Source organism: Salvelinus namaycush, chromosome 23, assembly GCF_016432855.1.
Source record: "Salvelinus namaycush isolate Seneca chromosome 23, SaNama_1.0, whole genome shotgun sequence".
NCBI classification, from domain to species: Eukaryota; Metazoa; Chordata; class Actinopteri; order Salmoniformes; family Salmonidae; genus Salvelinus; species Salvelinus namaycush.
Genome location: NC_052329.1, coordinates 17,495,080 through 17,556,291, shown reverse-complemented (window position 1 = coordinate 17,556,291; position 61,212 = coordinate 17,495,080). Strand labels below are relative to the sequence as shown.

General features: G+C 42.6%; 2 protein-coding genes and 2 pseudogenes across 4 annotated transcripts; 1 reads left to right on the top strand and 3 right to left on the bottom strand.

The window, feature by feature from the left end:
• Window positions 1-16,892: 16,892 nt before the first annotated feature.
• Window positions 16,893-21,601, top strand: LOC120018507 (sialate O-acetylesterase-like). Its single transcript, XM_038961735.1, has 9 exons — window positions 16,893-16,896; window positions 16,986-17,150; window positions 17,470-17,627; window positions 17,874-18,012; window positions 18,155-18,335; window positions 18,536-18,641; window positions 20,343-20,497; window positions 20,719-20,905; window positions 21,321-21,601. The coding sequence occupies exons 1-9, from the start codon at window positions 16,893-16,895 to the stop codon at window positions 21,564-21,566; spliced, it is 1,341 nt and encodes a 446-aa protein (XP_038817663.1). The 3' UTR covers window positions 21,567-21,601.
• Window positions 21,602-21,676: 75 nt separating this feature from the next.
• On the bottom strand, window positions 21,677-27,295 carry tbrg1 (transforming growth factor beta regulator 1). Of its 3 annotated transcripts, none has more exons than XM_038961137.1 (15): window positions 27,000-27,295; window positions 26,583-26,755; window positions 26,319-26,376; window positions 26,111-26,193; window positions 25,883-25,919; window positions 25,328-25,390; window positions 24,744-24,980; window positions 24,482-24,552; window positions 24,142-24,365; window positions 23,899-24,038; window positions 23,472-23,618; window positions 23,239-23,336; window positions 23,034-23,144; window positions 22,697-22,841; window positions 21,677-22,503 (listed from the first exon to the last, which is right to left on the bottom strand). In XM_038961137.1, the coding sequence occupies exons 1-15, from the start codon at window positions 27,075-27,077 to the stop codon at window positions 22,498-22,500; spliced, it is 1,671 nt and encodes a 556-aa protein (XP_038817065.1). In that variant the 5' UTR covers window positions 27,078-27,295; the 3' UTR covers window positions 21,677-22,497. The 3 variants fall into 3 exon arrangements, with proteins under 3 accessions (XP_038817065.1, XP_038817064.1, XP_038817063.1); XM_038961136.1 differs by having other exon boundaries at window positions 22,693-22,841; window positions 26,583-26,826; window positions 27,000-27,293; XM_038961135.1 differs by having other exon boundaries at window positions 22,693-22,841; window positions 27,000-27,292.
• A 761-nt stretch (window positions 27,296-28,056) lies between these two features.
• LOC120018506 lies at window positions 28,057-40,554 on the bottom strand (annotated as a pseudogene).
• Window positions 40,555-40,777: 223 nt separating this feature from the next.
• Window positions 40,778-54,907, bottom strand: LOC120018505 (annotated as a pseudogene).
• Window positions 54,908-61,212: the final 6,305 nt, after the last annotated feature.

Genomic DNA, 61,212 nt, shown 5'->3' with positions numbered 1-61,212 from the left:
TGAACTGGAAGGGCTTGATGAACTGGTTCTGTTGAATTCTTTGTTCTTGTGTCAACAGCTCAGCATGTTGTCATGCAGGCTTTTACACCTTGCTTAAAGGGGTAGTTTGGGATTTTGGCAATGAGATCCTTTATAACTACTTCCTCTGAGTCAGATGAACTCGTGGATAAAAAATGTATGCATCTGCGTGCAGTTTAAAGGAAGTTGCTAACTAGCTTTAGCATCTGTTCCTTCAGACTTCCAGTCATTGCGCCAATGCTAGTTAGCATTGATTCGCAAAACTACCTCTTCATGCTGGACGCAGATACATAAAAATTGTATCCACGAGTTCATCTGACTTTAGGAAAGTAGATAAAGTGCCTCATTGACAAACTATCTCTTTAAAAGAAAAAAATATATATATTTCAAATTCAATCTCCATCACCACCACAACATCAACATATGTGAAAATGGCGCGTTTCTATGTTTTCTAGCAATAAAGATAGAGAAAGATAAGTGTTTCCAATGACATCATCGGTGTGCATCGTGTGATTCTAACAAATGAGTAGGCGTTGCCTTCCTTTTTTTTTTTTACTACAGAACATAGAAATGTGCCATTTTCACATATGTTGATGTTGGGGTGGTGCTGGAGATGATGAATATTAATTTTTTTTGGTTTTTTTGTGTGCATTTCTCTTAAAGCAAGGTGTAAAAGCCTGCATGACAACATGCCAAGCTGTTGACACAATAAAAAATAAATAATTCAACAGAACCAGTTCATCCAGCCCATGCAGTTCATGATCGGTAAATCCGCTAAACAATACATAAGTAAACATTACAACTACAGCAATCAGACTTACCTCAAAGATATGTGAATTGAGTGAGACACCCTTCTCCCCATAAGCCACAGCTCTCTCCCCTAGAGAAAGTCTGTAGGCTACGTCCTGCTTGTCCCAAGGATGGATTCTGGAACAAAGTCACTGGTAAATCTCTTTTTCCACATTCCAATACCCACACAAGCATACCACTTAGAATGAAGCAATGCATGCATCCTAAGTGGTATGCTAATATCAATATTGGAATGTAGCCTTGTATTCTCACATTATTCACAACTTGTCTGAAGTTAGAGCTGATTTGGAGAACCTGAAACCCAACATTTTAGAAAAACATTAATATTTTAACAATTCATTTAAATGACAAGTACGTAATTTTGTCATGTTTTAATAGGGTGCTCTAAGTTACTATTATACATTCCAAAACAGGCTGTCTAGCAATGATAAACAACCAATTTGACAGATTGAAGAATTCATAAAATAATAATGTGCAAATATTGTACAATCCAGGTGTGCAAAGCTCTTAAAGACTTACCCAGAAAGACTCACAGCTGCTAAAGATGATTCCAACATGTATTGACTCAGGGTTGTGAATACTTATGTCAATGAGATTTCTGTATTTCATTTTCAATAAATTAACAAAAACATCTAAAAACATGATAGATGAGTGAGATAAAAATCTATTAAATCCATTCTGAATTCAGGATGTAACACAACAAAATGTGGAATAAGTCAAAGGGTATGAATACTTTCTGAAGGCACTGAAAAACAGGAGAGATTTCACAGAAAATAATATTGTTCCTTGAGTTTTGTTGGAGTTTAGAGTGACAAAGTAGCTAACAGCTAACTTCGCTCTCCTGTCTCTTCATTGAGCAGTGCAGACCAAGTGGACCTGTTGCTATGGATACTCACATTTTTATAGCCCCCATGAGCAGAGTACAGTCATGGCCAAAAGTTTTGAGAATGACACAAATATTAATTTCCACAAAGTTTGCTGCTTCAGTGTCTTTAGATATTTTTGCCAGATGTTACTATGGAATACTTAAGTATAATTACAAGCATTTCATACGTGTCAAAGGCTTTTATTGACAATTATATGAAGTTGATGCAAAGAGTCAATATTTGCAGTGTTGACCCTTCTCTTTCAAGACCTCTGCAATCCGCCCTGGCATGCTGTCAATTAACTTCTGGGCCACATCCTGACTGATGGCAGCCCATTCTTGCATAATCAATGCTTGGAGTTTGTCAGAATTTCTGGGGTTTTGTTTGTTCAACCACCTCTTGAGGATTGACCACAAGTTCTCAATGGGATTAAGGTCTGGGGAGTTTCCTGACCATTGACCCAAAATATTGATGTTTTGTTCCACGAGCCGCTTAGTTATCACTTTTGCCTTATGGCAAGGTGCTCCATCATGCTGGAAAAGGCATTGTTGGTCACCAAAACTGTTCCTGGATGGTTGGGAGAAGTTGCTCTCGGAGGATGTGTTGGTACCATTCTTTATTCATGGCTGTGTTCTTAGGCAAATTTGTGAGTGAGCCCACTCCCTTGGCTGAGAAGCAACCCCACACATGAATGGTCTCAGGATGCTTTACTGTTGGCATGACACAGGACTGATGGTAGCGCTCACCTTGTCTTCTCCGGACAAGCTTTTTTCCGGATGCCCCAGACAATCGGAAAGGGGATTCATCAGAGAAAATGACTTTACCCCAGTCCTCAGCAGTCCAATCCCTGTACCTTTTGCAGAATATCAGTCTGTCCCTGATGTTTTTCCTGGAGAGAAGTGGCTTCTTTGCTGCCCTTCTTGACACCAAGCCATCCTCCAAAAGTCTTCGCCTCACTGTGTGTGCAGATGCATTCACACCTGCCTGCTGCCATTCCTGAGCAAGCTCTGTACTGGTGGTGCCCCGATCCCGCAGCTGAATCAACTTTAGAAGATGGTTCTGGCACTTGCTGGACTTTTTAGGGTGCCCTGAAGCCTTCTTCACAACAATTGAACTGCTCTCCTTGAAGTTCTTGATGATCCGATAAATGGTTGATTTTAGGTGCAATCTTACTGGCAGCAATATCCTTGCCTGTAAAGCCCTTTTTGTGCAAAGCAATGATGACGGCACGTGTTTCCTTGCAGGTAACCATGGTTGACAGAGGAAGAACAATGATTCCAAGCACCACCCTCCTTTTGAAGCTTCCAGTCTTTTATTCGAACTCAATCAGCATGACAGAGTGATCTCCAGCCTTGTCCTCCAGCCTTAAATTTGGCAGAAGCAATCGGGCCTGGGTAGGGTAGGCCCTGAGCGTCGTGGGTAGGGCTCAGGCTTAAAATTCAAGTCCGTACAGGGCTCTAGCACAGGGAGCAGCACAAGCAGCGATGACATCATCACATTATCCAAAAACATGGCAGACATTGGATAAATATAACATTTTAATATCTTCTGCTGTGAGTGATGGAGAAAAGAAATGAGTGACAATTATTTGAATATTTCAATGGATGTTTTGTGCACAAAGGTGATGACTAAAGTCTCTTCATTAGGAATTTTCAAATCTGACTTCTATATCAAATCAAAGTTTATTTGTCACGTGCGCCGAATACAACAGGTGTAGACCTTACAGTGAAATGCTTACTTACAGGCTCTAACCAATAGTGCGAAAAAAAGGTGTGTGTGTGTGTAAATAAGTAAAGAAATAAACAACAGTAAAAAGATATTTGAAAATAAGAGTAGCAAGGCTATATACAGACACCGATTAGTCAGGCTTATTGAGGTAGTATGTACATGTAGGTATGGTTAAAGTGACTATGCATATATGATGAACAGAGAGTAGCAGTAGCATAAAAAGAGGGGTTGGCGGGTGGAGGGACACAATGCAGATAGCCCGGTTAGCCAATGTGCAGGAGCACTGGTTGGTCGGGCCAATTGAGGTAGTATGTACATGACTGGGGTGGCTGGGGTCTTTGACAATTTTTAGGGCCTTCCTCTGACACCGCCTGGTGTAGAGGTCCTGGATGGCAGGCAGCTTTGCCCCAGAGATGTACTGGGCCGTACGCACTACCCTCTGTAGTGCCTTGCGGTCGGAGGCCGAGCAATTGCTGTACCAGGCAGTGATGCAACCGGTCAGGATGCTCTCGATGTTGCAGCTGTAGAACCTTTTGAGGATCTCAGGACCCATGCCAAATCTTTTTAGTTTCCTGAGGGGGAATAGGCTTTGTCGTGCCCTCTTCACGACTGTCTTGGTGTGCTTGGATCATTCTAGTTTGTTGTTGATGTGGACACCAAGGAATTTGAAGCTCTCAACCTGCTCCTCTACAGCCCCGTCGATGAGAATGGGGACGTGCTCGGTGCTCCTTTTCCTGTAGTCCACAATCATCTCCTTAGTCTTGGTTACGTTGAGGGATAGGTTGTTATTCTGGCACCACCCGGCCAGGTCTCTGACCTCCTCCCTATAGGCTGTCTCGCCGTTGTCGGTGATCAGGCCTACCACTGTTGTGTCGTCTGCAAACTTAATGATGGTGTTGGAGTCGTGCCTGGCCATGCAGTCGTGGGTGAACAGGGATTACAGGAGGGGACTGAGCACTCACCCCTGGGGAGCTCCAGTGTTGAGGATCAGCGTGGCAGATGTGTTGCTACCTACCCTCACCACCTGGGGGAGGCCCGTCAGGAAGCCCAGGATCCAGGTGCAGAGGGAGGAGTTTAGTCCCAGGTTCCTTAGCTTAGTGATGCGCTTTGAGGGTACTATGGTGTTGAACGCTGAGCTGTAGTCAATGAATAGCATTCTCACATAGGTGTTCCTTTTGTCCAGGTGGGAAAGGGCAGTGTGGAGTGCAATAGAGATTGCATCATCTGTGGATCTGTTTGGGAAGTATGCAAATTGGAGTGGGTCTAGGGTTTCTGGGATAATGGTGTTGATGTGAGCCATTACCAGCCTTTCAAAGCACTTCATGGCTACGGACGTGAGTCCTACGGATCTGTAGTCATTTAGGCAGGTTACCTTTGTGTTCTTGGGCACAGGGACTATAGTGGTCTGCTTGAAGCATGTTGTTATTACAGACTCAATCAGGGACATGTTGAAAATGTCAGTGAAGACACCTGCCAGTTGGTCAGCACATGCCCGGAGCACACGTCCTGGTAATCCGTCTGGCCCCGCAGCCTTGTGTATGTTGACCTGTTTAAAGGTCTTACTCACGTCGGCTACGGAGAGCGTGATCACACAGTCGCCCGGAACAGCTGATGCTCTCATGCATGCCTCAGTGTTGCTTGCCTCGAAGCGAGCATAGAAGTGATTTAGCTCGTCTGGTAGGCTCGTGTCACTGGGCAGCTCGCGGCTGTGCTTCCCTTTGTAGTCTGTAATAGTTTGCAAGCCCTGCCACATCCGACGAGCGTCGGAGCCGGTGTAGTATGATTCAATCTTAGCCCTGTATTGACGCTTTGCCTGTTTGATGGTTCGTCGCAGGGCATAGCGGGATTTCTTGTAAGCTTCCGGGTTAGAGTCCCGCACCTTGAAAGCAGCAGCTCTACCCTTTAGCTCAGTGCAAATGTTGCCTGTAATCCATGGCTTCTGGTTGGGGTATGTACGTACAGTCACTGTGGGGACGACGTCCTCAATGCACTTATTGATAAACCCAGTGATTGATGTGGTGTATTCCTCAATGTCATCGGAAGAATCCCGGAACATGTTCCAGTCTGTGATAGCAAAACATTCCTGTAGTTTAGCATCTGCTTCATCTGACCATTTTTTTATAGACCGAGTCACTGGTGCTTCTTGCTTTAATTTTTGCTTGTAAGCAGGAATCAGGAGAAGAGAGTTGTGGTCGGATTTACCAAATGGAGGGAGAGCTTTTTACGCGTCTCTGTGTGTGGAGCACAGGTGATCTAGAGTTTTTTTTCCCTCTGGTTGCACATTTAACATGTTGATAGAGATTTGGTAGAACTGATTTAAGTTTCCCTGCATTAAAGTCTCTGGACACTAGGAGCGCCGCCTCAGGGTGAGTGGTTTCCTGTTTGCTTATTTCCTTATACAGCTGACTGAGTGCGGTCTTAGTGCCAGCATCTGTTTGTGGTGGTAAATAAACAGCCACGAAAAGTATAGCTGAGAACTCTCTAGGCAAGTAGTGTGGCCTGCAATTTATCACAATATACTCTACTCCAGGCGAGCAAAATCTAGAGACTTCCTTAGATTTCGTGCACCAGCTGTTGTTTACAAATATGCACAGACCGCCCCCCCTCGTCTTACCGGAGTGTGCTGTTCTATCCTGCCGGTGCAGCGTATATCCCGCTAGCTGAATATCCATGTCATCATTCAGCCACGATTCCGTGAAACATAGGATATTACAGTTTTTGATGTCCCGTTGGTAGGATATTTGTGATCGTACCTCGTCTAGTTTATTGTCCAATGATTGCACGTTGGCGAGTAATATTGACAGTAACGGCAGCTTTCCTACTCGCCTTCTGCGGGTCCGGACGAGGCATCCGGCTCTTCGTCCTCTGCGTCGCTTCCTATTGCGAATAATTGGGATGTCTGCCCTGTTGGGTGTTTGGAGAATATCGTGTGACTCCTGCCTGTTGTTGTTCCAGCAATGGAATTCTTATTTCTGGGTCCGCGTAAGTTCAACTGCAGTACCGAAGCAAAACTGTATGAGCAGTCGAAACCGTACATCTAGACTGGAACCCTGGTTTCCTCTTGAGTCATCAGTGTGAAACTGCTGGCAATATTTCAGTGTGTGCATCTTTGAATTCTCTTGAACATAACTACATAATTATCTACAAAACCAATCACCACAATTTAGGTAATGCATTGATATATAGCTGCACAATTTAGATGATGGGTCTTTCTATAAACTAGGGTACGAGTGAGGATTTCCTATGCTGGACAACTTGTTACAGCTGTTTAAGTCATTGATCATCTGCCAATTTCTTTCATGTCATCACATTTTTATTTCTTTTTTTATTTAACCTTTATTTAACTAGGCAAGTCAGTTAACACATTCTTATTTTCAATCAAGGCCTAGGAGCAGTGGGTTAACTGCCTTGTTCAGGAGCAGAACGACAGATTTTTACCTTGTCAGATCGAGGATTCAATCTCGCAACCTCACGGTTAACTAGTCCAACGTTCTAACCACTAGGCTACCTGCCGCCCCACATTAAAATATAAGGGGGAACATAGCTATAATCAATAGCTGCAACAAGCTCTGTCTCACGTCAGAATTAGACGTTCATCCATGTTTCCCAAATGTCAAATTTCAAAGTGTTTAAGGTTAAGTTTAGGCCTTAACTCTGAAATTGTAAGGTTTGGGATAGGCTTAAAACAAATATCTCAAACAACTTTCAATTGCTGGATTCAAATATGCAACCTTTGGCACCAGAGGCAGGTGCTTACACCCATCTGCAATCGCCGTCCACAACGCCAAAAGCTACTTGAAGGTAACAGCGCTCACTGTTGCCCCTAGTGGCCGGTTTCCACGTCATCTCCCGAATTCCTCAGACATGGATGGATGTTGAATAGTGATTTGTATCAAGGGTGTCTTGGCTTCTATATTAAGTCCTATATGTACAATTATATATGTTATACAATTGTATAACATTGGAGGCCCTTAAATTACAATTAAGTCCTTGAATTTGAATTGTCAATGTCTATATGAACCCTGCTTAAAGGATGTATAGCCTTAGGCCTATGTTGTAAGGGTGGAATTATGGGCCAATTTACATATTCCTCTAAGTACACATGACATGTGAAACTGCATAAACATTATTTGTATTTTTGTTTCAAACCATTTTGAAATGTTGATCCCAATGTCACATATTGGCCCCATTTATTTATAGAATCACCCTAATGCTAGTCTTCCGACTAGCTTGGAAAGACAGTACCGTGCAGTATCGAAGAGCCCTCACTGCTGCTCGATCATCCTATTTTTACAACTTAATTGAGGAAAATAAGAACAATCCCAAATGTATTTTTGATACTGTCGCAAAGCTAACTAAAAAGCAGTATTCCCCAAGAGAGGATGGCTTCTCCTATAGAGCTTTTTATGGAATGGTCTGCCTACCCATGTGAGAGACGCAGACTCGGTCTCAACCTTTAAGTCTTTATTGAAGACTCATCTCTTCAGTAGGTCCTATTATTGAGTGTAGTCTGGCCCAGGAGTGTGAAGGTGAACAGAAAGGCACTGGAGCAACGAACCGCCCTTGCTGTCTCTGCCTGGCCGGTTCCCCTCCCTCCACTGGGATTCTCTGCCACTAACCCTATTACAGGGGCTGAGTCACTGGCTTACTGGTGCTCTTTCATGCCGTCCCTAGGAGAGGTGCGTCACTTGAGTGGGTTGAGTCACTGACGTGATCTTCCTGTCCGGGTTGGCGCCCCCCCCCCCCCCCTTGGGTTGTGCCGCGGCGGAGATCTTTGTGGGCTATACTCGGCCTTGTCTCAGGATAGTAAGTTGGTGGTTGAAGGTATCCCTCTAGTGTTGTGGGGGCTGTGCTTTGGCAAAGTAGGTGGGGTTATATCCTGCCTGTTTGGCCCTGTCCGGGGATATCGTCGGATGGGGCCACAGTGTCTCCCGACCCCTCCTGTCTCAGCCTCCAGTATTTATGCTGCAGTAGTTTGTGTCGGGGGGCTGGATCAGTCTGTTATATCTGGAGTATTTCTCCTGTCTTATCCGGTGTCCTGTGTGAATTTAAGTATGCTCTCTATCATTCTCTCTCTCTTTCTTTCTCTCGGAGGACCTGAGCCCTAGGACCATGCCTCAGGACTACCTGGCCTGATGACTCCTTGCTGTCCCCAGTCCACCTGGCCGTGCTGCTGCTCCAATTTCAACTGTTCTGCCTGCGGCTAGGGAACCCTGACCTGTTCACCGGACGTGCTACCTGTCCCAGAGCTGCTATTTTCAACTCTCTAGACAGCAGGAGCGGTAGAGATACTCTGAATGATCGGCTATGAAAAGCCAACTGACATTTACTCCTTAGGTGCTGACCTGTTGCACACTCGACAACCACTGTGATTATTATTTGACCCTGCTGGTCATCTACGAACATTTGAACATCTCGGCCATGTTCTGTTATAATCTTCACACAGCACAGACAGAAGAGGACTGGCCACCCCTCATAGCCTGGTTCCTCTCAAGGTTTCTTCCTAGGTTCTGGCCTTTCTAGGGAGTTTTTCCTAGCCACCGTGCTTCTACACCTGAATTGCTTGCTGTTTGGGGTTTTAGGCTGGGTTTCTGTACAGGACTTTGAGATATCAGCTGATGTAAGAAGGGCTTTACGTATGGCAACAACACGTCTGCCACGCTGATCCTTAACACTGGGGCGCCTCAGAGGTGTGTAATCAGTCCCCTCTTGTAGTCACTGTTCACCCATGACTGCGGGGTCAAAGACGACTCCAACACCATCATTTGCTGACGACACAACAGCGGTAGGCCTGATCCCCGACAATGACACGGCCTATAGGGAGGAGGTCAGAGAACTGTCATTGTGGTGCCAGGACAACATCCTCTCCCTCACTTTAGAAAGACAAAGGAGCTGATTGTGCACTACAGGAAAAGGCGGGCCTAACAGACCCCCATTAACATCGACGGGACTTTAGTAGAACGGGTCTAGAGTTTCAAGTTCCTTGGTGTCCACATAACCAACAAACTATCATGGTCCAAACATACCAAGACAGTTGTGAAGAGGGCATGACAAAACCTTTTCCCCCTCTGGAGACTGAAAAGATTTGGCATGCGTCCCCAGATCCTCAAAAGGTTCTACAGCTGCACCATCGAGAGCATCCTGACTGGTTGCATCACTGCCTGGTATGGCAACTGCTCGGCATCTGACCGTAAGGCGCTACAGAGGGTAGTGCGAACGGCCCAGTACATCACTGGGGTCAAGCTTCCTGTCATCCAGGACCTATATAATAGGCGGTGTCAGAGGAAAGCCCATACAATTGTCAGAGACTCCAGTCACCAAGTTATAAACTATTTTCTCTGCTACTGCACGGCAAGCAGTACCAGAGCACCAAGTCTAGAACCAAAAGGCTCCTCAACAGCTTCTACCCCCAAGCCATTAGACAGCTGAACAATTAATAAAATCGCCATCGGACAATTTACATTGACCCCCCCCCCCCCCCCCTTTTGTACACTGCTGCTACTCACTGTTTATTATCTATGCATAGTCACTTCACCCCTACATACATTTACAAATTACCTCAACTAACCTGTACCCCCGCACACTGACTCGGTACCGGTGCCACCTGTATATAGCCTTGTTATTATTCTTATTGTGGTACTTTTTATTATAATTTTTTACTTTAGTCTACTTGGTAAATATTTTCTTAACTCTTCTTGAACTGTGCTGTTGGTTAAGGGCTTGTAAGTACGCATTTCACGGCAAGGTCTACACTTGTATTCGCCGCATGTGACAAAATTTGATTTGAATTTTGATAGCTATAGTGGCTAGCCTGCTGAAATAAGAGATACAAGAATATAGCTATTTCAGAATATCTGTGTGCATGTCCAAATATTAATGATGTCTGGAATCCGACACAGTTTCACTCTAATTATCAAATGGCAAGAGTCAAACGTCAACAGCTCGTATAGGTACGGTTTAACTGAGACTCATCTCATGACAGGTAGGCTGGTAGTCTTTTAATTAAATAATTGTTTCAGCATTTCATTTTAACTGAAATGCTGTTCACATAACTTTCATTAGCTGACTAAGGTTAGCATGCTAGCTAGTTACACTGACAGCTGTTACTCAGTGCCCTATTTGTTGTTATTTCTCTGCTACACGTGGAAATCACCACAACGTTTCCACCTCCAATATGTGTTAGCAGCCTGCTTCAATCAATCTTGGAGGTAGAACTTTAAACGAGAATTTCTGCTCTAGGACAAGAATTATTCGAAATAGGTGGGCCTTTTTAAAAGGCAATGTCTTTCTTATTTGCTCTATAGTGTAGCCTAGCTAGCTTGTAAGTCAAGGTAGACAATGTGTCTGAGGATATGTTTGTGTTTTCTCACTATTTCAGGATCCTTGTATGCTTATCAATTTCTTGTTGTTTTATTTCTTTACTTACCTATTGTTCACCTAATACCTTTTTTGCACTATTGGTTAGAGCCTGTAAGTAAGCATTTCACTGTTGTATTCGGCGCACGTGACAAATAAACTTTGATTTGATTTGTTTAATCCATATTGTTTTATTGCAGTGGTCTATCTGTCAGAATGAGCTGTCAACAACATGAGTCCGTCACTAATGGAATCTATGACTATTTTATTCCTTCTAAAAGGATATGGAAACTGTAGCCTAGAGGTATTTTGTATTTATTAGGGATCCCCATTAGCTGCTGCCAAGGTAGCGCAGCTACTCTTCCTGGGGTCCAAACACATTAAGGCACTTAAATCACATATAAAACAAAATATAAATCAGTGCATTATATAACATTACAATGTACCTGTGTGTGTCTCCATAGTACCCGCTGTTCCATAAGTTGTATGTTTTACTTTTTATGATTCTACTGCTTGCATCAGATACCTGATGTGGAATAGAGTTCCATGTAGTCATGGCTCTATGTAGTACTGTGCGCCTCCCATAGTCTGTTCTTGTCACACCCTGGCCTTTGTTATATTGATTTTCTTTATTAGTTTAGTTAGGTCAGGGTGTGACATGGCGGATGTTTGTGTGTTTTGTCTAGTTTAGGGTGTGTGTATTGTTTAGGGGGTTTTGTAGTATGTTTGGGGTTGTGTTTAGTGTAGGTGTTTAGGAAAGTCTATGGTTGCCTGATTTGGTTCTCAATCAGAGACAGCTGTTTATTGTTGTCTCTGATTGGGAGCCATATTTAAGGCAGCCATAGGCTTTAGGTGTTTGTGGGTAATTATCTATGTTTACGTTTGTAGCTTGTGTATGCACTATCGTTTATAGCTTCACGGTCGTTTGTTGTTTTGTTTTGTAAAAGTGTTCGTTTTCGTGTTTCGTCATCTCTATTAAAAGAAGATGTACTCATATCCCGCTGCGCCTTGGTCCGCTTATTATGACGATCGTGACAGTTCTGAACTTGGGGATTGTGAAGAGACCTCTGGTGGCATGTCTTGTGGGCTATACATGGGTGTCCGAGCTGTGTGCTAGTAGTTTAAACAGACAGCTCGGGGCATTCAGCTTGTCAACACTTCTTACAAAAACAAGTATTGATGAAGTCAATCTCTCCTCCACTTTGAGCCATGAGAGATTGACATGCATACTATTAATGTTTGCTCTCTGTGTACATTTATTAAGGGCCAGCCGTGCTGCACTGTTCTGAGCCAATTGTAATGTTCCTAAATCCCTCTTTGCGGCACCTGACCACAAGACTGAACAGTAGTCCAGGTGCTACAAAACTAGGGCCTGTAGGACCTGCCTTGTTGATAGTGTTGTTAGGGCAGAGCAGCGCTTTATTATGGACAGACTTCATCTTAGCTACTGTTGTATCAACATGTTTTGACCATGACAGTTTACAATCCAGAATTACTCCAAGTAGTTTAGTTACCTCAACTTGCTCAATTTCCACATTATTCATTAGAATATTTAGTTGAGGTTAAGGGTTTAGTGAATGATTTTTCCCAGATACAATGTTTTTAGTTTTTTCAATATTTATAACTTCAGCTCTTTGTTAAGTGTTGCAGTAATTTTTCGCTGACGTGTATGGTGTTGAGTCACCGGCATACATAGACACACTGGCTTTACTCAAAATGTCATGTCATTAGTAAAGATTTTAAAGAGTAAGGAGCCTAGACAGCTGCCCTGGGGAATTCCTGATTCTACCTGGATTATGTTGGAGAGGCTTCTATTAAAGAACAACCTCTGTTCAGTTCGACAAGTAACTCTTTATCCACAATATTGCAGGGGGTGTAAAGCCATAACACAAGTTTCCAGCAGCAGACTATGATTGATAATGTCAAAAGCCGCACTGAAATCTAACAAAACAGCCCCCACAATCTTTTTATCATCAATTTCTCTCAGCCAATCATGAGTCATGTGTGTAACTGCTGTGCTTGTTGAATGTCCTTACCTATAAGCATGCTGAAAGACTGTTGTCAGTTTGTTTACTGTAAAATAGCATTGTATCTGGTCAAACACAATTTTTTTCCAAAATTTCACTACGGGTTGGTAATTGTTTGGATATTTGAGCCAGTAAAGGGGGCTTTACTATTGTTGGGTAGCGGAATGACTTTTGCTGCCCTCCAGGCCTGCGGGCACACACTTTCTAGTAGGCTTAGACTGAAGATATGGCAAATAGGAGTGGCAATATCGTCCGCTATTATCCTCAGTAATTTTCCATACAAGTTGTCAGACCCTGGTGGCTTGTCATTGTTGATAGACAACAATTTCTTCACCTCTTTCACACTCACTTTACGGAATTCATAATTCATAATTTGGTCAGTTCTACTTGGATGTGTAGTGTCGGGATTTGTTGCTGGCGTGTCATGCCTAAGTTTACTAATCTTGCCAATGAAAAAATAATCATAAAAGTAGTTAATATCAGTGGGTGTTGATTAGAGGTCGACCGATTATGATTTTTCAACGCCGATACCGATTATTGGAGGACCAAAAAAAGCCGATACCGATTAATTAGCTGATTTAAAAAATATATATATATATTTGTAATAATGACAATTACAACAATACTGAATTAACACTTATTTTAACTTAATATAATACATCAATATAATCAATTTAGCCTCAAATAAATGAAACATGTTCAAGTTGGTTTAAATAATGCAAAAACAAAGTGTTGGAGAAGAAAGTAAAAGTGCAATATGTGCCATGTAAAAAAGCTAACGTTTAAGTTCCTTGCTCAGAACATGAGAACATATGAAAGCTGGTGGTTCCTTTTAACATGAGTCTTCAATATTCCCAGGTAAGAAGTTTTAGGTTGTAGTTATTATAGGACTATTTCTCTCTATACGATTTGTATTTCATATACCTTTGACTATTGGATGTTCTTATAGGTACTTTAGTATTGCCAGTGTAACAGTATAGCTTCCGTCCCTCTCCTCGCCCCTACCTGGGCTCGAACCAGAAACACATCGACAACAGCCACCCTCGAGGCAGCGTTACCCATGCAGAGCAAGGGGAACAACCACTCCAAATCTCAGAGCGAGTGATGTTTGAAACGCTATTAGCGCGAACCCTGCTAACTAGCTAGCCATTTCACATCGGTTACACCAGCCTAATCTCGGGAGTTGATAGGCTTGAAGTCATAAACAGCTCAATGCTTGAAGCACAGCGAAGAGCTGCTGGCAAAACGCATGAAAGTGCTGTTTGAATGAATGCTTACGAGCCTGCTGGTGCCTACCACCGCTCAGTCAGACTGCTCTATCAAATCATAGACTTAATTATAACATAATAACACACAGAAATACGAGCCTTAGGTCATTAATATGGTCGAATCCGGAAACTATCATCTCGAAAACAAGACTATTATTCTTTCAGTGAAATACGGAACCGTTCCGTATTTTATCTAACGGGTGGCATCCCTAAGTCTAAATATTCCTGTTACATTGCACAACCTTCAATGTTATGTCATAATTACGTAAACTGTTTCATATACACTGACTCTGCGTGCAATGAACGCAAGAGAAGTGACACAATTTCACCTGGTTAATATTGCCTGCTAACCTGGATTTCTTTAAGCTAAATATGCAGGTTTAAAAATATATACTTGTGTATTGATTTTAAGAAAGGCATTGATGTTTATGGTTAGGTACACATTGGAGCAACGACAGTCCTTTTTCGCGAATACGCACCGTATCGATTATAGATAAACTAGTAATATCAACTATGTGTAGTTAACTAGTGATTAAGATTGATTGATTGTTTTTATAAGATACGTTTAATGCTAGCTAGCAACTTACCTTGGCTTCTTACTGCATTCGCGTAACAGGCAGTCTCCTCGTGGAGTGCAAAGTAATCAGGGTGTTAGAGCGTTGGACTAGTTAACTGTAAGGTTGCAAGATTGAATCCCCGAGCTGACAAGGTAAAAATCTGTCATTCTGCCCCTGAACACGGCAGTTAACCCAACGTTCCTAGGCCGTCATTGAAAATAAGAATGTGTTCTTAACTGACTTGCCTAGTTAAATAAAGGATAAATAAAGATGTAAAAAATAAATTTAAAAAATCTGCCAAATCGGTGTCCAAAAATACCGATTTCCGATTTTTATGAAAACTTGAAATCGGCCCTAAATAATCAGCCATTCCGATTAATCAGTCGACCTCTAGTGTTGACGAATGAGCCATCTGGATTCAATGAATGGAGCTGAGTTTGCATTTTTTTTGCCCAGAATTTCATTTAAGGTGCTCAAAAGATTTTTACTATCATTCTTTATATAATTTTTTTTATTCATAATACAGTAAAAAAAATTCAGTTCAGAGGTTTGATATATTGTGTCACTGTTTGTAGCTACATTGAATTACACATTGTACTGTGAAGGCAACTGTGAACTGATCAATGTGTCAAGATACTCAATATTAGGAAGGTGTTCCTGATGTTTAGTATACTCAGTGTATGTTTAACCCTTATGTATGAACATATTACAAAATTGATCATTTTCATAATTTCTACATGTTTATATATTTAAATATGGTGTGGAAATACATTTTGACAGCATGCTGTTGAGCTAGTAAAATATATTTCATAAATATGTTGCCAAGTATTCTAATGACTTGAAAATGTTGCTAATTGATGAACATCAAATTGATAATGAAAATGCAGCTTCCTTCACCTCCAGTGCCCATTGCAGACTCACAAGTTGATAGTTACCCTGTGGATAATGCAGAGTCAGTGAAACAATTCCACACAAGATGAGGAATAATTAGGGGTTAATGTTCATGAACACATGTTATATTAATTGGGAACTATCTAGCTAAATGACACAAAATACAAATTAGATTGGCTGGGGTCTGTCCATAGACAGTTGAGGCTCCAGACCAGAAGGATCCACTGCAGGAGGGCAAAATTAGTATTTTTTGCTAGAAATAATCTACCTAGGTAGCCAATCTGAACACCTGCTCTTTCCATGACAGACTGACCAGGTGAATCCAAGTGAAAACTATGATCCCTTATGTCACCTGTTAAATCCACTTCATTTAGTGTAGATGAAGGGGAGAAGACAGGTTAAAAAATTATTTTTAAGCCTTGAGACAATTTGAGACATGGATTGTGTGCCATTCAGAGAGTGAATGGGCAAGACAAAAGATTGAAGTGCCTTTGAAAGGGGTATGGTTGTTGGTGCCAGGCGCACCGGTTTGAGTGTGTCAAGAACTACAACGCTCAACAGTTTCCCGTGTGTATTAAGTGGTTGAAAAAGTACCCAATTGTCATACTTGAGTAAAAGTAAATACCTTCATAGAAAATGACTCAAGTAAAAATGAAAGTCACCCAGTAAAATACTAAAAGTATTTGGTTTTAAATATACTTAAGTATCAAAAGTACATGTAATTGCTAAAATATACTTAAGTATCAAAGTAAATCCGATGGCACCATTATCTTTTTTTTTTTTTTACCGATTAGCCAGGGCATGCTCCAACACTCAGACATTATTTACAAACGAAGCATGTGTTTAGTGAGTCCGCCAGATCAGACGCAGTAGGGATGACCAGGGATGTTCTCTTGATAAGTGTGTGAATTTAGACTATTTTCCTGTCCTGCTAAGCACTCAAAATGTAACGAGTACTTTTGGGTGTCAAGGACAATGTATGGCGTAAAAAGTACATCATTTTCTTTAGGAATGTTGTGAAGTTAAAGTTGTCAAAAATATAAATGGTAAAGTACAGATACCTCAAAAAACTACTTAAGTAAAAATACTTGAAAGTACTACTTAAGTACTTTACACCACTGGTATCCAGAATGGTTCACCACCCAAAGGACATCCAGCCAACTTGACAACTGTGGGAATCATTGGAGTCAACACGGGCCAGCATCCCTGTGGAACACTTTCAACACCTTGTGGAGTCTATGCCTCGGCAAATTGAGGCTTTTGCAACTCAAAATTAGGAAGGGTTTCCTAATGTTTGTATGCTGTGTATATTTCAATATATTTTTCTGTTTGGATAATATTTAGATGTTATTTGACAGTCTAACTTTGAATATGAGTAATATGATTTAGTTTAATTGCCTTGAATATTGACTGGATAAATATTTTCTAAAACAGTAGATGAATAATAGTTATTTTTGTTTCCAGACGGTGGGTTCCGCTTTGCCTCCTATTATGGCGATCACATGGTTCTGCAGAAGGCCCCAGAGAGGGCTGTGTTGTGGGGCTATGGACCCGATGATGCTGAGGTCACAGTCTTTCTATCAGGAGGACCAGTCACTAACAATGCACCTGCTGTCAGTGTGGCTGCCGGTGAGTTATCTGATCCCAACAATGCCTTTAGTTTAGCGTGCCTATCCAGTCATGTCATGAAGTTGAGGATGAAATTAGCAGAATTTCAAAGAGGAAAGTTGATAAATCCCTAAACTCATGTCAAGTTTTTTTCTAAGAAATAACATCGTACAATAAAGGTGATGGTGACATCTGTTAGAATGAGGAAAAGGATATAAGGAACAAAGAAAGCACCAAAATTGTTTGAAGTTAATTGTGCTCAGTGTCCCACTTTTTCTGCCTTGTATATGAAGACATAAGGGTAACCTTCACTGATCCATGGTTTTGGATCTCTTCCCAGGGATATGGAAGGTGGCCCTTGTCCCAATGGAAGCTGGCGGTCCCTACAACTTGACTGCAGTCCTCCAGAACAACCACAGTATCACTCTCACAGATGTGCTGTTTGGGGATGTCTGGCTGTGTGGGGGACAGAGCAACATGGCTTTCACAACTTCTCTGGTGAAAACTGCATGATTCCAAAGATTCCCTCTAAGACTACTCGGCAATGTTAATATAAGTCTGAGTCTGCATAGTTTTAATACATTTATATTTGAGTCATTTAGCGAACGCTCTTATCCAGAGCGACTTAGAGTATTGAGTGCATTTTCATACTGGTCCCCCTTGGGAATCAAACCCACAACCATGGCGTTGCAAGCGCCACTCTCCACCAACTGAGTTATACCATTATTATGTCTCGTCCTCAAGGTGTTCAATGCATCAGAGGAGCTAGCTCTGGTCTCCAAGTTCCCTCAGGTGCGGATCTTTATGGCTGCCTTGGAGCAGAGCTACACTGAGCTGACTGACCTGGCTGGAGTGGAGGTGCCCTGGTCTGTCCCCACAGCAAGTATGGATAGGCTCCATACAGTCTATTAGCTCAATTAGATGTGAAATTTCATGCAAATGATAGCTGTCAGCCAACTGACTAAGTGAAATGGTATTAATACATCTAGTTGATAATGGGAATTAATCTTAAACCTCCTGAACAGAGTTGCTGGGTGGTGGGGATTTCAAGCACTACTCTGCAGTGTGCTGGATGTTTGGGCGCCACTTGTACAAGGCGCTGAAGTACCCCATCGGCCTAGTGACGTCCTGCTGGGGAGGCACACCTGTAGAGGCATGGTCCTCCCCACGAGCACTCCAACACTGTGAACTGGACAGGATTAACAGGTAAGTGTACAGGGACCCTAGAGCTTTACTCTTGCAATAGAGATGTTTTTTAGGTATGCAAATTATTGAACCTTTCTTAGGGATTGTAGATGGGTAGACAAGTGAATATTTTTGTTTTGTTTCTTTTGGACTAAGTTAAAATATCCTCTCACCTATGGTACTTGATATCAGTTGGACTATGTTATTTTTTTTTCATCCAGGATCCCCATGCCATATACACCTTCAATGTATTTGTCTAAGCAGACTAACTCTGTGTTGTGGAATGCCATAATCCATCCACTCCTCAAAATGACCTCTGGTACCAAGGTAAAGCAGCTTGGAGCTTTTCTCCCATCTTTTCGAATACAGTAACAGCGACATTAACATGTCTGGCCTCTGACATGCCCGTAAGACATTGCTTTGCTTCAGCTCTGAAGGTGTTCTCCCTAAATAATTGTAATAAACCGGATTGATTTTTATTGGCTTTATCAACAACTGCTCTCCTTTTTGTTCACCAAATGAAATCGTGACAAAACATAATCCCCTGTGAATGTACGGTGGCAAGAAAAAATTATATGAACCCTTTGGAATTACCTGGATTTATGCATAAATTGGTCATCACATTGAATTTGATCTGATCTACATCTAAGTCACAACAATAGACATAGTGTGCTTAAACTAATAACACAAATTGTATTTTCTTGTTTATATTGAATACATCATTTAAACATTCACACACTGTAGGTTGAAAAAGTATGTGAACCCCTAGGCTAATGACTTCTCCAAGCTAATTGGAGTCAGGACTCCGCTAACCTGGAGTCCAATCAATGAGACGAGATTGGAGATGTTGGTTAGAGCTGCCTTACCGATTAACAAAACTCACAAAGTGTGAGTTTGCTATTCATAAGAAGCATTGCCTGATGTGACCCATGCCTCGAACAAAAGAGATCTTAGAAGACCTAAGATTAAGAATTGTTGACTTTCATAAAGTTGGAAAGGGTTACAAAAGTATCTTTAAAAGCCTTGATGTTCATCAGTCCACAGTAAGACTAATTGTCTATGAATGGAGAAAGTTCAGCACAGTTGCTATCTATTCTCCCTAAGAGTGGCCAACCTGCAAAGATGACTTCAAGAGCACAGTGCAGAACGCTCAATGAGGTTAAGAATCCTAGAGTTTCAGCTAAAGACTTACAGAAATATCTGGAACATGCTAACATCTCTGTTGACGAGTCTACAATACGTAAAACACCAAATAAGAATGGTGTTCATGGGAGGACACCATGGAAGAAGCCACTCCTGTCCAAAAAAAACATTGCTGCACGTCTGAAGATTGCAAAAGTGCACCTGGATGTTCCACAGCGCTACTGGCAAAATATTCTGTGGACAGATGAAACTACAGTTGAGTTGTTTGGAAGGACCACACAATACTATGTGTGGGGGGAAAAAAAGGCACATCACACCAACATCAAAACCTCATCCCAACTGTAAAGTATGGTGGAGGGAGCATCATGGTTTGAGGCTGCTTTGCTGCCTCAGGGCCTGGACAGCTTGCTATCATCGACGGAAAAATGAATTTCCAAGTTTATCAAGACATTTTTCAGGAGAATGTTCACCAATTGAAGCGCAACAGAAGTCGGGTGACGCAGCAGGACCATAACCCAAAACATAAATAAATCAACAGAATGGTTTTAAAAGAAGTGGCCTGACTTCAACCCGCTTGAGATGCTTTGGCAAGAGAGCAGTTCACACCAGACATCCCAAGAATATTGCTGAACTGAAACAGTTTTGTAAAGAGGAATGGTCCAAAATTCCTCCTGACCGTTGTGCAGGTCTGATCCGCAACTACAGAAAACGTTTGGTTGAGGTTATTGCTGCCAAAGGAGGGTTAATCAGTTATTAAATCCAAGGGTTCACATACTTTTTCTTGCCGCTATCTAGCATAGTAGGAATCTTGACAATGTATCACTCCAGGATGTTATCCAATGTTGCTTACGCTGTTATGTTGATTTTGTCTATATTTGTCCTGAGGTCTCTACGTATAGAAAGGCCTCCTTAAGTGAGGGATTTCCAAACATACGCTGGCACCAGACTGCAGACTATGGCTTTGCTCCCAACCTGCGTATGAAGAACACATTCATGGCTGTTGCTATGGACTTAGGAGATGAAATGTCTCCTTTTGGCAGGTAAGTAACAATCATAGAATGGATACCACAGTATTTGATAGGCCTGTACTCTTCTAAAAGCTTTAAGCAGTTCACATTTGAATACTGTGAGAATACAAGGCTACGTTCCAATATGGAAACTAACATACCACTTAGGATGCATGTATTGAATCATTCTAAGTGGTATGCTAATGAGGGTATTAGAATGTGGAACAAGATGTTTACCAGTGACTTTGTTCCAGTATCCATCCCCGGGACAAGCAGGACGTGGCCTATAGACTGTCTCTAGGGGCGAGAGCTGTGGCTTATGGGGAGGAGGGTGTCTCATTCCAGGGGCCTTTCCCTAGCCGGGTCCTGGTCAATGACCAGTATATCAACGTAACCTATGACCAGAGAGTGTCTGTCACTCAATCCAAAGATATCTTTCAGGTAAGTGTGATGGCTGTAGTTGTAATGTGTTCTAAAGTATGGGGTAGCATTTAGCCTAGTGGTTAGAGTGCTTGGCTGGTAACCAAAATGTTGCCTGTTTGAATACCCGATCTGGCAATGTGAAAAATCTGTTGATCTGCCCTTGAGCAAGGCAATAAACTCTCATTTGCCCCAGAGGCACCACACTACTATGGAAGACCCTGTAAAACAACACATTTGACTGCACCTATCTGGTGTATGTGACAGTACAACATTATTATTAGTGTTTCTACCGATCATGATCAGGTTGGGCTGGATGAACTGGGTCTGAATTCTTTCTTTGTCAGCAGCTTGGCATGTTATCATGTAGGCTTTTCCACCTTGCTAAAAAAGTGTCAGGGGAAACCATTTCTTAACCAGACTGTTTCTTCCTCAGATTTGCTGCTCAGTGGTGAGGGCACCCTGTGACTCTCTGTCACTGTGGGTCCCAGCTCCCATACTGCAGTGGGGCCTTAGCGCCGTCCAAGTGTCCACGAATTACTGTTCCATGAATAATGTAGCCGGCCTGCGCTACGCATGGAGGGACTGGCCTTGTGACTTTAAGGCATGTCCTGTTTACAGTGCTGATGGGGTTCTACCTGCACCTCCCTTCACTCTCAACCGCTGGCCAGACAAGCAGTGAGATGAGAACCCCCCTCTGCTAGAAATGGATTAGTCAACCCAAATGGGTGGGAAATTTGTTTTTGAATGATACCATATGAGAAATGATTGTTAATCATTATTACCTTGTTCTATTATTTGATGATAGTAAAATGAAATAAAATGTTTTTATTGAAATGCCAGGCGTAGTCCATTTTACATTGTCCACCAAATCAACTATAGTTAAGCAATAAGGCAGGAGGGGGTGTGGTATATGGCCAATATACCACAGTTAAGGATTGGATACAGCTCTTAGCCTTGGTATATTGGCCATATATCACAAACCCCCAAGGGGCCTTATTGTTATTATAAACTGGTTACCAATGTAATTAGAACTGTAAAAATAAATGTTTTGTTATACCCGTGGTATACCAATCAGCATTCAGGGCTCAAACCACCCATTTTATAGTACTAACTACAGTGGTACATACAGGGGCAAACTTGATCAACTACACAAAGAGACCTGCAGAGGGCGGTCAGATCAACTTTCTTTCACATGATAACAACAACGTACATTGATCATTTAAATGTAAGAGAACATGATTCTGTAGTCTCCTCTTCTTGGTTCCTTCTAGAACTGTCAATGTCAGTACAGACGCAACTGGTCCTATTGAGAACCTCCACACAGGTGTCACCAGGCTTTCTAGAGCAGTGGTGTAGTGGAGGGTAAATGCCATTTAATTTATTTTGCACAAGCATTTACCCACCTATCACAAATAAATGCATTGAAAATATATGGAGCGTTACTTTATTAACCGCAAAAGGCGATCATCGTTTACCAGTTTTTTCTTTACCACTACTTCACTGGTCTGGAGGTTGAGGAGGAACGGATCAGTGGCTGAAGTAAGATGTAGAAGGTTGCAGGGTGGGTGAGCTCAGAAGATGCTGGTGAGAGGAACCAGGGGATTGTGGAGTCATGCCTGGGGAAAGAAGATGGGATTGAGTGGTTGAAATCAGATCTTGACTGGATAGTTGACCCATAATATCATTGCTTTCTATTTCTGCTAGCAGACAACAAGAATAATAAACAAAGGCCATTATATGCTAAATTATGAGGTTAGGGGGTGTACAGGTAGGTAGAGAAAGTGTGGCAAACTGCTCGGCCTCACCTACTAGATTGTTCTCCCCCCTGATGGTGTCATCAAAGCCCTGGTGTTTCTGGTAGGCCTCAAAGCTGACCGAGGCATCGTCCTCAGACAGGCTGTGTGGAACCTGGCCGTCGCCTGGACGACACACCTCAAAACGGATCCACTGATAACTACAGGGACATATCACACCAATAAGCAACATATAAGTTGTTCAGCTACATGTACTTTAGCAGATATGAGAGAGTATATTAAAGGTCAGTTCATCTGAAAAAGGAAATGCACCAATTGCAATCTCCACAAAGATAATGTGCAATGTTCAATTAATTTCCAGTGAGGTAGATGACATTATACTTGAGACGCACTTGCTGCACTTGCGTGCTCCTGGGCAGCTCTGGATCAGGTTCTGGATGGTGGGGTGGGAGAAGCCAAAGAAGTCTGCTCCTGAAGGCACGATGGGTGCCACCGGTTTAGATCTGTAGGGGTATAGATGTAAGATAATGAGAGAAAAGTCATACAATGAAATGCATCCACTGATTCTATAAGCCAGTCTGTACAGCAAGCAGGTACCTTAGAGCACCAATGGCCTTCAGCAGGTTGGAATGGCAGGTGAGGGCAGAGGAGGCAGCTATGGCATTCTGAGGGTCTTCCTCAGGCACTATCTCAAACTGGGAGGGGGGGGGGGGGGGTGGTTTGATAAGGAAAACACTCCTCACAAAAACATAAGCTGTCTCACAGCACCTAATTGACTTACTTAGCACATGACTTCATAATGTTTTATAGCTCCATTAGTGCGAGTGTACCTGTGGGCCACCACCCCCGTCCTTAATCTGGCAGGTGTAGAGGCACTGCTGATCAGGGCTCTTCATGCTGGCGAAGAAGCGTGTGCTACAGAAACCCACTGGGTAGATGGCACACTGGTCATGGAACAGCATCCTGTCTGTGATAATCTGGAACAGAGAAGGACATCATTCATTATTCTCTAGCCACTGATCTGAGAAGTCATGGGCTGTGTCCCAACAGTCTTAAATAGCCTCTCCTGGTCTCCTTTCATGGACACTGATCCTGACCAACATGATAAGGTAGGGCAATATGGTGGAAATCTGTTCAGTACTTTCAACAGAATGGTTATGCAAGTGAGGAGACAAGGAAAGGAGAACAATGTAAGATAAGTTGGACAGTTTTTACAAAGAGCAAATGTGAGGCATAAGTATGAGTTGAGACACAGACCTCCCCTAGACTGTACACAGTCAGACCCCCCAGTACTATGGGGAAGACAGGACGTCCTGAGGAGTCCAGAGCGATGGGCTGAACCAGCTTACGAGACCCCGCGTCAGCAAGCTTACGCTTTTTTGACATTCTTTTTGGACCTGAGGAAAATGTATTTTATGGAGTCAAAGAAAATACATCATTACTAGACATAAGAATCTGTCTTATCTACAGGTAGGCTGATATGAACATGGCTCTACCCACCATCCTCTTTTCCATTCTCCCTGCCTCGTTCCTTCTTAGGCTTCTTAGGAAGGCCCTCCTCTGCCCCAGAGGTCCCAGAGGCCAGGTTATGACCCACAGGCAGGACTGACGCCCCCGTTGGGACAGAACTGAAGGTCACAGGGGTGTGAGAGCTGGTAGTAGCAGCGGTGAGCAGCTCCCCCTCTGACACAGACTGGTACTGCAACAGCGATTTCAGTAAGAACCTGGAAAACAAAGCACAAGAGATGCCCGATTAGACAACAAAAACTGTTTTCAAAGTACCTATCAGTGTCCAAAAGTTTTTTTTTTTAATGCATCAATATAACACAGTTAAACTCACCTGCGCTCCTCTTTTGCTCGCACAAACTTCTCCTCTAAGTGTGCAACTTCATCACAGAGAGCCGCATTCTCCTGTGGGATATTCAGTTAGTGACTTCAGCCCTCAGCCTATAATACCATAGTCTACTACACATCTCCAACATTTCTCTTCCATACATCTAAGTGTTATGGGGGACACATGTAGCATCTGAACACATTGTGTTACAGAAATAACTTGAATAATACTCATTCAAGTGATTGTCTTTAGTATGTAGAGTACTCACAAAAATCATGGCCAGTGCTGCTTTGCGTAGTCTGAGGTACTTTAGTCTGTACTTTTCGTTCTGGTTCTTGCGTGGGCCTTTCTTGGTCTTGGGCCTGGTCTCAGAGAGACCCGTGGGGGAGGGGAAGGGAGGCAGAGAGGCTGCAGAGCCAGAGCTGGAGAAGGTTGACTGGGGGGGAGACCCCATGAAAGACTGGGTGGTGAAGGACTGTAGAGCCTGCTGCCCCTCATCATCTGTCTGTGGATGGAGAGAGACCAAACTCAGTGGGCATTGCATCATAACGCCACATTCAAATACTAGTGGCAATGTAGGCCACGATCCACATATGATTGTGCATACAATGACAATGTTATGTAGATGAGGTATATCTGGAACAGTAACTTATACAACGCAAAATGAAAACTGTGACAGAGCAAAGTAACATGGCTACAATGACTATATAAGGGAACAAATTCTAATGTTAATTATCCAAACACATTGATCTTCCACTGCACTCTCCTAAATGTCTATATTTGTCAGATCAGCAGTGATAGAATTGAACTAAAGGGATTTCTTCTGACATCCTTTGCATAATGATAACTTACCAACAGTGCAAAGACTCCATTTCTGTTCTCAATCCTCTTGAATCTCCTGCTGCCTTTCTGTGTCTGCAACATAGTGGGATACTAAGGCCAGGGCTAGGTGTTGGGGAACTGACAAATGTCTTAAGGGTAGGTCTCACTGTTGTAACCTTGAATGACTAAGATCTAGCCTGTGTAATCTGCTACTTAAGAGCATCATGATGAATGTTCTAATCCTGGCACACTATAGCAGAGAGCACCATTGCATTCTCTCTGGTTCAAGGCACAGGCCATTGATGTGCAAACCTGTCCTACGTTCAACTAACGGCCTTTCTTTCAATAACAAAAGGAAGGGAAAAGCAACAGAGTGAAATGATATGCAGAAAGCAAAAAAAAAAAAAAGTTGTTTTAATACTGAAATATCCACTTCGATAATGTACAGCACAAATAACGAAAATAAAGTGAACTGCTTCATTTATAGTGGCCTTGGTGTGGAGTCCATTGTAGTACAGCAAAGAAAATGGAGATGCTATAAGCTTTGGACCTATCACGGCCATTGAAGTGTCTCATTAGTCTTACCTCACGGTACATGACAGCCTCAAGGCTCGACTTCGCACTGTCCAGAAATAGAATATAAATGTGGTTATGGGCAGTTGAGGAATGATTACTGGGAATATCATGCTGTTGATCTATCAGGAATGTTTTTTAAAGTTTAAAATACGTTTGTTTAAATGGATGCAGTTGACGCATTTTGTCTTTCTTTAAAATGCATTCTATATCTATAGAATTGATAATGTTGTACTGTACTTGGACTGAACCAATCCCCTGTCAATGATTTGCTGTTTGATCTCCTTGATGTGCATTGGGCGTCCAGCTGCCTCCAGTACAATCTGGGAAAGAGCAGACTGTTGTATTGCTGCTGCATTTCACTGACAGACAGCAATCTGATTTTAAATGTCAACATGGTACATACAGTAGCCTACAGACAGTGCTGTGTTAAAAAAAAATACTGTACCTGCGCAGCATCAAGCCATGTGAGATTGGGCTTGTCTGCAACATCGTTAGCTGGTTCACTGGAAAAAGAATGAATAGACATTCATATTTAGGTAGACAGTTTCAGACAAAGCAAATAAATATTAATGTAAGAGACTTATCCTCATATAATACTAGCAGAAAGACCCAACATTATCTTTCCTGTGTAGTGGCAGCCTATTTGTCCTCCCACATACAACAGAATAAGGACGTGTGTGTGTAATTTGGTTAATTTGGTATTGCTTACCTCTCTAGAGCCTCGGCAGCTCCTGCCAGGCTGGCCATGTTGTCCAAGGCAGGGAAGAGAGAGTAGTTTCCCTGTCCGTCTGGCTCCATCTCTGACTCAAAGTTGGACAGTGTGTTCAGTGGGTCCATAGGTGAGAGGGGAGTTCCTGTGGTCTGGTTTCTGCTCGTTGAGGGCTGGAACGAAACGAAAACACACATCCAAGAACTCTGGTCATCTAGATGATTTTGTAGAACATAGCTACTCCCTGGGAAAATAAGAAGAGGCATGAGGATGTTTTGGAAATGAGCTCGTCGTAGATCGGCGACGTCGCATGAGCAGCTACTACCAGCTAGTTAGCTATCAATGATCACAGATAACGCGGCAGTTTACGCGAATGAAGGTCTGTACGAGTATTCGTTATATTTTGCAAAAACTTACCCCACTCCTGTCAATTCGCGCTTGCTCTTTTCCGTGAATCATCGGAGAACCCTGAAGCACTTCTTCGCTTGTCTCCATTGCATTGTTTACATAACTTACACGTTGCAGCAAAAGCTTGACGCTAGCAAACAAACACGTTTTCCGGAGAGTATGTTTGTTAATGTTTGTTTCTAATCTCAACAATTACTATGATGAAAGGTTTGCAAAAATCCAACAACGCGTTGTGCAGTCGACTTGTTTTTATCGCCTGAACTATTTTAGAAAACTGACGGAAACTACGCTTCGGAGGAATTAAAACGAGCACCATGCCTTTCCTGTCATTAAATTGCTTCTTTTTTTTTTGATTTGGGAAATGTAGTTCTTTATGCAGCCTGTTGTCAACAGCTGATGTGCTCAAGTATGCTGTATCTGTAGTTGGAACTGAGTATGAGCTACGTTCACAATAATACTAAACAATATTTGTATCAATTGCATTTATTTAATGATAAATGTTTTATCAATGAACGTCTCGAATCTTGCTCTCTGACAACAGATATGATCAAATGAGAAACAAACAAGTGCCAGCAGTCCTGCCAATGCCAGAAGGTACAGTAAACATGTCGACTTACACAACATCTGACTTTTATTTGAATCCCTAGGCTATGCCGACAGGAGTTTGACAATAATGAAGAAATAGACGAACAACCCTTGATCTATTATACACATACCCAACAGTTATATGCACGTCATTTGATATAAATCAAATACAGCAATCACTTATTTATTGCATTTCAATTTTATTTTGACAGGGAGTCATGCTGAGACCAAGGTCTCTTTTAGAGATGAGCCCATACACATATTCATATTTATGGATGAATATCAAAGTAGACATACACTCTATAATAGCTTTCCCTTGTTTTGTAGTGATAGACAAGCAAGAAACACAGTAGTAAGCCTACAACAGTTTTGCAATTATTTACAGAGATAGAAAATTAGCGAAATACTGCAGTTTGTAATTTTTTTGCAGGAACATATAGAATGTTCATAACTAAATCGTATTATCAATAGTAGTAGTATCTTAGTAGCAATCCAGCCAGCCGTAGTTCAGAAGAACACCAATCACCCGTTTGTACGCCAGATAGTACTCACTCTGCCTTGGACCATCTGAGAAGTAAAGGTAACCTATAGGAAGAAACATTGGCTTCATCAGCAAAAGTTTTGTCCAGAGCAAATGTTGTGCTGAAGGCTTTATAAACTCATGTACAGTGGGGAGAACAAGTATTTGATACACTGCCGATTTTGCAGGTTTTCCTACTTACAAAGCATGTAGAGGTCTGTAATTTTTATCATAACTTCAACTGTGAGAGACGGAATCTAAAACAAAAATCCAGAAAATCACATTGTATGATTTTTAAGTAATTAATTTGCATTTGCATTTTATAATCCACACAGGTGGATTTTATTTAATTAATAATGTGACTTCTGAAGGTAATTGGTTGCACCAGATCTTATTTAGGGGCTTCATAGCAAAGGGGTGAATACATATGCACGCACCACTTTTCAGTTTTTATTTTTTCTTCACTAATTTGGACTATTTTGTGTATGTCCATTACATGAAAATCAAATATAAATCCATTTAAATTACAGGTTGTAATGCAACAACATCGGAAAAAATGCCAAGGGGGATGAATACTTTTGCAAGGCACTGTATTTGTCACCTGTGGAAATATGAGACCAAATCAAATCAAATTTATTTATATAGCCCTTCTTACATCAGCTGATAACTCAAAGTGCTGTACAGAGACCCAGCCTAAAACCCCAAACAGCAAGCAATGCAGGTGTAGAAGCACGGTGGCTAGGAAAAACTCCCTAGAAAAGCCAAAACCTAGGAAAAAACCTAGAGAGGAACCAGGCTAAAAGGGGTGGCCAGTCCTCTTCTGGCTGTGCCGGGTGGAGATTATAACAGCACATGGCCAAGATGTTCAAATGTTCATAGATGACCAGCATGGTCAAATAATAATAATCACAATAGTTGTCGAGGGTGCAGCAAGTCAGCACCTCAGGAGTCAGTTGGCTTTTCATAGCCGATCATTAAGAGTATCTCTACCGCTCCTGCTGTCTCTAGAGAGTTGAAAACAGCAGGTCTGGGACAGGTAGCACGTCCGGTGAACAGGTCAGGGTTCCATAGCCGCAGGCAAAACAGTTGAAACTGGAGCAGCAGCACGACCAGGTGGCCTGGGGACAGCAAGGAGTCATCATGCCAGGTAGTCCTGAGGCATGGTCCTAGGGCTCAGGTCCTCCGAGAGAGTGAAAGAAAGAGAGAAAGAGAGAATTAGAGAGAGCATACTTAAATTCACACAGGACACCGGATAAGACAGGAGAAGTACTCCAGATATAACAAACTGACCCTAGCCCCCCGACACATAAACTACTGCAGCATAAATACTGGAGGCTGAGACAGGAGGGGTGAGGAGACACTGTGGCCCCATCGGATGATAGCCCCGGACAGGGCCAAACAGGAAGGATATAACCCCACCCACTTTGCCAAAGCACAGCCCCCACACCACTAGAGGGATATCTTCAACCACTAACTTACCATCCTGAGACAAGGCCGAGTATAGCCCACAAAGATCTCCGCCACGGCACAACCCAAGGGGGGGCGCCAACCCAGACAGGAAGATCATGTCAGTGACTCAACCCACTCAATTGACTCACCCCTCCTAGGGATGGCATGAAAGAGCACCAGTAAGCCAGTCACTCAGCCCCTGTAATAGGGTTAGAGGCAGAGAATCCCAGTGGAGAGAGGGGAGAGACAGCAAGGGTGGTTCGTTGCTCCAGAGCCTTTCCGTTCACCTTCACACTCCTGGGCCAGACTACACTCAATCATATGACCCACTGAAGAGATGAGTCTTCAGTAAAGACTTAAAAGTTGAGACCGAGTCTGCGTCTCTCACATGGGTAGGCAGACCATTCCATAAAAATGGAGCTCTATAGGAGAAAGCCCTGCCTCCAGCTGTTTGCTTAGAAATTCTGGCATCTCTGTTTTGTCCGAGTTTAAAAGTAGAAAGTTTGCAGCCATCCACTTCCTTATGTCTGAAACACAGGCTTCTAGCGAGGGCAATTTTGGGGCTTCACCATGTTTCATTGAAATGTACAGCTGTGTGTCATCCGCGTAGCAGTGAAAGTTAACATTATGTTTTCGAATGACATCCCCAAGAGGTAAAATATATAGTGAAAACAATAGTGGTCCTAAAACGGAACCTTGAGGATCACCGAAATGTACAGTTCGATTTGTCAGAGGACAAACCATTCACAGAGACAAACTGATATCTTTCCGACAGATAAGATCTAAACCAGGCCAGAACTTGTCCGTGTAGACTAATTTGGGTTTCCAATCTCTCCAAAAGAATGTGGTGATCGATGGTAACAAAGTCAGCTAGCCAGCTATTTTCGCCGTCCTAACGTTGTCAACACTGCTAGCTAGCCAGCTAGCCAACTTCTACCGAAACACTACAACGGAACGATTTGATTAGTGTAGTGTTAGCTAGCTACATAGTTGTCTTTGCTGTCCTTGTATCTAAGATAATTGTGTAGTTTAGAGTAATTATCTAGCCAGTTATCGAGGTTACCTAGCCAGTTATCGAGGCTACCTAGCCAGCAACACTTTCAAACAAAGTCAACAACGCAGCCACTGCTAGCTAGCCTACTTCACCAGCCAGCAGTACTGCATCATTTTAATCATTTTAGTCAATAAGATTTTTGCAACGTAAGCTTAACTTTCTGAACATTCGAGACGTGTAGTCCACTTGTCATTCCAATCTCCTTTGCATTAGCGTAGCCTCTTCTGTAGCCTGTCAACTATGTGTCTGTCTATCCCTGTTCTCTCCTCTCTGCACAGACCATACAAACGCTTCACACCGCGTGGCCGCTGCCACCCTAACCTGGTGGTCCCAGCGCGCACGACCCACGTGGAGTTCCAGGTCTCCGGCAGCCTCTGGAACTGCCGATCTGCGGCCAACAAGGCAGAGTTCATCCCAGCCTATGCTTCCCTCCAGTCCCTCGACTTCTTGGCACTGACGGAAACATGGATTACCACAGATAACACTGCTACTCCTACTGCTCTCTCCTCGTCTGCCCACGTGTTCTCGCACACCCCGAGAGCTTCTGGTCAGCGGGGTGGTGGCACTGGGATCCTCATCTCTCCCAAGTGGACATTCTCTCTTTCTCCCCTGACCCATCTGTCTATCGCCTCCTTTGAATTCCATGCTGTCACAGTTACCAGCCCTTTCAAGCTTAACATCCTTATCATTTATCGCCCTCCAGGTTCCCTTGGAGAGTTCATCAATGAGCTTGACGCCTTGATAAGTTCCTTCCCTGAGGATGGCTCACCTCTCACAGTTCTGGGTGACTTTAACCTCCCCACGTCTACCTTTGACTCATTCCTCTCTGCCTCCTTCTTTCCACTCCTCTCCTCTTTTGACCTCACCCTCTCACCTTCCCCCCCTACTTACAAGGCAGGCAATACGCTTGACCTCATCTTTACTAGATGCTGTTCTTCCACTAATCTCATTGCAACTCCCCTCCAAGTCTCCGACCACTACCTTGTATCCTTTTCCCTCTCGCTCTCATCCAACACTTCCCACTCTGCCCCTACTCGGATGGTATCGCGCCGTCCCAACCTTCGCTCTCTCTCCCCCGCTACTCTCTCCTCTTCCATCCTATCATCTCTTCCCTCTGCTCAAACCTTCTCCAACCTATCTCCTGATTCTGCCTCCTCAACCCTCCTCTCCTCCCTTTCTGCATCCTTTGACTCTCTATGTCCCCTATCCTCCAGGCCGGCTCGGTCCTCCCCTCCTGCTCCGTGGCTCGACGACTCATTGCGAGCTCACAGAACAGGGCTCCGGGCAGCCGAGCGGAAATGGAGGAGAACTCGCCTCCCTGCGGACCTGGCATCCTTTCACTCCCTCCTCTCTACATTTTCCTCTTCTGTCTCTGCTGCTAAAGCCACTTTCTACCACTCTAAATTCCAAGCATCTGCCTCTAACCCTAGGAAGCTCTTTGCCACCTTCTCCTCCCTCCTGAATCCTCCTCCCCCTCCCCCCCCCCCCTCCTCCCTCTCTGCGGATGACTTCGTCAACCATTTTGAAAAGAAGGTCGACGACATCCGATCCTCGTTTGCTAAGTCAAACGACACCGCTGGTTCTGCTCACACTGCCCTACCCTGTGCTTTGACCTCTTTCTCCCCTCTCTCCCCAGATGAAATCTCGCGTCTTGTGACGGCCGGCCGCCCAACAACCTGCCCGCTTGACCCTATCCCCTCCTCTCTTCTCCAGACCATTTCCGGAGACCTTCTCCCTTACCTCACCTCGCTCATCAACTCATCCTTGACCGCTGGCTACTTCCCTTCCGTCTTCAAGAGAGCGAGAGTTGCACCCCTTCTGAAAAAACCTACACTCGATCCCTCCGATGTCAACAACTACAGACCAGTATCCCTTCTTTCTTTTCTCTCCAAAACTCTTGAACGTGCCGTCCTTGGCCAGCTCTCCTGCTATCTCTCTCAGAATGACCTTCTTGATCCAAATCAGTCAGGTTTCAAGACTAGTCATTCAACTGAGACTGCTCTTCTCTGTGTCACGGAGGCGCTCCGCACTGCTAAAGCTAACTCTCTCTCCTCTGCTCTCATCCTTCTAGACCTATCGGCTGCCTTTGATACTGTGAACCATCAGATCCTCCTCTCCACCCTCTCCGAGTTGGGCATCTCCGGCGCGGCCCACGCTTGGATTGCGTCCTACCTGACAGGTCGCTCCTACCAGGTGGCGTGGCGAGAATCTGTCTCCGCACCACGTGCTCTCACCACTGGTGTCCCCCAGGGCTCTGTTCTAGGCCCTCTCCTATTCTCGCTATACACCAAGTCACTTGGCTCTGTCATAACCTCACATGGTCTCTCCTATCATTGCTATGCAGACGACACACAATTAATCTTCTCCTTTCCCCCTTCTGATAACCAGGTGGCGAATCGCATCTCTGCATGTCTGGCAGACATATCAGTGTGGATGACGGATCACCACCTCAAGCTGAACCTCGGCAAGACGGAGCTGCTCTTCCTCCCGGGGAAGGACTGCCCGTTCCATGATCTCGCCATCACGGTTGACAACTCCATTGTGTCCTCCTCCCAGAGCGCTAAGAACCTTGGCGTGATCCTGGACAACACCCTGTCGTTCTCAACTAACATCAAGGCGGTGGCCCGTTCCTGTAGGTTCATGCTCTACAACATTCGCAGAGTACGACCCTGCCTCACACAGGAAGCGGCGCAGGTCCTAATCCAGGCACTTGTCATCTCCCGTCTGGATTACTGCAACTCGCTGTTGGCTGGGCTCCCTGCCTGTGCCATTAAACCCCTACAACTCATCCAGAACGCCGCAGCCAGTCTGGTGTTCAACCTTCCCAAGTTCTCTCACGTCACCCCGCTCCTCCGCTCTCTCCACTGGCTTCCAGTTGAAGCTCGCATCCGCTACAAGACCATGGTGCTTGCCTACGGAGCTGTGAGGGGAAAGGCACCTCCGTACCTTCAGGCTCTGATCAGGCCCTACACCCAAACAAGGGCACTGCGTTCATCCACCTCTGGCCTGCTCGCCTCCCTACCTCTGAGGAAGTACAGTTCCCGCTCAGCCCAGTCAAAACTGTTCGCTGCTCTGGCACCCCAATGGTGGAACAAACTCCCTCACGACGCCAGGTCAGCGGAGTCAATCACCACCTTCCGGAGACACCTGAAACCCCACCTCTTTAAGGAATACCTAGGATAGGATAAAGTAATCCTTCTAACCCCCCCCCCCCCCCTTAAAAGATTTAGATGCACTATTGTAAGTGGCTGTTCCACTGGATATCATAAGGTGAATGCACCAATTTGTAAGTCGCTCTGGAAAAGAGCGTCTGCTAAATGACTTAAATGTAAATGTAAATGTAAAGGCAGCACTAAGGTCTAGGAGCACGAGGACAGATGCAGAGCCTCGGTCTGACGCCATTAAAAGGTCATTTACCACCTTCACAAGTGCAGTCTCAGTGCTATGATGGGGTCTAAAACCAGACTGAAGCATTTCGTATACATTGTTTGTCTTCAGGAAGGCAGTGAGTTGCTGCGCAACAGCAAAAATTGAGAGGAATGGAAGACTCGATATAGGCCGATTGTTTTATATATTTTCTGGGTCAAGGTTTGGCTTTTTCAAGAGAGGCTTTATTACTGCCAGTTTTAGTGAGTTTGGTACACATCCGGTGGATAGAGAGCCGTTTATTATGTTCAACATAGGAGGGCCAAGCACAGGAAGCAGCTCTTTCAGTAGTTTAGTTGGAATAGGGTCCAGTATGCAGCTTGAAGGTTTAGAGGCCATGATAATTTTCATCATTGTGTCAAGAGATATAGTACTTAAACACTTGAGTGTCTCTCTTGATCCTAGAGTTGTGCAGACTCAGGACAGCTGAGCTTTGGAGAAATACGCAGATTTAAAGAGGAGTCCATAATTTGCTTTCTAATGATCATGATCTTTTCCTCAAAGAAGTTCATGAATTTATTACTGCTGAAGTGAAAGCCATCCTCACTTGGGGAATGCTGCTTTTTAGTTAGCTTTGCGACAGTATCAAAAATAAATTGCGGATTGTTCTTATTTTCCTCAATTAAGTTGGAAAAATTTGATGATCGAGCAGCAGTGAGGGCTCTTCGATACTGCACGGTACTGTCTTTCCAAGCTAGTCGGAAGACTTCCAGTTTGGTGTGGCGCCATTTCCATTCCAATTTTCTGGAAGCTTGCTTCAGAGCTCGGGTATTTTCTGTATACCAGGGAGCTAGTTTCTTATGACAAATGTTTTTAGTTTTTAGGGGTGCAACTGCATCTAGGGTATTGAGCAAGGTTAAATTGAGTTCCTCAGTTAGGTGGTTAACTGATTTTTGTCCTCTGACGTCCGTGGGTAGGCAGAGGGAGTCTGGAAGGGCATCAAGGAATCTTTGTGTTGTCTGAGAATTTATAGCACGACTTTTGATGCTCCTTGGTTAGGGTCTGAGCAGATTATTTGTTGCGATTGCAAATGTAATAAAATGGTGGTCCGATAGTCCAGGATTATGAGGAAAAAAATTAAGATCTACAACATTTATTCCATGGGACAAAACTAGGTTCAGAGTATGACTGTGACAGTGAGTAAGTAGGTCCAGAGACATGTTGGACAAAACCCACTGAGTCAATGATGGCTCCGAAAGCCTTTTGGACTTTTCCATATGAATATTAAAATCACCAAAAATTGGAATATTATCTGCTATGACTACAAGGTCCGATAGGAATTCAGGGAACTCAGTGAGGAACGCTGTATATGGCCCAGGAGGCCTGTAAACAGTAGCTATAAAAAGTGATTGAGTAGGCTTCATAGATTTCATGACTTTTTCTCAAAAGACGAAAACATTTTGTAAATTGAATTTTGCTATCGTAAATGTTAGCAACACCTCCGCCTTTGCGGGATATGGTCACTAGTGTAACCAGGAGGTGAGGCCTCATTTAACACAGTAAATTCATCAGGCTTAAGCCATGTTTCAGTCAGGCCAATCACATCAAGATTATGATTAGTTCTGTAACGGCAGCCTTCCCTCTCTTCACGAGAAGAGAGGGTGTAACAGGGATCGGACCAACACGCAGCGTAGCCAGTGCTCAACATGTTTAATAAAACGATAAACACGATACAAAATAACAAATGTGGCAAACCGATACAGCCCTATCTGGTGCAGAGAAAACACAAAGACAGGAAACAACCACCCACAAACCCCAACACAAAACAAGCCACCTATACAGTCGTATGAAAAAGTTTGGGCACCCCTGACAATTTCCATGATTTCCATTTATAAATAATTGGGTGTTTGGATCAGCAATTTCATTTTGATCTATCAAATAACTGATGGACACAGTAATATTTCAGTAGTGAAATTAGGTTTATTGGATTAACAGAAAATGTGCAATATGCATCAAAACAAAATTAGACAGGTGCAGAAATTTGGGCACCCCAATAGAAAAATCACATCAATATTTAGTAGAGCCTCCTTTTGCTAAAATAACAGCCTCTAGACGCTTCCCGTAGCCTCTAATGAGTGTCTGGATTCTGGATGAAGGTATTTTGGACCATTCCTCCTTACAAAACATCTCCAGTTCAGTTAGGTTTGATGGTTGCCGAGCATGGACAGCCCGCTTCAAATCATCCCACAGATTCTCAATGATATTCAGGTCTGGGGACTGGGATGGCCATTCCAGAACATTGTACTTGTTCCTCTGCATAAATGCCCGGGTAGATTTTGAGCAGTGTTTTGGGTCGTTGTCTTGTTGAAATATCCAGCGCCGGCGTAACTTCAACTTTGTGACTGATTCTTCAACATTATTCCCAAGAATCTGCTGACATTGAGTGGAATCCATGCAACCCTCAACTTTAACAATATTCCCAGTACCGGCACTGGCCACACAGCCCCACAGCATGATGGAACCCCCACCAAATTTTACTGTGGGTAGCAAGTGTTTTTCTTGGAACGCTGTGTTCTTTTGCCGCCATGCATAACGTCCCTTGTTATGACAAAATAACTCAATATTTCATCAGTCCACAGCACCTTATTCCAAAATGAAGCTGGCTTGTCCAAATGTGCGTTTGCATACCTCAAGCAACTCTGTTTGTGGCATGTGTGCAGAAAAGGCTTCTTCCGCATCACTCTCCCATACAGCTTTTCCTTGTGCAAAGTGCCCTGAATTGTTGAACGATGCACAGTGACACCATCTGCAGCAAGATTATGTTGTAGGTCTTTGGAGGTGGTCTGTGGGCTGTTTTTGACCGTTCTCACCATCCTTCGCCTTTGCCTCTCCGATATTTTACTTGGCCTGCCACTTCTGGCCTGAACAAGAACTGTGCCTGTGGTCTTCCATTTCCTCACTATGTTCCTCACAGTGGACACTGACAGCTTAAATCTCTGTGATAGCTTTTTGTAGCCTTCCTCTAAACCATAATGTTGAACAATCTTTGTTTTCAGGTCATTTGAGAGTTGTTTTGAGGCCCCCATGTTGCCACTCTTCAGAGGAGAGTCAAAGAGAACAACTTGCAATTGGCCACCTTAAATAACTTTTCTCATGATTGGATGCACTTGTCTATGAAGTTCAAGGCTTAATGAGCTCACCAAACCAATTGTGTGTTCCATTTATTCAGTGCTAAGTAGTTACAGGTATTCAAATCAACAGAATGACAAGGGTGCCCACATTTTTGCATAGCCTATTTTTCACATCTGATTTAATTTCATACAACTTAATATTGCTACACTAAAAATCTTTGTCTGGACAATACCCCAGTACTCAGCTTTTATTAGAAAATGAATGGCATGCCACTGTGATCATTTTCTGTGATGACAGAGTAAATTATTATGCAGCCCCAGAGGGGTGCCCAAACTTTTTCATACGACTGTATATGATTCCCAATCAGAGACAACACAAAACACCTGCCTCTGATTGAGAACCATATTAGGCCAAACATAGAAACAGACAAACTAGACACACAACATAGAATGCCCACCCAGCTCACGTCCTGACCAACACTAAAACAAGCAAAACACACAAGAACTATGGTCAGAACGTTCATTGACTATAACTGCCTTTGAAGTGAGGGATCTAACATTAAGTAGCCCTATTTTGAGATGTGAGGTATCACGATCTCTTTCAATAATGGCAGGAATGGAGGAGGAAGGAAATACTGTTTGTAGAAGAGAGAGTTTGGGAGTGGGAGTACACAAATCAAATTTAGCTGTCATTTTTTGGTGCTTTTGACATTCCTGTCATTACTGTACCTTCAAACAGATATACCACATATTTAGCTGGGACTTCATAGGCAGCATCGACATAGTTAATCTGAGCCCATCTCGAGCTCACTTTAGTCAGCCTAATTCCTTGGACAGCCGTGCTCTTCAGCCAGTAGTACCTATAATGACAGAGAATCAGCTTGAAACACAGGTTGCAATCATACAGGCCTTTTCTTACAAGATAATGATAAAATTGTCTTGCATTGGAAATGTTTGCAAGGATCCAACTCACTCATTTTTGAAGAAGTACAGTTCTCCCCTGATCGAGGAGGCTGCGTCAAACACCAGGTCCCGGTTGCACTGCTCGTCTTTGGGTTTGGGTCTGGAGTCTGGCTTGGGGTTCTCTGTTGGCTCCTCGGGTTCTGGCTCTGGTCCTGGTTTGGGTTCGGGCTTGGGTGTAGGCTTGATATGAGGTGTACGGGTACCTTTAAGATAACACACACCGCACAAACATGTAAATAGGATTCCATAAAGATAGTAATAAAAAACACATGTAGTGAACAGAATTATTCTATAGAAATTGATTGAATACCATTGAGGGCTTGGACCCCACGTCTGTCATCACCAGGCAGTGTGTATCCATTGGTATTTACATACTGATAGGTGGGGAACATCAGAGCTCTCCTGTCCCTGGAGCGGTCAAGTCCCAGAGCGTGACCAAACTCATGGGCCGCCACCAACTGCAGATTCACTCCTGAGGACAACATTACACGTGAGTCTGTTGAATAAGTGAATCGGGCAACACTATGTTTTAAATATTGTTGTGTGTTCAGATGGTCACCCATCTAGCTCATTGTCCAGGTTTCGTCATCATCAAAGTGTGTGTCCCGTCCAGGGGAGTTGGCAAGGGCTAAGACACCATTCGGCCATCAAAAGGATAGAAGTCCCCATGATCTGTGTTTGGACAAGCGAGATTTAAGATATTTTGTCAGTAGTGTATAGAGATGGTATTGAATCCATACCATTGTGATAGTCCATACTCACATCAACCCTTGAAGAGGATCATGATGTCGGCAGTGTAGATCTGTTTGAAGTATTGAGGGATTACATCACTGTAGATTTGGAAGGCCTGGGCTATAGTTGCATCTACATCACTCTGCCTCAGGTCTGGTGTATACTGAGTGATTCTGTTAAACACAAGTCATTCAGCACTCACTCATTGACATTACCTGACAAGTAAAAGGGACCCATTTTACTCCTGCAGTGCAGTGCAACCTAGGCATTGCACAATGACCCAGGCTGGGTAACAACGGATTTGACATTTCAGCAGATGATCAACAATTATCCATGAATACCATATTATTTTCCTTGATTTTAGCTGTCAAACTTAATGCACTTAAAGAGCTTTTACTATACGTGTAGGTGACAGTGCTCTTCTCCCATTTTGGTTTCCTGTGGAAGTGTCCATATCTGCTGATGTCAGACACTCCATACCTGGACTCTTTCATCACCTCCAGAGTGTTTTTGTCCAGAACCCCAGTGGCCTCCAGGCCAAAGAACGCCTACATGGCCTCCAGGCTCTTGTGAATGTCAGGCTTGATAATAATCCGGGAAGTTGATTTCGTCAACCCCACATCTGTGTAGTATTGAGACCTGTTGTAGGAGGAGGATTAGAGACAACATTTTAAACTATCATGCCTATTAGGACTCTCATGCAAAACAGTACAAGCATAACAAGTAGGCTAACAAGTATTTTCTCGCCTCATTCTGAGATAATACTGACAATACGGGTAGCAACACACTGAGCCATGTGATGCTAAATTACCCCAGCAACTGTCTCGTCGTCCTCTGGTGATGTTTGGACCTCTGGAGTGCTGGTGAGGGCAGCCTGACACAGACCCAAACAGGCCAGAAACAGGACCGCGGAACCCATAGGAAGACCCATAATTTACAAACCTGTGGTAATGCAGAGAGGGGAGACCCTCTCTTTCTCTATCACCCTGCCCTGTCCACACTCTCTTTTATATGATCCCTAACAACCTGTGGTGTACATGGTTCCAATCAGAACATGAGTGAGATGCCAAAGTCGGCTTTGTGCTGTTGAACATTGCTGTAAACGTTAGGACAAGTCATAGTTGTATGCTTTTTTCCACTGAAGAGGTAGATAGTACCTGTTGATGAGAAAACATGATAATGTTTTGTTAAAGTGGGCCTAGTAATCAAAATAACACAAATGTGTCATGATATCAAAATGTGTGCAATTGAAGGCAAGGTGACTTATAGGCTACCTTGTAACTCAAATGCAGCATCAACACTCCTCCCAATACCTGGCCAGTCTGATGAACGTCTGTGTTCATCGTATCTATACATTGTATAAAAAATAAACATTGAACTTATAAATGATGGATTGCTTATGTGCAGTGGCTTTCTAACATGTCTCATTGTTAAACACTAGATGGCAGTCTTTGCCTCTCAGGAGCTGGAATGCCTATTCATCAAACACTGCAACAGTCAAGACATACTGCTCTTACCAAAACAGTGGACGTTTGGAAACATTATATTTTCTGCACCAGAATACTGTATTATACTGTAATTACCATTCACTTTATGTTTGTCATTTACCCAAAAACATTTTGTTAGAGACTGTGTTTACCTGTAGTAATCGTGTCCTATGAAGAATACGGTTTTTCCATATTCACTGATATGAACAGCAGCGTCAATGTTCCTTACTCTGACTGGGAATCCATAGTCATATATGGAGCCAAAGTGGCTTTTCATCTTAAGCTGTCAAACCACCCAGTACTTAGGACCTGAAACACAGAGCACCGCCACTGCCTTTGGAACACGATGAAAACCATACCACAAGAACTGCCAGATGGCAATAAGCTTTGTGAGTTTCTTGCATGAGGTGCGACATTTTTGACATAGGGCTATAATTTAGGTCCAGTTGTTCTTTGAAACAGTTTTCTGTTTCAAATCTAGCCTTGTCATGCTGCGAGGCCTAAGTGAGGCCTTTGAGGCGATCCGACTGCACATTACCAGTGAAGACATATGCAACGCCTTTGGCAGAGATGTCATCGGCCGCACCCACAGGAGAGTTGATGCTGGGAAGGTATGTGCTGCTGGGGCCCTCTCTCAGACAGTTCCAGTATGTCGTCCATGTTGTCCTCAACCACATGTACCTGGAGGGAAACAAACCGCTGTGTTGGGGCAAATAAGAATTTATACTACAGAAATCATATTGCATAATTCAAAACTCCTTTACATGTTTTTTAAAGAGAACTATCTCCTTCCCGAACACTGCCACTGCATCAACAGAGAAGTTGGGATCGCACTTCTTAGGAAGGTTAGGTGGATCCTGTTTTCTGACTGTCTTGCCTTGGAAATAAAAGCAAAATCTCCAATGTTTAGATAGAAATCCACCAAAAATGGACCATGTGATAACTATGGTGATTTCAACTCAACTGCTGGAGTCCCAGCGCATCACCTCATGGCAGTGTGTACTGTGCTCCATCGTAATACTTGTAGTTGGGGTACATGAGAGATGAGGGGTCTTTGGAATGGGAGAGACCAAGGTAGTGGCCTGACTCATGGGCCGCAACAGTGAACAGGTTGTAACCTAAAACAACATCCAATGAGAAAATGTTTATTTGTCTATAATCATATTTGAAATCCTATTTTATTGTGTTTTATAAAAACAATTCAGATCCTCATGTTATGCTTGGAGCAGTGGCCCTACCTAGGTTGCAATGCCCCATTGTCCAGATTTCATCCTTGTCAAAGTGCACGTCTCCACCCATGCACTCCCTTGGCTTGAAGGCGTGAGCCAGAACACCTGTTGGGCCATCAAAGGGAAAGAAGTTTCCATGAGCTACGATGGATAGATGGAGAGAGATGTACTAACAGTCATGTACCTGGAAACTGGCTCCAGTAAGTATATAATTATAGCGCAATTAAAATCTCACATGCAGCCACACACATTCTCTACCACCTCTATTAGAAACTACACTGAACTGAACAGAGACTGATTTAGGGTCAGAATACTCTTTCTTGCGAAGGAGAGGACAATGTCTGCCTTGTCGTGGTTGACATTGATGAATTTCAGTGGGGCCGCGTCACTCCAGATTTTCAGGGCCAAACGGAATGAGGTATCCACCTCTTCCCTTGTAAGGTCAGGGGTGTACTGAGCAATCCTGCTGGTCATTGGCACACAGAAAACACAGAAAAGCATGAAGCAACCTGAACGAAATATGACTAGTTATATCCAGTGAGTTGCTCATCTATTGGCAGGTATTGATTGTTGCAATTCAGTGATGAAACAAAACTGTTAAGTTATGATAACTTTGTTAATTTTGTGTATTATGTAATTCCTCTTATACACTGAATGTACAAAACATTAGGAACAGATTAATATTGAGTTGCACCCCCTTTACCCTCAGAACAGCCTCAATTTATCAGGGCGTGGACTCTACATGGTGTCGAAAGAATTCCACAGGGATGCTGGCCCATGTTGACTCCAACGCTTCCCACAGTTGTGTAAAGTTGGCTGGATGTCCTTTGGGTGGTGGACTATTCTTGATACACACGGGAAACTGTTGAGTGTGAAAAATCCAGAAGCGATGCAGTTCTTGACACACTCAAACCGGTGCGCCTGGCACCTACTACCATACCCCGTTTAAAGGCACTTAAATCTTTAGTCTTGCCCATTCACCCTCTGAATGGCACACATACACAATCCATGTCTCAATTGTCTCAAGGTTTAAAAATCCTTCATTACCTGTTTCCTCCCATTCATCTACACTGATTGAAGTGGATTTAACAAGTGACATCAATAAGGGATCATAGCTTTCACCTGGATTCACCTGGTCAGTCTATGTCATGATCCTAATGATTTGTACACTCAGTGTAATTCCCTGCAGTTAAAACATATGAAAGTCTGTTTTGGGAAGTGACAGTGCTTTCGGAAAGTATTCAGACACCTTGACTTTTTCCACATTTTGTTACGTTACAGCCTTATTCTAAAATGTATTTAAAAAATGTAATCCTCAGCAATCTACACATAATACCCCAAAACGACAAAGTGAAAACAGGTTTTTAGAAAGTTATGCACATTTATTACAATTAAAAAACAGAAATAGCTTTTTTACATAAGTATTCAGACCCTTTGCTATGAGACTCGACATTGAGCTCAGGTGCATCCTGTTTCCATTTACCATCCTTGAGATGTGGTAAATTAAATTGTTTGGACATTATTTGGAAAGGCACACACCTGTCTATATAAGTTCCCACAGTTGACAGTGCATGTCAGAGCAAAAACCAAGCCATGAAGTCGATGGAATTGTCCGCAGGATTGCATCGAGGCACAGATCTGGTGAAGGGTACCAAAAAAGTTCTACAGCATTTAAGGTCCCCAAGAACACAGTGGCCTCCATCATTCTTCAATGGAAGAAGTTTGGAACCACCAAGACTCTTCCTAGAGCTGGCCACCTGGCCAAACTGAGCAATCAGGGGAGAAGGGCCTTGGTGAGGGAGGTGACCAAGAACCCGATGGTCACTCTGACAGAGCTCTAGAGTTCCTCTGTGGAGATGGGAGAACCTTCCAGAAGGACAACCATCTCTGAAGCACTCCACCAATCAGGCCTTTATGGTAGAGTGGCCAGACGGAAGCCACTCCTCTGTAAAAGGCACATGACAGCCCGCTCTGAGTTTGCCCAAAGGCACCTAAAGGACTCTCAGACCATGAGAAACAAGATTCTCTGGTCTGATGAAACCAAGATTGATGGATTGATGGCCGTGGATTGATGGCAGCATTCGCGTAAAACTGAAAGCGTGAACCACTGCTTTTAACCAGGGCAAGGTGACCGGAAACATGACCGAATACAAACAGTGTAGCTATTCCCTCCGCAAGGCAATCAAACAAGCTAAGTGCCAGTATAGAGACAAAGTAGAGTCGCAATTCAACAGCTCAGACACAAGAGGTATGTAGCAGGATCTACAGTCAATCACGGATTACAAAAAGAAAACCAGCCCCGTCGCGGACCAGGATGTCTTGCTCCCAGACAGACTAAATAACTTTTTTGCTCGCTTTGAGGACAATACAGTGCCACTGACAAGGCCCGCTACCAAAACATGCGGGCTCCTTCACTGCAGCCGAGGTGAGTAAAACATTTAAACGTGTTAACCCTCGCAAGGCTGCAGGCCCAGACGGCATTCCCAGCCGCGTCCTCAGAGCATGCGCAGACCAGCTGGCTGGTGTGTTTATTCAATCAATCCTTATCCCAGTCTGCTGTTCCCACATGCTTCAAGAGGGCCACCATTGTTCCTGTTCCCAAGAAAGTTAAGGTAACTGAGCTAAACGACTACCGCCCCGTAGCACTCACTTCCGTCATCATGAAGTGCTTTGAGAGACTAGTCAAGGACCATATCACCTCCACCCTACCTGACACCCTAGACCCACTCCAATTTGCTTACCGACCCAATAGGTCCACAGACGACGCAATCGCAACCACACTGCACACTGCCCTAACCCATCTGGACAAGAGGAATACCTATGTGAGAATGCTGTTCATCGACTACAGCTCAGCATTTAACACCATAGTACCCTCCAAACTCGTAATCAAGCTCGAGACCCTGGGTCTCAACCCCGCCCTGTGCAACTGGGTACTGGACTTCCTGACGGGCCGCCCCCAGGTGGTGAGGGTAGGTAACAACATCTCCACCCCGCTGATCCTCAACACTGGGGCCCCACAAGGGTGCGTTGTGAGCCCTCTCCTGTACTCCCTGTTCACCCACGACTGCGTGGCCATGCACGCCTCCAACTCAATCATCAAGTTTGCGGACGACACTACAGTGGTAGGCTTGATTACCAACAACGACGAGACGGCCTACAGGGAGGAGGTGAGGGCCCTCGGAGTGTGGTGTCAGGAAAATAACCTCACACTCAACGTCAACAAAACAAAGGAGATGATTGTGGACTTCAGGAAACAGCAGAGGGAGCTCCCCCCTATCCACATCGACGGGACAGTAGTGGAGAGGATAGTAAGTTTTAAGTTCCTCGGTGTACACATCACGGACAAACTGAATTGGTCCACCCACACAGACAGCGTTGTGAAGAAGGCGCAGCGGCGCCTCTTCAACCACAGGAGGCTGAAGAAATTCGGCTTGTCACCAAAAGCACTCACAAACTTCTACAGATGCACAATCGAGAGCATCCTGTCGGGCTGTATCACCGCCTGGTACGGCAACTGCTCCGCCCACAACCGTAAGGCTCTCCAGAGGGTAGTGAGGTCTGCACAACGCATCACCGGGGGCAAACTACCTGCCCTCCAGGACACCTACACCACCCGATGTCACAGGAAGGCCATAAAGATCATCAAGGACAACAATCACCCGAGCCACTGCCTGTTCACCCCGCTATCATCGAGAAGGCGAGGTCAGTACAGGTGCATCAAAGCAGGGACCGAGAGACTGAAAAACAGCTTATATCTCAAGGCCATCAGACTGTTAAACAGCCACCACTAACATTTAGTGGCCGCTGCCAACATACTGACTCAACTCCAGCCACTTTAATAATGGGAATTGATGGAAATTTATGTAAAAATGTATCACTAGCCACTTTAAACAATGCCACTTAATATAATGTTTACATACCCTACACTACTCATCTCATATGTATATGTATATACTGTACTCTATATCATCTACTGCATCTTGCCATCTTTATGTAATACATGTATCACTAGCCACTTTGAACTATGCCACTTTATGTTTATATACCCTACATTACTCATCTCATATGTATATACTGTACTCTATACCATCTACTGCATCTTGCCTATGCCGTTCTGTACCATCATTCATTCATATATCTTTATGTACATATTCTTTATCCCTTTACACTTGTGTGTATAAGGTAGTAGTTGTGGAATTGTTAGGTTAGATTACTCGTTGGTTATTACTGCATTGTCGGAACTAGAAGCACAAGCATTTCGCTACACTCGCATTAACATCTGCTAACCATGTGTATGTGACAAATAAAATTTGATTTGATTTGAAGATTGAACTCTTTGGCCTGAATGTAAAGTGTCACGTCTGGAGGAAACCTGGCACCATCCCTATCCAGAAAACAGCCTTTGCTTGATCAAAAGTAGCCATAACTTTTAGTTGTCCTAAAGTGCACCTCCTACTGTAAGTATACTCAACTTTTACCATTGAAAAACAGAAAATAACTAGACTTGCAATACCTGAGGAATTAGTCAAAACAATCAATGTACTCCAATACAGTTTTTTAACTATTTTCCAGAAGATTTTCAAAAGAGTGGATGAAGACACAAAACTCAGCCAGTTCCATGTCCTCAGGCCTTGACCATTGTTCCATAAAGATGGGTAAAGTCCACACCAGGTCTGTGAGCACTAGAATACACAGCACATGGATCCAGAGCCACAGCCGCTCCATCTTTAAATGAACAAGCTCTTTACATTTTAGCCCATGGCTTTATAGATAGGAGCATGCTTAAGGTCTGTGGTGAATCACGTGGTTTCAAAGCCTTCAATCCTGCAGTTGCTGCCAATATTACCATGAGGTGTGTGGTAGGAATAATTTTTCTATAGAAAGCCCTGAACTATATATAGGTCTTAAGAGTATGAAACAGGACTTAAAGGGTGTCTTATAGCCCTATCTGCCAATGCTGGGATTGTTACTTTGGTTATCAAGTACAGTTGAAGTCAGAAGTTTACATACACTTAGGTTGGAGTCATTAAAACTAGTTTTTCAACCACTCCACAAATTTCTTGTTAACAAACTATAGTTTTGGAAAGTCAGTTAGGACATCTACTTTGGGCATGACTCAAGTAATTTTTTCAACAATTGTTTACAGACAGATTATTTCACTGTATCACAATTCCAGTGGGTCAGAAGTTTACATACACTAAGTTGACTGTGCCTTTAAACAGCTTGGAAAATTCCAGAAAATTATGTCATGGCTTTAGAAGCTTCTGATAGGCTAATTGACATTGTTTGAGTCAATTGGAGGTGGCCCTGTGGAAGTATTTCAAGGCCTACCTTCAAACTCAGTGCCTCTTTGCTTGACATCATGGGAAAATGAAAAGAAATCAGACAAGACCTCAGAAAAAAATTGTAGACCTCCACAAGTCTGGTTCATCCTTGGGAGCAATTTCCATACACCTGAAGGTACCACGTTTATCTGTACAAACAATAGTATGCAAGTATTAACACCATGTGACCACGCAGCCGTCATACTGCTCAGGAAGGAGACTTTGGTGCGATTAGTGTAAATCAATCCCAGAATAACAGCAAAGGACCTTGTGAAGATGCTGGAGAAAACAGGCACAAAAGTATCTACATCCACAGTAAAACGAGTCCTATATCGACATAACCTGAAAGGCCGCTCAGCAAGGAAGAAGCCACTGCTCCAAAACCGCCATAAAAAAGCCAGACTACGGTTTGCAACTGCACATGGGGACAAAGATTGTACTTTTTGGAGAAATGTCCTCTGGTCTGATGAAACAAAAATAGAACTGTTTGGCCATAATGACCATCATTATGTTTGAAGGAAAAAGGGGGATGCTTGCAAGCCGAAGAACACCATGTTGTGGGGGTGCTTTGCTGCAGGAGGGACTAGTGCACTTCACAAAATAGATGGCATCATGAGGGAGGAAAATTATGTGGATATATTGAAGCAACATCTCAAGACATCAGTCAGGAAGTTAAAGCTTGGTCGCAAATGGGTCTTCCAAATGGACAATGACCCCAAGCATACTTCCAAAGTTGTGACAAAATGGCTTAAGGACAACAAAGTCAAGGTATTGGAGACGCCATCACAAAGCCCTAACCTCAATTCTATAGAACATTTGTGGGCAGAACTGAAAAAGCATGTGCGAGCAAGGAAGCCTACAAACCTGACTCGGTTACACCAGCTCTGTCAGGAGGAATAGGCCAAAATTCACCCAACTTATTGTGGGAAGTTTGTGGAAGGCTACCTGAAACGTTTGACCCAATGTCACGCCCTGACCGTAGAGAGCTTTTTATGTCTATTTTGGTTTGGTCAGGGTGTGATTTGGGTGGGCATTCTATGTTCATTTTCTAAGTTTTGTATTTCTTTGTTGTTTGGCCGGGTGTGGTTCTCAATCAGAGGCAGCTGTCTATCGTTCTCTCTGATTGAGAACCATACGTAAGTAGCTTTTTCCCACATGGTTTGTGTGGGTAGTTGTTTTCTGTTTTGTGTCTGCACCAGACAGAACTGTTTCGTGTTGTACTATTTTTGTTATTTTGTCTCAGTGTTCAGTTTTAATAAAAAAAGCATGAACACTTACCACGCTGCGCTTTGGTCCACACCTTCTTCAACAGACGATCGTTACACCCAAGTTAAACAATTTAAAGGCAATGCTACCAAATACTAATTGAGTGTATGTAAACTTCTGACCCACTGGGAATGTGATGAAAGAAATAAAAGCTGAAATAAATCCTTCTCTCTACTATTATTCTGACATTTCACATTCTTAAAATTAAGTGGTGATCCTAACTGACCTAAGACATGGACTTTTAACTAGGATTACATTTCAGGAATTGTGAAAATGTAGTTTAAATGTATTTGGACTGGTTTCATATCTTCATTACAATCTCAACCACACTTGCTGATGTGTGATCTGAAATATATGATCTAGGCAATGTTTATGAAATGAGCCATATAAACTTACCCATTAATTTCTGTCTAATGTAATGTATGTTGGTATTATGTAACACATTCTTGTCTCACAGTTTATTCATGAACATTAACTAAATGTTATCCTTACAGGCAACCTAATACATTGGACTAAATTCAACATGTTATAATTATGCATACAGTTTTGTACAGCTTTGCATAACCTTTATTGCATTTTGGACAAAAACATTTAAATTCCCATGAATTCACTAGCATCCGAGCCAAGTATTTGCTTTCTCAGTTCCAACAACTTGTTTCTGGGTATAATCGTACTTGTACACGTGTGGTCCAACGAAGAAGTAGATGACGCCTAGGATGAACAAAAATGTAACAATTAGAAAGAGTTTTACAAAATTAAATGTTCAAATTGAGCTGGCATGGTCTTTGTTGTCGTGATGTAACAGTAGCTAACCATCTTTGTAGACAGCTGCATCGATAGTAGTATTGAGCCCTTGGAAATCATCACTGATGTACTGTGGGTATCCAGCATCCATAACTCTTCGGTTTTCATTATAACTGAAAAAACAACTTCCACAATACAGTTTCTCTGCAATATATTCAATATGCTATAATGATATTTTGTACTGTAGGCTAATGACTGTACACTGGTGATGTTTCAGAATGCCAGGCTCACCTGTAGTAAATGTCGTGAATGAAGAACAGCGTGCGTCCTGTTTTGACGATGTGTACCGCTGCATCTACTTTCTGAACCCATGGTGGGAAGCCAAAGTTGCCGATGGGTTTAGGTTTGCCTTTCACAATGGAACCCTTCACCGTCCAGTACATGGATTCTGGAACAAACAGAGGATGGCTCATAGTTAGAAAGGAAACACCATGTAGAAATATGTTTAACCTTTTATTCAATTATTAATAATGCAAGTCTTGGCAATATAGGCTCTCCTCCTTCAGGGTAGCTCACTGCCCAAGCAAAGCGTCAATATATAAAAGGACTTACAAGCAGTGAAGCGCGGTAGACTATACCAATCCCCCAGTAGGAAACAGAACCTAACAGGTGGAGCCTGGGGTGGTGGTGGGAGCAAAAGAAGGATACACATACTAGCAGTAGCAGCAAGCGGCAGCAGGGTGTCTGAGCAGAACCGGTCAGCTGAAATAGGCCGCCAAATAAGGTAGGTGTGATTGATACACTTCACTTTATTTTCTGAAAATGAGTCCTATACATTTGTTACACACTGTTAACCATGATGGGGTAGTATGGTAGGCGATGTCTGTACCATGAATCAGGTAAGCAGTGGATCGCCGAGGGACCCAGAAGGCAGCATCAATTTTGGATTCAATCTTTGGCATGAAGTTGTTGATAGGACCTTCTTTTATATCATATTGCTGGTTGTGCTTGATCCATAGATACCTCCAGAAGGGGGGGAAAAAACATGACATTTGGAACCCCAGATTTGTTTGCTTTTCATTCATCAATACTATTGGCATTTCAACAGGGTGGATGGACATACTTGTCTTTGAAAAAGAAGGTGGCATCCCCCAGGGTAGAGACAGCATCAAAGGACAGGTCAGCTGAACATTTGTTCTGCATCATCAGAGGGAAGTGGGAACCCAGGAACCAGGGGTTGTAAAGTGGATTCCAGCCATGTCTGGAGTAGTAATATGGCTGACTGTTTTTTGGACCTAAGGCACACCAAAATAAACATTTAGACTATGTCCGAAATTGCTATTCCCTATGTATACACTATGCACTATAGTGCACTACTTTTAAACAAGCGCCAAAGGGCCCTTACTGTATGATCTAATCTTAGATTCAGAATTTGAATTTGTTGAATGGTCTCCTCCTTACCGTAAAGTGAGTTGATTATTGCTATGTCCTCTTTGGAGAGCAGGTTGTGTGAACTGCGACTGGATTTGTATGTAGGATACATCAGTGACTCTGGGTTTTGGGAGTGCCTTAAGCCTAAGGAATGACCAAACTCATGGGCTGCCACTAGATACAGGTTGAACCCTGAAATCACACAAACAGGAACATGCACAATCAGTTTATTTGGTAATTCTCTTGTTTAAAAAAAAAAGTAAACTACTGATCAGTACATCGAAAAAAATTCGAATGATTCTGTAAAATAGAAATGGATACCCTTTGACCCTGCCGTCCAAGTTTCATCATCGTCAAAGTGGGCATCACCTCCAATTCCCTCTCCAGGGCCAAAGGCATGTGCCAAAGTGCCCTTAGACCCATCAAACGGGTAGGCATCACCGTGCTCTTTATGTCCCAGAGGTTAGAGAAAACACACAACAAAATGTCAGAGTCAAAGCAATTGTTTTTGCTACTCCCTTGTTTTGGAGCTGAGTATTAGGAGCATCAAACAGCAAGTTAAATGTTTATTATTGATTCATAAAGTATCTGTAAATCTATAAATAGTCAAAGTATATAAACCCTTTATAAAGTATATCTTCATGTAAAGTGTTATCTAGAAAGACCACTATAGGTGTTACCCACCAAAGGTAGCAAACTCCACCATGATGTCGGCCCTCTGTGTGCGTGACCTGACAAAGGTCAGAGTGCTGGCACTGGCCCAGACGCTGAGCGCCGACTCGATCAGAGAGTCCACCGTGCTGTGAGGCAAATCACTGGTGTACCTGCCAATGCTACAAGATCAAACAATTACATTTAAAAAATGTAGAAGACACTCTTATCCAGTGCGACTTACAGGAGCAATTAGAGTTAAGTGCCTTGCTCAAAGGCACATTGGCAGATGTTTTACCTAGTCGGCTCAGGACTTGAACCAGCAACCTTTTGATTATTGGCCCAATGCTCTTAACCACTAGTCTACCTGCTACAGCCTCCAGTGAGCTAATAGACAAATCCTGTGATAATATCATGCCTTCCAGTTGCCATGGATCTAATTTCAGAAGAATAGGGAAAGGGGGATACCTAGTCAGTAGTACATCTGAATGGATTCAACTGAAATGTGTCTTCCGCATTTTACCCAACCGCTAACTGTTACCTGTAGGTGATGACGTTCTTGTTCCAGCGGTTGACTCGGTTGTTGTGACTGTAGTCCTCCACATCAGAGACCCCACAGCGAGGTGTACTCATCACCTCCAGGGTCTCAGAGTCCAGACTGCCTGTGGTGTTGAGGCCAAAGAAGCTCTGCATGTCCTTCACCTTGGAGGTGAACGAGGGCAGGTACCTCTTGATCCGAGCCAAAGGTTGCTCTTTCTTCAGGTTGTAATAATGCCGGAGGTACTCCTGAGAACAGATGAAAGCTTCTGTAGTGTCTCACTATCATATAGCGTAACATCTTAAATCAATATTGTGCTGACTGAGTAAGGACTCAAACACTTTGTTACAACTTCTTGTTGTAAACACTAGACATGTGGAAACACTGTACCAAGGACAAACTTTATAGGGAATTGGAGGCAAAGGGTTCATATTATTTTCCCCATTCTTTCTAGTTCTGATATTCTAGCACAACTGTTGCGTGAGACTTGGCATAGCAGAACCATTAATGCTCAAACATCATTTTACGTCTGTGGTTCAGCAATAATGTATAGTTTGCTCAAATCCATAAAATAAATATAGGATTTGTTCAGACGCAACCTTGAAATAATCACAATTATCCTGCAGTTTAATGGTCCCACAGTGCATATCACATTTACATTCTAAATTAAAAACAGATTTATTTTGGAGCCTTGCCTTGCCAATCTTGGAACATATACTGTGCTTGATTGTGAGGGCATGTACATTCGGAGGTAATTGTGTTTAGCTCCGCCTCCCACCCACGACAACAAAAAAGGATAAAAAAAGATTATCTCAATATCTCACACATTGTCTTTACAGTATTTTGGGGGGGATTTTATTAGGACCGCCATTAGCCAACGGCAATGGTGACAGCTAGTCTTACCGGGGTCTGACACATAACGAAAAATACAAAAGACTTTACAATTTACATACATTTAAAAACGCTGATGTGTGTGCGTGTGCGTGTGTGTGTGTGCATCTATCAGTTACACGTCAGTACATACACACAAAAAGTAGGTCACATGGGGGAGAGGCATTGTGCCTGAGGTGTTGCTTTATTAGTTTTTTGAAACCAGGTTTGCTGTTGCTCTCACTATATGAGATGGAAGGGAGTTCCATGCAATCATGGTTCTGTATAATATTGTATGTTTCCTTGAATTTGTTTTGGATCTGGGTACTGTGAACAGATCCCTGGTGGCATGTCTGATGGGGTAAGTGTGTGTGTCAGTGCTGTGTAAGTTCAATATTCAATCAATTTGAAATTTCCAACAAATTGTTTCTTATAAAAACAAGAAACAATGCAGTAAATATTTCCTCAATTCTTAGCCAAGAGAGACTGGCATGCATAGTATTGATATTAGCCCTCTGATTACTTTGAAGAGCAAAACATACCGCTCTCTTCTGGGCCAACTGTAGATTAACTAGGTCTTTCTTTGCAGAACTTGACCATATGACTGGACAATAATCAAGATAAGATAAAACTAGAGCCTGCAGGACTTTTACTTACTAATTATAACATGTTGAATGTAGTCCAATGTATTAGGTTGCCTGTAAGGATAACATTTAGGAAATATTTGCAGGTTCATGAATCAAAACTGTGAGATAGGATATTATGTGTTACATAATATCAACACACCCCCAGCACATTAGACAGAAATCTTTACAACCATTGAATCAATATGTTTTGCTCATGACAGTTTACAATCTAAGGTAACACCAAATAATTTAGTCTCCTCAACTTGCTCAACAGCCACACCATTCATTGAGACATTCAGCTGAGGTCTAGAACTTAGGGAATGACTTATACCAAATACATTGCTCTTAGTTGTAGAGATGTTCAGGACCAGTTTATTAATGGCCACCCATTCTAAAACTGACTGCAACTCTTTGTTTAGGGTTGCAGTGATTTCACTAGCTGTCATTGCTGACAAGTATAGGGTTGAATTATCAGTATACATGGACACACAGGCTTTGTTTAATGCAAGTGGCAGGTCATTGGTAAAAATAGAAAAGAGTAGAGGCCCAAGAGAGCTGCCCTGCGGAACACAACACTTTACATGTTCAAAATTAGAGAAGCTTCCATTAAAGAACACCCTCTCTCTTCTATTAGATAGATAGATAGATAGATAGATAGATAGATAGATAGATAGATAGATAGATAGATAGATAGATAGATAGATAGATAGATAGATAGATAGATAGATAGATAGATAGATAGATAGATAGATAGATAGATAGATAGATAGATAGATAGATAGATAGATAGATAGATAGATAGATAGATAGATAGATAGATCTGAATCCACAATATGGCAGAGGTTGAAAAGCCATAACACGTATGTTTTTTCAACAACAGGTCATGGTCAATAATATCAAAGGTTGCACTGAAAACTAACAGTACAGCTACCACAATCTTCTTGTTATCACTTTCTTTCAACCAATAATAAGTCATTTGTTTCAGTGTAGTACATGTTGAGTGCCCTTCTTTATAAGCATGCTGAAAGGCTGTTGTTAATTTGTTTAGATAGAAATGGTATTGTATTTGGTCAAACACAATTTGCTAAGAGCTGGCAGCAAACTGATATGTCAGCTATTAGAACCAGTAAAGGCAGCTTTACCATTCTTGGGTAGAGGAATGACTTTGGCTTCCCTCCAGGCCTGACACTTTTCTGTAGGTTCAGATTAAAGATATGACAGATAGGAGTGGCTAATACTGGCTATAGATTCAGTTACCATCCTTAGTAGCTTTCCATCTAAGTTGAAGTGATTTGATTCGATGATCTGATTCGATGAAAGTATGAGGTGAATGTATCTTTCTGCACAAAATAATTTTCTGTCATTGTTTATATCATTGATCTTGGCTTCATAATACAGATTATTATTATTTTTGAGTTTAGTCACAACATTTCTCAATTTGCAGTAAGTCAGCCTGTCAGATGTGCAGCCAGACTCCTTAGGCACTCCATTTGCCTCATTTCTTTCAACCAAAAGTTTTTCAATTCCTTATCAATCCATGGAGCCTTAACAGTTCTAAGAGTCAGTTTCTTAACAGGTGTATGTTTATCAATAATTGAAAAATCTTATACACAATTTTATACACTAGCTTTTGGAGCCTTTACTTTCTGTGATATAACCACTATATTGTGATCACTGCATCCAATGGGTACAGATACATCTTTAGAACAAAGTTCTAAAGTATTTGTAAAAATGTGATCAATACATGTGGATGATATAGTTTTTCCACATCCGCAGTCATCCGCAGTCAAACGTTAACATGTTATTTAAAAAGTCAATTTTTACGTACAGTAAACAATGTAACATGCAGTCCTTGTCAAATGTCTGTAATTTTGTAATTTAACTCATTCAATTATACACTTACTGTGGCCAGCTTTAGGTCCTCTTGGGTCTGTCCTGTGAGGAGTGCCATGACCTCTTCTTCAGGAATAGATGTAGGAGCTGTAGAACATGGACCAGGCAGAACCAAGACCAGAACACAGGTCCAACAGAACAGAAGATGCATTTCTAATAGTAACCACACAGGATTGAAGTGGAGCTAGTTTGCATAGAGTAGCAAGTCCTGGTTAATGGGGAAGCCTTTTAACTGGTTATTATGAGTCATACTCACTCTGCCAAAGCCATGGAAGCCTCAAACAGCAGTATGGAAATAGGGAGGGGTTTAGTTAGAGCAAAGGGAGAGACAAAATGCATAAAAAATCATATCAAATGTAATATTTCATTGACGTTTTTATATAGTATGATAATACTGTATGATATGTTTCCCTTTGACTACTGAAATTGATATTAAAAGGATATATCTTAATGATATTCTCTGTCAAGCTATGTCCATGACTCTGTGCTGATGTTGTGACGTGGATAAGTCCCTAAGACCCAAGTTTCTGTCGACAGTTAGTGAAATAAGTTGCTAACCCAGAGATAACCCCAGAGAAATGATGAAACTGATGCAGTAGTGAGGAAAACAGATTTGTTTTCACAATTAGCCTATGATCTGCAAAATATATTTGTCAGTAGACGGAAATAATTATTTTCTTCCAAAATCAAATGATAAACATTTGTAATTTCATCATTTCTGATAGCTACCTTCACTTTGTATTGCATGTGAACTGACACAACCAATATAGCTATGTTGTCCACTGACGCATTCCAGTGTCTCCTGAAATACATTTAAAAGTTAACTGTTGTCCTAATTTTAGCAAATCCATGTAACTCGTTTCTATGAAGAGCATCTAAAAAGGAACTCAAACTGGCTGTAATTGTAACTGTTGCAACTGTGGTTGGCTTTGGGCCTTAGATAAAGACAATGGCTGCCAGCCAGGATGCCTGCAGTAGGCCTGGTGGTTCCATGGCAAATTCAGGCTACAATTAGGCTTGATTGGGTGCTTCTGAGCTGAGATTTATAGCATCAGCAACATTCCACTGCTTGGCAGCATCCTCATTCTACATGGATTTTTCTCTGCCCTCCGTAGCAGGACTGCAGAATGCATTAGTGCATGATTTGTGTTATGATTGAATTTCATAGTTCTGAAACATACACTTTAAAATATATACAGTGCTAGCCAAAAGTTTGGACACACCTACTCATTCAAGGGTTTTTCTTTATTTTAAAATTTTTTCTATATTGTAGAATAATAGTGAAGACATCAAAACTATGAAATAACACATGTAGTAAGCAAAAAAAGTGTTAAACAAATCAAAATATATTTTATATGTGAGATTCTTGAAAGCAGCCACCCTTTGCCTTTATGACAGCTTTAGATACTCTTTTGTGTGTAATTTATTTCCTTCTTAATGCGTTTGAGCCAATCAGTTGTGTTGTGACAAGGTAGGGGTGATATACAGAATATAGTCCTATTTGGTAAAAGACCAAGTCCATATTATGGCAAGAACAGCTCAAATAAGCAAAGAGAAACGACAGTCCATCAAGGTCAGTCAATACTGAAAATTTCAAGAACTTTGAAAGTTTATTCAAGTGCAGTCACAAAAACCATCAAGTGCTATGATGAAACTGGCTCTCAGAGGACCGCCAATGGAAAGGAAGACCCAGAGTTACCTCTGCTGCAAAGAATAAGTTCATTAGAGTTACCAGCCTCAGAATTTGGTAATTAACTGCACCTCAGATAGCACCTCACAGAGTTCAAGTAACAGACACAGCTCAACATCAACTGTTCAGAGGAGACTGCGTGAATCAGGCCTTCATGGTCAAATTGTTGCAAAGAAACCACTACTAAAGGACACCAATAAGAAGAAGAGACTTGCTTGGACCAAGAAACAAAAGCAATGGACATTAGGCTGGTGGAAATCTGTGATGAGTCCAAATTTGAGATTTTTGGTTCCAACTGTCGTGTCTTTGTGAGACGCTGAGTAGGTGAACGGATGATCTCCACATGTGTGGTTCCCACTGTGATGCATTGAGGAGGAGGTGTGATGGTGCTTTGCTGGTGACACTGTCGGTGATTTATTTAGAATTCAAGGCCCACTTAACCAGCATGGCTACCACAGCATTCTGCAGCAATACTCCGTCCCATGTAGTTTGAACTTATCATTTGTTTTTCAACAGGACATTTACATTACATTACATTTAAGTCATTTAGCAGACGCTCTTATCCAGAGCGACTTACAAATTACAATGACCCAACACACCTCCAGTCTGTGTAAGGGCTATTTGACGAAGAAGGAGAGTGTTGGAGTGCTGCACCAGATGACCTGGCCTCCACAATCACCAGACCTCAACCCAACTGAGATGGTTTGGGATGAGCTGGACCGCAGAGTGAAGGAAAAGCAGCCAACAAGTGCTCAGCATATGTGGAAACTCCTTCAAGACTGTTAGAAAAGCGTTCCAGGTGAAGCTGGTTGAGAGAATGCCAAGAGTGTGCAAAGCTGTCATCAAGGCAAAGGTTTGATACTTTCAAGAATATAAAATATAAAATATATTCTGATTTGTTTAACACTTGTTTTGTTAGTACATGATTCCACATGCGTTATTTCATAGTTTTGATATCTTTACTATTATTCTACAATGTAGAAAATAGTAAAAATAAAGAAACACTTTTGGATGAGTAGGTGTGTCCAAACTTTTTACTGGTACTATATATCTTTATTTTTGAGAGTTACGGTAATGAAAGCTGATGTTTATAATTTATTAGGCTGTTAAGTGTCATTTTGTGTGGGAACATTTGAGGGCTTGAAGTCATTTGTGGGCCCCCAGATTGGGGTAGAGAGGAAATGCGCTGAGAGAGTGAGGAGGGTAATTAAACAAGCAGGAGCAGTGTCTTTCCTTTCCCATAGTCATGTTTGCCAGAACAAAACCATTGCCAGATTTGCTCTGAGTAAAACATTGGAAATTATTCAAAATCCCTTATGAGAAATATTCTATTCCAAATCGTATCTCTTTTTATATTTAATGAGAGAATGTAAGGCAAGATCATAAAACTATTACTCATTATGTTGTGCCCCTCCGATCAGCATCAGGCTTCTTGGGGCTTTGTTCCTGTATTGAATTCTGGTTCTTAGCGATGTTGAGTCCTCTCAGGTTGGAAATCTATCCCTAGGGGTAAAAGTTCTCTTATTGTCTGTCAGAGAGATGGCAGATATAAGATGACTATGTTTCTAAAGCCAGTGTTATAGGCATATCATTGACCTTAAACTGTAGTGTGTGTGTAGTGTTTATGTGTAAGAACTAAGAACAAAGCAAAACAGTCGTGCCTCTGATGTCTTCACAATCAGAATGTTTTCTGCCACTAAGGGCTTTCACAATCCATAGCCTAAAGCAGATGAGCCATAGAGGATATGCAGGCGCCCTAAGCACACGGCTTGCATTACACAACCCAGACTCACAGGAGCTTGCTTTTAACCACTGAAAACCACTTCATCACCAAAACAAAAATGTCAACGCAATAAACTACACCAAAGGCACAAAATGTCAACAATTTATAAAAAGACTATTAACTAACAAACCATTCTCAGTAGCTTCATAACCATATCCATTGCAGATGTACAATATTTACTTTTGTTATATTTGGGGATTTTAATCTGACATCTGAAAACCACATGTTACATGTCTTGTGTAACTTGGTCTTGGTGCACTAAGATTCATGTCTAATCCAAATATAATCTGATCACGAATTATGTTTCATATGATATTTTGTGACACAAAAAAACATCTGACTCACCTGTCACCTCACACATTCTGTTTGGGCCACCCTGGAACAAGAACATGTCTCAGACAGTGTTGTCATTGTTCAGCAGTGCTTTGCTGCCCTCCCCTGGTGCCTCTGTCTGCGCCCTGTGCCTGCCTCCAAAGGGAAGGCCTAATGCTAAATCAGAATACCGTGCTCAGCTGCTCCATTGTAATTGTAAGATTGTTTTAAATAACCTTTTGAATGGAATGGATTACTGATGAGTCAGTTATTTTCAAAAGCAACGATCATTCCCTTACCTATAATGATCTATGAACTGCTCCAAATACAGGTAAATGCCACCAAATCAGAGGGGTTGGGTTAAATGCGGAGGACACATTTCAGTTGGACAACTGACTAGGTATACCCCTTTCCCTTTCCCAAAACATTAGGTGTTATTGTACACTACATGACCAAAAGTATGTGGACAATTGCTCGTTGAACATCTCATTCCAAAATCATGGCCATTAATATGGAGTTGATCCACCCTTTGCTGCTATAACAGCCTCCACTATTCTGGGAAGGCTTTCCACTAGTTGTTGGAACATTGCTGCGTGGACTTGCTTCCATTCAGCCACAAGAGCATTTGTGAGGTCGGGCACTGATGTTGGGCAATTAGACCTGGCTCACAGTCGATGTTCCAATTCATCCCAAAGGTATTTGATGGGGTTGAGGTCAGGGTTCTAGACAGGCCAGTCAAGTTCTTCCACACCGATCTTGACAAACCATTTCTATATGGACCTCACTTTGTACACAGGGACATTGTCATGCTGAAACAGGAAAGGGCCTTCCCCAAACTGTTGCCACAAAGTTGGAAGCACAGAATTGTCTAGAATGTCATTGTATGCTGTAGCATTAAGATTTCCCTTCACTGGAACTAAGAGGCCCGAACCATGAAAAACAGCCCAAACTATTATTCCTCCTCCATCAAACTTTACAGTTGGCACTATGCATTGGGGCAGGTAGCGTTCTCCTGGCATCCGTCAAACCCAGATTTGTCCATCGGACTTTCAGATGGTGAAGCTTGATTCATCACTCCAGAGAATGCGTTTCGACTGCTCCAGTCCAATGGCAGAAAGCTTTACACCACTCCAGCCGATGATTGGCATTGCGCATGGTGATCTTAGGCTTGTGTGCGGCTGCTCGGCCATGGAAACCCATTTCATGAAGCACCTGACTAACAGTTATTGTGCTGAAGTTGCTTCCAGAGGCAGTTTGGAACTCGTTGCAACGGAGGACAGTCCGGTCCTGTGAGCTTGTGTGTTCTCTTCGCGGCTGAGCCTTTGTTGCTCCTAGACGTTTCCACTTCACAATAACAGTGCTTACAGTTGACCTGGGCAGCTCTAGCAGGGCAGAAATTTGATGAACTGACTTGTTGGAAAGGTGTCATCCTATGACGGTGCCACGTTGAAAGTCACTGAGCTCTTCAGTAAGCTATTCTACTGCCAGTGTTCGCCAATAGAGATTGCATGGCTGTGTGCTCGATTTGATACACCTGTCAGCAACGGGTGTGGCTGAAATAGCCGAATCCACCTACTTTTGTATATACAGTATAGTGTTTTTTGTGTGTTGTTTGTGTTAATTGGCTACTTTACCATGATATAGTCCTACAGTAATTAGTAGATCACCAGTGAACCTCTTCATAATGTTTACATCAATGATCTAAGCTGCAGGTGTATCAGTGATACAGGATGTTTGGAGTTTACAGTAAATGTGATAAGCAAGCCTATACACTATGTGCTGGTTTCCAGACAGTGATTAATCCTAGTCCTGGACTAAGAAGTTATCTTCACTAAAGGTACATTTTAGTCCAAGACTAGGCTTAATCTGGGACCAATATATGATAAGCCTACACAGTAATAACACCATACAGTGGCTTGGGAAAGTACTCACCCCCTTAGCATTTTCCTATTTTGTTGCCTTACAACCTGGAATTAAAATAAATTTTTGGGGGGGTTTGTATCATTTGATTTACACAACATGCCTACCACTTTGAAGATGCAAAATGTTTTTTGTGTGTGAAACAAACAAGAAATAAGACAAAAAAAACTTTAAACTTGAGCGTACATAACTATTCACCCCCCCCCCCCCCCCCCCCCCCCAAAGTTAATTCTTTGTAGAGCCACCTTTTGCAGCAATTGCAGCTGCAAGTCTCTTGGGGTATATCTCTATAAGCTTGGCACATCTAGCCACTGGGATTTTTGCCCATTCTTCAAGGCAAAATTGCTCAAACTCAAATTAGATTGGTTCCGCTGGTTTACAGCAATCTTTAAGTCATACCACAGATTCTCAATTGGATTGAGGTCTGGGCTTTGACTAGGCCATTCCAATACATTTAAATGTTTCCCCTGAAACCACTCAAGTGTTGCTTTAGCAGTATGCTTAGGGTCATTATCCTGCTGGAAGGTGAACCTCTGTCCCAGTCTCAAATCTCTTGAAGACTGAAAAAAAGGTTTCCCTCAAGAATTCCCCTGTATTTAGCGCCATCCATCATTCCTTCAATTCTGACCAGTTTTTCAGTCCCTGCCGATGAAAACCA

Coding starts and splice junctions, on each gene's coding strand:
- LOC120018507 (XM_038961735.1), top strand. Junction 18,336..18,535: donor GAACTGGACAGGATTAACAG/GTAAGTGTACAG, acceptor TTTTTCATCCAG/GATCCCCATGCCATATACAC. Junction 20,906..21,320: donor AATCCAAAGATATCTTTCAG/GTAAGTGTGATG, acceptor TTTCTTCCTCAG/ATTTGCTGCTCAGTGGTGAG.
- tbrg1 (XM_038961135.1), bottom strand. CDS start 27,077: ATGGAGACAAGCGAAGAAGTGCTTCAGGGTTCTCCGATGATTCACGGA. Junction 24,981..25,327: donor ATGGAGTCTTTGCACTGTTG/GTAAGTTATCAT, acceptor CTCCATCCACAG/ACAGATGATGAGGGGCAGCA. Junction 23,145..23,238: donor AAGGCCATTGGTGCTCTAAG/GTACCTGCTTGC, acceptor ATACCCCTACAG/ATCTAAACCGGTGGCACCCA.